At 45.5% G+C, this 70,204-nt stretch overlaps 3 protein-coding genes and 2 long non-coding RNA genes across 13 annotated transcripts in view; 1 reads left to right on the forward strand and 4 right to left on the reverse strand.

Moving 5' to 3' along the window:
- Positions 1-5,716: 5,716 nt before the first annotated feature.
- On the reverse strand, positions 5,717-14,001 carry LOC118175890. 3 transcript variants are annotated; one of them, XR_004755179.1, is made up of 5 exons: positions 13,535-14,001; positions 13,103-13,221; positions 10,009-10,087; positions 9,756-9,860; positions 5,717-5,866 (listed from the first exon to the last, which is right to left on the reverse strand). It is a non-coding gene; the product is annotated as an uncharacterized LOC118175890 (long non-coding RNA). The 3 variants fall into 3 exon arrangements; XR_004755177.1 differs by lacking the exon at positions 9,756-9,860 and having other exon boundaries at positions 13,535-13,981; XR_004755185.1 differs by lacking the exons at positions 9,756-9,860; positions 10,009-10,087 and having other exon boundaries at positions 13,535-13,959.
- A 5,522-nt stretch (positions 14,002-19,523) lies between these two features.
- On the reverse strand, positions 19,524-31,164 carry LOC118175943 (protein mono-ADP-ribosyltransferase PARP12-like). Of its 2 annotated transcripts, XM_035342634.1 has the most exons (9): positions 30,815-31,164; positions 29,673-29,719; positions 28,069-28,204; positions 27,475-27,595; positions 26,318-26,408; positions 25,026-25,101; positions 24,113-24,243; positions 22,076-22,227; positions 19,524-21,444 (listed from the first exon to the last, which is right to left on the reverse strand). In XM_035342634.1, the coding sequence occupies exons 3-9, from the start codon at positions 28,126-28,128 to the stop codon at positions 21,164-21,166; spliced, it is 912 nt and encodes a 303-aa protein (XP_035198525.1). In that variant the 5' UTR covers positions 28,129-28,204; positions 29,673-29,719; positions 30,815-31,164; the 3' UTR covers positions 19,524-21,163. The 2 variants fall into 2 exon arrangements, with proteins under 2 accessions (XP_035198525.1, XP_035198521.1); XM_035342630.1 differs by lacking the exon at positions 29,673-29,719 and having other exon boundaries at positions 30,815-31,163.
- Positions 31,165-33,196: 2,032 nt separating this feature from the next.
- LOC118175926 (cystine/glutamate transporter-like) lies at positions 33,197-50,768 on the reverse strand. Of its 5 annotated transcripts, none has more exons than XR_004755204.1 (14): positions 50,512-50,767; positions 49,708-49,812; positions 47,382-47,652; positions 45,407-45,533; positions 44,543-44,658; positions 43,938-44,063; positions 41,564-41,663; positions 41,432-41,476; positions 41,110-41,233; positions 40,690-40,836; positions 38,796-38,892; positions 38,008-38,157; positions 35,327-35,501; positions 33,197-34,558 (listed from the first exon to the last, which is right to left on the reverse strand). XR_004755204.1 is itself a non-coding variant. In XM_035342609.1 (14 exons), exons 3-14 carry the CDS (start codon positions 47,575-47,577, stop codon positions 34,494-34,496), a joined length of 1,383 nt encoding a protein of 460 aa, XP_035198500.1. In that variant the 5' UTR covers positions 47,578-47,652; positions 49,708-49,812; positions 50,512-50,768; the 3' UTR covers positions 33,197-34,493. The 5 variants fall into 5 exon arrangements, 3 of the variants coding, with proteins under 3 accessions (XP_035198500.1, XP_035198483.1, XP_035198491.1); XR_004755206.1 differs by having other exon boundaries at positions 38,008-38,095; positions 40,690-40,793; positions 50,512-50,766; XM_035342609.1 differs by having other exon boundaries at positions 38,008-38,072; positions 50,512-50,768.
- LOC118175960 lies at positions 42,694-42,933 on the forward strand. The gene is made up of 2 exons (XR_004755218.1): positions 42,694-42,814; positions 42,846-42,933. It is a non-coding gene; the product is annotated as an uncharacterized LOC118175960 (long non-coding RNA).
- A 17,689-nt stretch (positions 50,769-68,457) lies between the features above and the next one.
- Positions 68,458-70,204, reverse strand: part of KDM7A (lysine demethylase 7A) — a 64,775-nt gene continuing 63,028 nt past the window's right edge. For both annotated transcript variants that reach the window (XM_035342579.1, XM_035342571.1), the window contains exon 20: positions 68,458-70,204. This exon is cut by the window's right edge and continues 4,467 nt beyond it. The gene's annotated coding sequence lies outside the window, so the exon portion shown is untranslated.

The raw sequence follows: 70,204 nt of genomic DNA on the forward strand, positions 1-70,204 counted from the left end.
ATTTCATCTGAGTCAATCTTCTGTGAAAAACCCAACATCTGAGTCAGTTTTCTAACCCCACTGGTGATTTTGAGGGGGCAGAGTGCTAAGGGGATTTAGCATTGCTCCTTTCTGTATAAAGCTCGTGGATTTGAATGGTACTGCAATAGAAAGCACAAGACTCAATTGCTGGAGCTTAATTTCAGTCTGAGCAGTTAACTCTCTCTGAGATGAAAAGATGGACTGGAGTTGTAATTTTATTTTAAGCAACATAGTATTTGATAATAAATCTTAATAAAATTAGAAAGGAATAATATTACATTACCTTTACCTTGCTGTGGCTCCCACCTGGCTATAGCAGGTCATTAGGGAATGGCTGACCATCTGGATTTGGGGTTGAGGCGTGTTGTTAAAAAATAAACAAATGAATGTTGATTTGAAGACCAAAATGTGAATCCTGAAAGCCCACTGGTATTCTTCCACATTCTGCCTTGCTTCCTGGTTCCTCAAGTACCTTTATTATTTTCATATGCATTTCAAAGGGAATTTTAATGGCTTTAATCTATATTTTGAACTGCCAAGCTATACTCAGTGCTAAAGAAGTGACACTACAACATGAGCCCTGTGGCACACTCCAAACTCTAGGGCTGCAGGTGGCAACAGGTGAGGAACCTCTTATCCTATGGTCAGCAAATGCTAGCAACCACTCTCTGAGGCTTTTCCCTACAATAAACATCTGTTTAATGTTCAGAATCAGGCCACCTGTCCTTTTATGCCTAAGAATCCTATTTAATGAGACAAGGAACCATTTTTGGGGGGATTTTCCAAACCTTTCACAACAGCGTTTATTTACCCGGATGGCAGCCTGGGTGACTCACGGCTCCTGCTTTCTTGCTCTCTAGCACCTTGTCTGGAGCCCCCCTGCCACTGGCCAGCTAGAAGATGGTGACATGTACTGCTGCCCCACTGACAGGGAGGTGCACCCACCTGTGGCCACAACTTGGGAACCCAGCCTGGCTCCCCCCTGTTCCAGCAGAGTCCAAAGGCAGCTTCCTCTTGCTTTTGGCCACGGTAGGTAAGCAGGCTTTATTTTGTGCCGCCATTTCATGGTCCCTGAGTCACGTTTTTGTCATCTGAGGAGCTGAATCTGCCACATTATGTTGCTGGGACTGAGTAGACTTGGCAGCTGATATTTAGGTATTAACAGAGGTCTTTCCTAGTTATCACATCAACAGGATTTCTAGCTGGAATGTTTTGAGTGGCATTATTTTTGAAGGTCCTAAATGGTATAGCAGTTGTCTATGTTAGAGGTTAACATTTTGCATACTATCTTCCAAAAGAAGTGCCATCATTACAGCTCTTTGTGTTTACAGGGGCCTCTAAGGGTCTGCGGACCACGGAGGATTCCTTCCATGGCCAGAAGTAGGCTGACAGCATTTGGTAGCTTGAGCAGTCACTGAGGAGCCAGGCGTAATTTGAGCCGCTGGGTGTGTGACCTGACTGGAAGGCAGCGGGTGCCCACAGCTCTGGGTGGGCACTGACTTCTGCTATTTTGAGGCCAAAGACAGGAAATAAATGGGAATGAAGGGATGCGACTGGAATCAGGCTTTGCACTGTCCCAGAAATAGTTTTAAAACTAGAACCAGTGCTTAATACTTAGCTGTGAGGCAATCCTTCCTTCTTTCTCAAACCATAAAATGCCTACAAACCATCAAATACCTACAGGAGCTGCAGCACTCTGCCACCTTGTGAGGCCAGGGAAAAGAGCACGGGCAAGAAGCCCATTCTGTAAGTCACCGATTAGGAAGAAAACCTTGGCCACGTTTCCAGCTGTGAGCATTCTGCAGCCTCAAGGGATGTTGCTGACCCTACTGTGGTTTGGCTTTCTGGATGAGTACCTGACCAGAGCTGCAGCCCTAGCCTTACCCTCAGGCTCGTTTCCTCCTCTGGTTTCTAATTCAAAACCAAAACAAACTTGGTTTCATCCTTCCTTTAATACTGCTGTCCCCCCCTTTCCCTATGACATCTATGAGCTAATCCCACAGAAACCTAGTCCTCCTCCAGCAAAAACCTGCCACCCTGTCCTCCACACTGACCTAACAGCTAGCTATTAACGTGCCGCTCAACAGCATTTGCTTCAAACACTTTTCACTTAGAGAGAAAATCTTCCCACCCCACTGTAATATGATGATTGCTAAGGAAAAATATATTACAGCCAGTGTTTGTTACATGATTGTGACAGAAACCTCACTGGGCAAAGTTTTCTGCAAGAAAACAATTTGGACAGCCTCAATGCAAGAGTTAATGCAGAAATGGGAAGTCTTGGCCCAAGCAGAGAAAGCAGACACTAATGTCTGAGAAAACTACCTGACTGTCAGCAGCCCTTCTGCAACCACCTTTGGATTTCGTATCAATTAGCCATTGCTTCTTATCGCCAGAACAGCCTACAATGACCAATATTAAACTGGAACATTTCCCACGGACCCTTATTTAGACCTGCAGGAACCAAAAGTCATTACTTCCCGTAAGAGTTATAAATCCCAGCCAGTGAAAAGAGCTACATTTATCACACTCTTCTCCCTGTGTATAGCAATATAGTGTGTTTATTTGTGGGGTGAGTAAATAAGTATTCAGTTTAAGCCACATGGGGCTTTCTGGAGGCTTAGAGATCAGCTTATCCACTTGGCAGACACCAAAATCTCTTCCAGTAAATACACTACAGCCAGCTGGTGCTGTCCATGGCCAGCAGGAATTCCCCCCGTACTGGTCAAAGTCCATCATCTCCTTCATTTCCTCCTGCCATTCAGTGGACTCTAGTCATGTTTTCTCTGTATCACATGATAATTGAATTGAAAGATAAGAGTAAATTTAGAACAGTGAGACTTCCCTTGAGACTTGATCACCTGAAGGGGCAGGGTGCTTTCATGGCGTGGCAGCCCTGACATGAAAGCTTGCTGGAGAGCTGAGGAAGACACACAGCAAACAGCAAGACAAGACATTGCATTCAGTTCACCAGCACTTGTTAGCAAACACGCCTGCAAGCATTCAAAAATACAAAAAGCTCTAAGCAACAGCATTTTTTGAAATTAAAGTATAGTCATCTGCCTCCTAACCTTCAAAAAACATGAAATAAGGTGACTGGGTTTTGAGTTATGAGGTTTAAGAACAGAGCAGGAAGGAAGTGAGCTGTTTGCCTGTATGTGATTTAACGAACAGTGTTTGCTCTGTTGCAAGCCTGTTGATGCAGGGTGTCTTTGTTAAACTGGGAATCGGGTATGTGGTTTCCACAAAAAGTATAGCGGCAGATGCCTATGTCTGAGAGACAGGAAGTAGCTCATTTGAAACCCGTAGGGGTGTTCTGCATTACAGAGCAAATGTTTGTACCCAGCCATGGCAAGAGGCCATCTCAGACACCCCCACACATGTGCACCTCCACCCCTGAATCGGGAACTAGTGATTCCATAAAATGGGACCCTCAGAGGGTTATGCAGAGGTAAAATTCATACCCCAGGTCTTATCAGTGGAATTATTTTTACCAGGTTTCACTAACCAAACAGACAGGAATGCTTCAGGGTTACAGAACACGAGATTTGATAACCCCTTAATGAAAAGGGCCTACATCCCAGCAAATCCCAACACCTAGCAGCACCGGTGGTTTGAGGTAGCCAGAACAGGTCTGGATTTGGTAGGCTGATTATTGGAGAGAGAGAGAGAGATAAAAGAAAAGTCTTAATACTAACCGGATGTGTCACCCCTTCCAATGCATCCTTCACCTCCTGCCTCCTGTTTTTTTTAATGGACCTGCTGGAGCTCTCCTCATCCTATGGGAGCTACAGGGTCTCACAGAGAATTTCAGAGAGAAAGGGCTGGCACCACAAGGGAGCTGCTTCCAGTTCCCACACAAGCATGGGAGAGCCTGCTCATCCCTCACCAAGAGCAAAAATAGAGCAACATCTGCCTGAGATGGCACCACCCCTCTGCTCTCTCCCAGCCCCAGTTTAACACCCAAACGTGCCAGCGCTGCCATCAGCACAGGACAGCCAGGCACATAGCAGGCTTCTGTACGCCTATGTGGCAACACAGGGCAGAAATCCACTAGGACACCCTGGTGTGAATCCAGAGAACCTTTTACACACCTCCTCCGAGTTTGGGGAGGTTGTGTAATCCCCGTAAAGTGGCACCCAGCCCAGCCTGCAGTCCGGGAGGGCACAAACAGCTCAAAATAACAACTTAGCTCTTTCTAGAGGAGCAGGAAATTGCTGTTGTTCTGATTTGTGGTATGACTGGACTTCAGAATAGCCTGTGGCAGCTACCCTCTCTCTCAGAGGTGCTAAGTGAAGACGGGTCCCTTCACAAGCTGCCCAGTATGTTGCCTACTCCAGCTTTAGCAACAGTCGAGGCAAACTGAGGAAGGCCAGTGAATCACTTGCTTCTTTGTTATCCAGGAATATTTTTTTTTCCTGTCTGAACTGGAGCGCTTCTGACTCTTAGTGCAAGATAACCAAATGGGACTAGCGGAGAAATTAGGGAACATGATGTAACTCTCCTTTAGGATATGATCTAAAAGCCTTTTCTTGCCACAAAACTCAAAGCAGCCAAACCACAGGACGAAAACAGCTCATAGCCCATTGTCTACTTTTCCTACACTGACAAGATGCTGATGATCTTCATTCTGTGGAAAAACAACTTGAACAAGTCACTCCTCAAACACGCTTTTTTATACTCCATTTTCCATGTTTTCTGTATTCATTTCCCCAAGCATGTCCTAAATAACATCTAGTTATGTACCATATTGTACATGGAAGCAATTAGTTTTATAAATTAATCATAACACATTTAGATTTACATCACACTTGCATCCAAATCATCATCACATTGTCATGGTTATATTATTTACTACAATTTAACTGCCACCAGTCTGTTCAGGAGGAAAACAACGCTCATAGAGGACCAGGCCATTCCATAAGTCACTATCCTTGTAGTTTCACTCTTGCAAGTGAAACAGAACTGCAGTGTATCTGAAAGTCACCTACAAGGTACTTACGTGTAACATTGAGTACAAAAGCCCAACACATATGGTTCAAGTGTAATTTTCAAACAAGCAATCATTACCTCTGACAGCATCCTACAAGTATACTCCAGGATATAGGCAGGATAAATTTGGTTCTTCTCAAAGATGACAAAAATCGAAGGATTTTTTTTGTCGTCTTCACAGATGTCCTAAAGCTTGTTTGAAATCTCAGGTCTGGATGGAGGTCAAAGGTAGGCCTTGCTGCCACGAACAAAGTCTCCCACAACAGCTAGAGCTACAAACATGCTGTGGTAGCCTGTGCTGGACTGGCAGTACTGATGAGAGCAACTGGCATCTCTGGCAATGTAGCTTCCTAGGGAACAGAAAAAGCCACAAATAAGAAAATGCTTAAACCAAAGCAGCAAACATCTGCTATCGGCATTTTGGCAGCCAACAACTCAACAAGCACCTTGTCCTCCTTCCTCCCCCAGGTAGCTCTGAACACATCCTTACCAGATGTTTCCCCATCGGTTTATTTTAAAGCATCAATAGACAGAGCTGATCTGGCAGCTTTTACCACTGCCTTTTCTGGTTCACTGGTTATAAAATGTCTAAGGAAATAGAATCAGGCCCACACAGTAGGAAGTGCAGCTTGTGCTGAGCCCTTCCCTGAGCTCTGGAAATGCCCTGGGAGTTTCGATGCAGGTCCAGCCCACATGCTTATACCTTTTCCATACATTGTCCCATGAGTGCAACAGATCCTCCAGCTGAAATTCTGCTTGCAGATGGCTGGCACATGGGATGGATTCATCCCATGGAACAGGAACTACTCATCCAGCCCTGTCCTAAGCTTCTCTTTTTCACGTGCTCTTCTGCCTAGAGAAAAAATATTTAGCATATGAATATGCCATGCACAAACACTTCTTGTTTTTTTTTTTGGATCTCCTGCCTTCGCCACCCAAATCATACTCAGATCCAAATTTGGAGGATGGAACAAAAAAAATGTTGTGGTCTTATGACCTGTCCCCAAGTGCATGATGGAAAACATGCATGGAGCACATACGGGAGCATTGCCTTGGTCTCACCAGCAAATCTCTGTGTACCTGACCGAACCAGAGCCCATGATGTTTGAAATCAGATGAGGCAAAGGATCTGAGCTAAGATCCTATTTTTTCTTGTCCCTCTATCATATGCCAGAACAAAGTATTTCATCTGAAATCAAACTGGATGGTGTTTTCCAGCATGTCAAGGGAAGACATGTAGGACCAGTGCCCACAGCTAATTTCTGTTGAGTACTGTCTTTGCAAAGCTCCATTAAAAGAGAAAAAGGGGAGGGGACATGGCACTTTCTTTTGTGGTGTTAGATCTAATCTGAGCAGATTATGGCTTTATACCAAAATACCAACCAAGCCAGAACACCCAGATGACTGGGACCGATGGCTTAATACTTAAGAGGCCCTCAAGAAGTTTTCTTTTCTTCTTTTCTGGTCATATCAGTGACAGAAAGGCCAAGATAACTAATGTGTTGGATTATTTTCCCCAGTCATGCTTTTCCCTGGCCTCCATCCTAAGAAAAGCATCTAAGACCTTCTTTCTTGCAACACCAGTGATGAACCAACAACATTTTGAGCTGGAAGAGGAACCTCTGTGCCATCATAAACAGAAATATTCCCAGTGCACTTCATATTTTTAAAAGAAACTTTGCTAGTTAAATAACAGGAGATATTTCAAAAATGCAAGGTTGTCTTGGTGAGGGCAAAGAGACACAGAAAAATAAAACTGAATTTCTGATATAAATTGCTGTTATTCACACCTCATGTACGGATAAAGACAACAGATCACAAGCCAAACAGTGCACTCTCTCTTTCTCTGCAGCCTTGAACTCTAATTCCTGACAGAAAGAACACTCTAAGTTTTGGTCTCAGACTTCGATTTTTCTGATAAAACACTGGCCAGTAAGCTAACCACATTTTCTACAAATTCGGTATATCTAGTCTCAGAGAAGAACTGAAGTAGTCTCTTGTTTAGATTGAAAAATTTTCAGTTCCTCTCTCTATCTGGGGGGTAAAATTCATTTAACCAACTAAATCCATCCCCTCACTGACCATTAAATCAAACCCGACTGCTAATTTCTGATGCTCTGTTCAGTCACGGCAATGCTTACCACAAGGAAATGCTACACCTACAAGACAAAGAGCTCACTCCACCAGAGTTTTGACTAGTTTTCTGGCTGAGTTGGTGGGAAATGCTAATGCCAACTGGAACCACTGGTTTTTGCACAGACATTCAGTTTTGGTGCTGTTTTTCCTTGGAAAACCTCAGACTCAGATTAGCCCTGGTTACTATACTCAAGCCCAAGTGACCCTATCCCATGCTCCATTTGTGAAATGATAAGGGCAGACACCAAAAACAGGAAGACTTAGGTTCAGCTCAAGTTTAGGATTAAGTGTAGGTCTCCCATATCCTGGGGAAGCAGTCCACCCACTCCTCCGGCTGTGGTCAATCAACCTCTCAGATTTCATGTGAAAATAAAAGTCTGGCCTTCTCCATTTTGAATGGGAACATTGTAGTTGTGAGAAACCAAATAGCAAAGAAAACATTTCCCCATGTTGTTCTCCCAACAGAGAGGTTATGTACAACCAAAGCTTATAATGCCTGGGGTTGTTGTTTTTTTCCTAAAAAAAGGTCATAGAACGGAATGGTTTTAAAATAGCTTATGTAAAGACAGAGTTACAAGATTTGCATGTGCCCCAAATCTAAACCCCAGGTTTATAAAAACCATCTCTATAATAAAAAATCTCTTAAGTTGCTAGGGTTTCCTAATCAAAATATAAATTTCGCATAAATTCTAGGTCTAATTCCACAGGGTCCCAACCTTTTTGCTATTCCCCTTCCCATTTGTGGAATGGGTTATTTGTTCATCTTAAATCACGGAAGGGGAGCAGCCCACTCACAAGGAACACTCCCATGCCCACAACAGTTCAGACCTCTGAGGTTCAGGACCTCTGCAGCCTGCAGACTGTAATCCTCCACTGTCTGCTGAAATAGGTCCTTGACTTTATCTTTATTCCCTGAAGTTAGCTATTATAAATATCTTTTTTTTTTTTTTTTTTTTTGAAAAGGATCTTACAAGGTCATCTAGTCAAATCTCTGAAAGCAGGACCCACTTGCTTGCTCAGGGCCTTCTCTGAAGGTCTATTTATGATAACCAGAGGTTCCACACTTCCACAAGGCAAACTGTTCTACTATTTGACCACCACCATTGTGATTATTTTCTCCAACACCTAAATGGAATTTTTGTTGACATAACTGTGTCTACTGCATATTGACCTTTCACTGTGCACCTTCAAATGGAGGCTATCTCTGTCTTTTCTGTAACTACCTACTTGACTGTTAAAGACATCAGTAACACACTCCCACAGTACTTTTTTTTTTGTTCTACAGACTGAATTAATCTCAGCATCTCTTAGTATATCATGCTCTTCACTCTCCTCATCATCTCAGTTACTGAACTCACTTTAGGGCTTTGGGGCAACTACTTAAAGGATCAGGGACACAGGTTGTGTTTGCCTCTGTCCTTCTGATAGGGGGAATCGATGCTGACAAGTGGGCTCATCACATAAACCCGTGGCTGGGCACCACAGTACAAAAAGGACATTAAACTGTTGGAGACTGTCCAGAGGAGGGCAATGAATATGGTAAAAGGCCTGGAGGGGAAGACATATGAGGAGCGGCTGAGGTCACTGGGCCTGTTCAACCTGGAGAAGAGGAGGCTGAGGGGGGACCTCATCAGAGTCTAAAACTTCCTCGGGGAGTGGAGAGGCAGGTGACCTATTCTCTGTAATCACCAGTGATAGGACCCGCAGGAATGGTGTTAAACTGAGGCAGGGGAAGTTTAGGCTGGACATCAGGAAGAGATTCTTCACTGAGAGGGTGGTTGCGCACTGGAATAGGCTCCCCAGTGAAGTAGTCACTGCACCAAGCCTGTCTGAATTTAAGAAGCGATTGGACTGTGCACTTAGTCACACGGTCTAAACTTTTGGGTAGACCTGTGCGGTGCCAGGAGTTGGACTTGATGATCCTTGTGGGTCCCTTCCAGCTCGGGATATTCTATGATTCTATGAACATGTTAGAACTTTTTGGGCTACCCCTCCCAGAGGACCTGGGTGCAACCACAGGCTGGGATTTTTTTTTTCTCTAACTTGTTCACAATCCTTCCCTCACTCTCACTCCTGTCCCAGTGTGCTCTAAACTCTTACTCCAAGGGCTTGTCTGTAATACAAAGGAGCTATTGCTTTCTGTCAAGCACGTTTATTCTGCCCAGAGAGCATCTGTAGTCCTCAGCAAGCTGAAGTGAAGCTGTGCAAAGACACTAGGGGGTTCAGAAAAGGGTTCCCAGCTAGAAAAGAGAAGGTGAAATTGTTCTTCAGTTCTAAGTGCATTCTTATCTTACATGTGCACTAACTCCTCTGTTTACAGGAGCCCTAATGTTACTGTAGTGAGTCATCAAAACAGCTTTATTTATAATCACACTGCCTGGTGTTTCAAAAATATACTATATTTAAATCTCATTATAGCAATACTAAATCAGTTGATGATCCCCCTAAAGCACATGCTTTGACTTGAAATTCTAGAGCGTGACTGAGCTTTAAACGAGAAAGAGTCCTGTGAATAGGGAGCACTGAGGCTCAACCTCCAGACCATCAGCTGTCATCTAGGTCAAATCAAAAGCACTATGGATAAAGCAACATTTCTGTGCACTTACCTTTTAGATGTACAATGCCATGGTGTGTCACATGTGCAACGGACTATCTTAAAATCTGTGCCCCCGGGAAGCTCTTCTACACAGTCATCCTTGTCCCTTTTGTCACTGTACATTTTAAAGTGACACATTTGCAGGCTGAAAACTAACAAAACCAGAACGTGGACTTAGGTATGTATTTTATATTTGCACAACACATACCGTTGCAGACTATTACTTTTCCCAAAGGAGTGAAAAGATGTGAAAAGTTATATACCTCATATCCTATTTCAGGCAGGGCTGAATGGTCCCAGCCTGACAGAAGCATATGACATGTGTCAGCAGCATCTGATTGCCTGTTTAAAACAAGTTTAAACAAGATTAGCAGACTCAAGAGACTTCTATGAAACAGTTTTCCGGTCATGAGATGTAAACTATCCTACAGGATACCTCAGAAAAAAAGCATCTCTTTATTTTACATAAACTCTTCTCCCTTGCTAACCCGAGCTGCAAGAGGAGACCTTCCATGTATGTTATAGTGATGCACTGCACCAAGATGCATCACAAAAAGCTTTCAACAAGCCTTTTCCTTCCTTGGTCGGCCACATGCTTAAAAACATAATGAACAATATTCTAACATAGTCCTATCTGAAGGACAGCTCTAGAAGCAGAATCCCTGTATCACCTCTCCTTACCACTGCCAGGCCATATTGGCCTTTTCTGCCAATAAGATACAAACGAATAAATAAATAATCCATGCAGTGGCACAGGCAGTTCACATAGTACTTGCTGAAACCCTAAGAAACCATTAAAACTCTCATTTTCCTGATTTTACCTAGATGCCTAGGGCAGAACTGTTGCAATTCTACCTACTGGAAGGAAAACAGAGAAGGAAAAAGCCACTAAAACCCATCAGATTATCAATATTTGCCTTTTCAGAGAATCACTTAGGTTGGAAAAGACCTTCAAGATCATCAAGTGCAACCATCAACCTGACCTACGGAGTCCAATCACTAAACCATGTCCCTTGGTGCCACTTCGACACATCTCTTATATACTTTCAGGGATGGGGACTCCACCACTTCCCTGGGCAGCCCATTCCAGAGAGCAATGGGGCCTCCCCTCAGGCTCCTCTTCTCCAGACTAAACAGCCCCCGCTTCCCCAGCTGCTCCTCACAACTCATTTTCTAGTCCCTTCACCAGTTTCATTGCTCTCCTCTGCTCCTGTTCAAACAACCCAATACCCTTCTTGTGGTGAGAGGCCCAAAGCTGAAGACAATACGTGAGTTGCGATCTCTCCATGCCAAGCACAGAGGGACAGTCACCTCCCTCATCCTGCTGGCCACACTACTGCTGATGCAGGCCAGGACACCGCTGGCCTACTGAACCTGTGCACACTGCTGGCTTGTGTTCATTTTTTTCTCCAGAGCATTCACTTCTTTCCCATTTCTCTTATTTCCCCTGACTGCTAAAGACTCTGCCCATTCATTTTCCAACAACCTTGTGCTAATTTCCACTACCTGATATCTCCATTCTTCCAGCCACACTCTTTCTCCTGCTCCAGAGAAACTTTCCCAGATCACTACTGGGCTGCGTGGCAGATCAAAGGTGCATCTTCCCCAGGCTGTAGGATTATGCAGGCCTGGGTGGGACACTGTTTCACATAGTCACCAGTACCGGCCTTGACTGAAGAATGTACAAAGCCACCCTAGAAACACCATTGCGGTAAGGCTTTTCTGTCTCTGTCAGATTTGGTTGAACACCCACGTAACTTCACATCAGCAGAAAGTGGAAAACTGCCCTGCAGTCTCCAGGCCACTGGAATTTGTCCTGATGTGCTCTCCTTGCAGCGTGCCTGCCAGAGCCAGGAAAATAATGAGCCTAACATCTTATGCCTTACCTTGTCCTGTGCCACTGGTTTCAGCGCTCGAACTTCTGCAGGTTTTTTTATTCCATTGTAAGCAGTCAGATTTCACTGGACAGTTTTGTGAAAGAAAAGACAAATGTATCAAAATGAGAGAGGAGACCTTTGCCATCTGGGAACATGGCCTAGGAGAGCAGATGTCATTGTGCAATGCAACGGGATTAGCCTCGCACACGCTGCTCTCCTACAACAAGTCCCTCCTCTGCTCCCTGCCATTTCTGCTTGTGGCATTTTGCTGTCACTCAGAAGACATCCGCCCAGGGGACTGACATTGTAGCAGCTAACTGAGGAGCTGATTACCATCACCACCCAATTTCACCTTTTCTTCCCTTCATGTAGAATATGCCTCCAAAATCACTGATACCTGGGGGTTGCTAAGCTGGCTTCCAACCAGAACTGGGTCATCTTGTGGTGCTGAAAGTAGGGCCCTTCTCCCCTCTGACCTCATGTAACAGCACAGGGTAAATGCTCACAGGTGCTTAAGTGTTGCCTGTGAAAGTTTTAAAAGGTCTGTGGACATCTTTTTGACGGTGCCTCGCTTCACTCAACTGGACTATAAAACCCAGCATGAGATACAGCGACAGTGCTCAGCCACCTCCTGAGTGCTAACTCACAGCTTACTGGCGAGAGATGTTGGACAAACTCCTCTTTGTCCAGCTGTTGGAGAAGTCCACCAGAGTAGCCATGCCCTTTCTCCAGCCTCACACAGGAGAGGGGGTAGCTTTCTGCTATACCTCTTGCTCCCTCAGACTGTGGAAGGTGTGCACACCCTCCTCTAGACAGAAGACATTCACTCTTTTAGCTTTTTAACATTTAACATTTGAATTGTCTCCTTAAATGTGACACATCCTGAGCAGCAGTCATTGCACATAATTACTTTCTAAGCTCTGCACAGAACGTAGACATGCAATAGAAACTCATATACAGGTCACAGTCATCTTAAATTGTGGTGTCCACAACCTTCCCTTCTCTCTCCCAAGGCAGTGGTCACAGAGGCTTGTGGGGTGTTTTATTGTTGTTTGGTTGTTTTTTAATTTGTTTTGTTGTTGTTGTTGTTTGCTACTTGGAAAAGCCCTGACTATACTTACATCCTTCAGTCCCTGATTTCCTGACTGTAAATACATAAAAAAGCTTCCCATATTTACAACCTTAATACAGGACGTTGTAACATCAAGGAGACAGAGACATTACTCTAAGATGGCTCTCTGTTTAGATCAGAGCCACCCCCCATTTCAATTGTCTGCAAAAAAAAATGCTTCAGTTTTCTCTACTTTATATTTTACTTCTTTCCCCTTCCTCTTGCACTAAGACCAGCTGCTTGTACTCCATGAAATGTGCCCTCATTGCTTTTGCATCCAAGCATAAAAGTACTATAAGACATTTTAGAGCTGCATGACAGCTAGCCTCCCTGTAAATAAGTCAAGAGTTAAGCACACAGATCTTTCACCTTTGAAATCTCTCTCATGATTCTGTGAACCAACCTGAAATTCAAAAGGGCCCTCCTGATGAGTTTGAAACCACTGCTTCACATCTGCAGGTTATAGAGGCAGGACCCTGCTCTGGATGCTACAAAGGAGAGGGACATTTGTCAGCAATGGTTTTTGTGGCACACTCAGCAGAGCTGGATTTCACATGTGTCTGTGCAAGTCATGGGGGAGAGCAAGCAATATAAGCCATCAGATGGAGGACTCATCTCTGTGCCCCAGCAGGATCTCCTAGCTGACCTTACCAGCCCCTGCATGGCTGCAGATCGGAGGGGCTCCCTCCTGTCCCTCTCCTCTGTGTGTCTCCCCCCTCCAGGGGCTGCAGGTGGCTGTAGTGCACTCTGATTATCTGTGCACATCACCTCCCCGCACCTCCCCTGTGCAGTGCCACCCACCTCGCTCTCGGCAGCTCCTCACCCTCCTCTGCCCTGTGGTGAGGGAACAGTGGCTCCCTAGAAGAAGGAGGTGTGATTACAGACTCCCAAATTATTTCCAAGAAAGATTATTGAAGATGGGTGGCTCCCATGGGCCTTGATGGGTAAAACAGGTGGTTTTCACTTGCTTCTTTCAGCAGAAGTATGAAGAAAGCAGACCCTTCTCACGTGCCCGGAACTTCTGAATTTTCACCAAATCCCACAGCCACCTGTAAAGGCAGCCTGTTTTCAGAGCTAGTTTTCTAAGAAGAAATGAGGAGAATCAGCAGAACTGACAGAAACTTTTGAGGTGATCAGGCAAGCAGTGGAAGAGCATCCGAGCCTCGCTCATTAAATAAAGATAGCATGTGATGAGTTCAAAGCAAGGAAAAGGAGCTCCTCCTTCAAACATCAATTTCAGCTGTGGGAATACTTGCCACAAGTTGTCGCAGATGCTAAAGCCTTACAAAGGTTTAAAAAATAAAGGTATAATTATTGAAGGAGGAATGCATCCAGACTTAATACATATAGATACCAAATCTTGATGCAGGAGATCCTCAAGATAAAAATTGCTAGAAGCAGGAAGGGCATTTGGAGGAAGTATGGCTACATGCCTGCCTTGCACTTATATTTTCCTGTGGGCACCTGTCACCCAGTGGTGGGGGTGGGCTCTGGACTAGAGGTAGCTCCTGTCCTGATGTACCAGAGTCCTTCCTTCAGCTGGGGGGAAGCATCCAGGAGGAGTGGAGCAAATGGCCTAGGGCATTGGGCATGAGAGGGAGTTGCTCATCTCATTCAATACAATGGTTGTGTTGCCAGTACCAGCAGCTTTCTATTCATCAGCAACAGACAGAGCACAGAAGCATGTCTGTGGGCAATAAAGAAGGCAGATCAGCTTCTGGCAGTCCCAGAAGCATTCCTGACAACCCTGCAGCCTCCACCGCAGACAACCTTGCCTCTCCCATCGCACCGCACCCCACAGGTACTGCTCTCATACTGCTGAGAACCTGCTTGAAACTGGAGAGCAACTTTCTGTTTGGCCTGAAATGCCTTCTCTATCTGGGCAGAGGTTACAGCACAGTTGCTGGAGATTAGAAAAGAGAAGGAAAATATGCACTGGAAGACAGCTGTGTGTTAAAGAGCTCACAAAGCTGTGTTTCGTTTGCCAACCAGGGTTAATTGCCTACAACCTGGAGTTCCCCAGTGCAGAGGCCTACCCCAGCCCTGACCCCAACACCCACCAGAAGCTGTTTGCTGGACTCTTCCCCTACTTGTTCACAGCACAACACACATGGACCAGGCCTGCTGGCATGGCCCATCAACGGAGCCCTGTCCATCTCTGCATGCTATGGGGCCCACCACCCCCTCCTCAGCCCTTCCATGTGGGGCTGGAGGACATTGCCACAGCTTTCAAAATGGTTGTGTCGTCCTATTGTTCTTTGTCAGCACATGGGATAGCTTTCTGGCACTCTTTGTCAGTGAGTTATTAGCATCTCCTAAAGAAAAGAGCACTTCCCTCCCAGATGCGCACACAGCAAAAATGCTGTTTAGATGAAAGCAATTTTGAAAGGTTCTGGTTCAGCCAAGAAAATAAACAGTGCTCAGGCTTAGGCCTCTCAGGGTCCTGAGGGATCTAAGTAAAATCACGAGAGGTGCTGAGTAAGTCAAAATGCACTTGAGCTGTGGGGAGGCCCTACGATACCCGAGACGAGCTTGCACTACCCAATACCTGAGCAGAAGAAGCGGCAGCCCCTGAGGGGAGGCTGGCATGAGGTGTTGGCTGGGGGAGAGGTGCTTACCACCTCTCCATGTTCCTGCCACTGGTTCGAGTTGTCCAGCCCATACCAGCATTTTCTTGTACTAACCATGGGCAAGCACCAGTGCATTCTGGTGCCCCTACCTCACAGATTAACCCCTCAATTGGACCAATCCCCCAAAATTACTGACACTGAGCAGGACGGATGGACCTGAGGGCCTCACTTCTACAGCCACCACTGTCCTCTCCCCAGCAGGTCCTAAAAGCCAGATGTGGACTTTATCACCTATAGACACAGCAACCCTGAAGTGAGCACCCTGCACTTTTCCTCCAGCTGACTCCCACCTCTGCTAGACTCATCCTCCAGCCACTGGCAGATTTTTCTTGTCATCTGCATTTTCAGATTTCTCTGGAAGATAACTTGAACGAAAACATGAAGGCACACAAGCAGAGCAGTTATTCAAGAAATGCTTAGCTCTACTGAAGATCCCACTGCTGCAACATGATGCAGGTGCTAGAGGTTTGCAGCAAGTCAGGAAAGACTGAAGAAACCCACAGGAGAGAAGAAATCCATCGAGGGCCATTAAATACCAAAGTGTTATTTAGTTATTATCAGTGAATTAGGAAGTCCCTGAGCTGCACATCACTGGCAGCAAGGGATACCTCACTACCTACTGTTCATCCTCTTCTCTAGGGATCCAGCAGCTAGACCAGAGCCAGACATGTCCCTGCTTAGCCACTGCTATACAGAAAGGAATACTATCCATATGAAAAATTACTGACACAATCATACAGTGTCTTATCAATGGCCTTTTTCACTGTATTATCTCCACAACATGGGGTCATTTTCTGTAATGTTGCTCCTGCTTGAACTGGCAGCATGAGCAGTGCAGACGCCTCTGGGCCACCTGCAATGGTTCCTGTTTTGATCCCATCACACAGTGAGTTTTGAGCTCTTGCAATGCCACTCCTAGGTTTTGATTTCAAACTATCATCCTAATGCTTTTGCTTTTCTTTTTGTTGAATACCATGACTTCATTTTTCTAATCTTTTAACTGTATTCCTGTCCAATAGCTCCAGCAATCAAATCACAAAATAAAACAAAAGAATGAAATTTTATTATTATTATTTCTTCCCCATTTCATGTTTTGTCAGACATAAGCAGCATCTCATGTGCTTTCCCAATTCACTCAATTTATTTTATAGTGAATGCTTTTAAAGGTGTACGTTCCCTCTGGCTGGGACAGACGCTTCTGCTGGTCATAGGTCTCCATGAGGCACGTTCAGGAGAGAGACACGTATTAAATTACAAATGAGTAAGAATTTCACCTTTAAAATTTATGTCCTATTTCTGTGAACAAACTTGAAGTTTCAGAGTGCCATCCTGATCTGCTTGATACACCTTCTCCACCTGGGCAGATGTCACCATGGCTGCAGCACAGGCTGAATGCTACAGAAATGACTGAAGCGGCAGTACCTGTTACAGGCAATTGACATTGAATGGTCATAACAGGGTCTCTGTAAACATTCGGCTAACACCAGAAAAGTATTTAATAGACAGGATAGTGCCACACTGTATTCTAGAGAAGCAACTTTCTGAATCCAAGTTTTTTGGCTTCCTAGTGAGTTGTGACATACCCTGCCCAAATATGCATCTAACGTACATATGCATGTGGTGTTTGTGTACAGGAAAAAAAAAAAAAAAAAAAAAAAAAAAAACAGCCTCATGGCCTCAATAATTATCTTAGCCACTCCTAGGACGTACAGCTGTGCTTAGAGGTGGCATTCAGGAGCTCTCCTGAGAGCATCAGTGAAAATACGAGGGTTGGTCAGCAATGCAGGAATATGGAGAAAGATTTTCTGCCACCTTACAGGTGTCCTCACCAAAAACAAAACAAAACAAAAAATTTGAAGCAGTTGTTCCCCACTAGTGGCTGGGACTTGGAGCAGGGTGTCAGGGCTGCTGTGAAGTTTACTTGCTTCCCATCCTCAATCCACTGCAGGGAATCATCCGGCCAATACCAGCAAGTCTCAGTGCCACTGAATGAGCTGAAGGAAAAGCCAAAAAGGGCAGAACTGACTGGAGGAAAAAAAAAAAAAAAAAAACCGGGGGGGGGGGGGGGGGGAGAGGAGGAGGGAGGGGGGAAGAAAGGATCAGCTTCTGGCAGGTTGTTTAAAAGTAGTCTCAAAGCAGTCTCAAGAGGGAAACAGCAGGAATTCCTAGACATATGTTATTATTTCATAGCCCTGAAAATTTTCTGGCTTCTGAATCCTCAGGGAAGAGAACAAATCCTAAAACTTTTTTTTTTTTTCCTGTGCTTGAACCCAGACATGCCATTTTCTGCTGTGTGAGTGTGCCAGCCCCTGGTATGCGAGCAGACACCTGACTCTGGGTAGGTGGCAATAGCGTTAGTTGGTTCTTACCAATGTTTCAATTGTAGAAGTCAGTATTTCTGATTCGTTAGTTATATTTCAGAAAACTTCCTAGATACCACAGGTTAACAGGAACAAGAAGTAGAAACTGAAGAAAAAAGGAAAATAGTTCCAAAAATTGATCTGAGAAGGAAGGAGAGAGAGAGAGAGAGAGAAAGAGAGAGAGAGAAAAAAAAAAAAAAAAAAAGAACAGGTGAGCAGAACACACCATGGAGTTACTCAGACAATACAGAAACAGCAGCAGCTGGAGGAAGCCCTAATGGTAAAAAATACATTTTGGATAGTGCTGTCACAAAGTTGAGGTTTGGTTAGTAGCCTACAGTATTGTGCATTGAAACAAATCACATCTAAGACTATACTAAAGAAATATGAAGAGCATTGTGTTTGTAAGGAAATCAAGTGTGACCCCCCCAAAAAAGGAAGGGGTTTTCCAGGCATTATATAAGAACTTTCAGTCAAATTGGTTATGTGAAGACAGGGACTTACAGGAAGCAAGAGTGAAACAGTGCACAAAGTGTTAAAGAAAACAGAGACCAATGTGACTTCTAACATCTCATTTGGATGTGGCAAAGGGAAAACAATTTTGAAAAAGAATTTTAAGGAGACTGAAGCTGCAGGTACAGCCTGAGAGAAATGATTCAGAGAACACACAGTGATATAATGTTGCTCTTTGGGAATGAGTAAAGACATAGCTTCCTCCAGTGGTTAGAATATTGTATGTAGACACTTGCCAGGTATTTACATGTTGAGCTCTGGCACACTGATTAATAGGTCCTTTGACATTGCAGCAAAGCATCTGGAAGGAAAATCTACGCTTATTCAGAACAGATGGATATGATCCAGGTTAGCCTTCCCTATTCCTTGTATTTGTAGGCTAGATGTAAAAGCAGTTCTGGAAAGATAATCCAAATTGGCTTGGGAAACTGTGTCTAGGACTCAATACAGAAGACAACAGGTTTCCTCAAAAGAAACACGACAACAAAAGAACAGGAGCAATTGGAAGAGGTTGTTCCCTGGGCAGTCAAAGTCTGATTCCTGATGATCTACCTCCTGCAGCCCCGAGCTGAGGACCCTGCCCTCTCCACAAGCCCTCAGTCCCACATCATTACCACAACCACGTGCTAATTCTGGACTTTTATTGCCTTGGTCCAGAAACAGCTTTGATTAATTTAATTATTGAGCACATCACAACAAGAACAATATCTGTGTTTCTCACAGGTTTTGGGGCTCAGTTTGATTTTTAGGAGTTTAAGTGCTTTGGAAAACAACATGCCATTCAGCACCTTCCATCGAGCATTAGGTTTGCACAGTCTAATCAGCCTGTAACGAATTTTTTCAAAGTTTTTAAAAGGATTCTTTAAAAATGCTGAAAAGTCAAACTTGGCATGAGTAAATTAAAAGAAAGCCTGAAAACTTTCTGAGGTATTATTTAACAGAAAGCCTTGAACAGGTGCATGAATATGTAACCATCAACATTAAAACCAGGGACTACACTACAAAGACCTTAGAGCACCACCACCAGGAGATCAATTAGAAATAAATTATGATGAAAAGACCGCTTGAGCTAACATCTTTGCAGGAGAAAATTAGGTACGTCTCAGTATGTTGAAGAAATGCATTATTTATTTAAGCACAAAACACAATTGATTTTTCTGAGGTTGCTGCTGGTTCCTGTGAGACGATTGCTAAAGGAATGACTAGAGAAGCTGCCGGTATCCTGCTTCCTCTCTCTCTCACACGCAGAGGGAGAGTTTTGTGAGAGTGTTAGGATTTTTTTTTTCCATTTTTTTAAACATTAAAATTTCCTGTCTGGGGACTCCTGAGCAGGGGGCTGACCTCTCAGCATGGCCCTCTCCCTTGGGTGTTCTGCAGCTGCCACGCTCCCTAAACCTCCCCATTAAAGCACTTTCACAGCACCCTGAAAACAGGCAACATATTGGAAAGGTGTAGAAGTCATTAGTCAAGATCCAACTCGTCATTTCATCCCATGCTGAGAGGAGGTGTCCTCCATACCCACCAACGGAATGAGCTCCACACACTGTGGATGCTCAGGGACAAGCCCACTCCAACACCTGCCCACCCAGCACCCCTCAGGCTGGCACAGAGAGCAGTGAGCTCCACAGAAAGCAGCCTGGCTACTCACAGCATTCCTCCACTGGACCTTCTCCACCACCACCTTAGTGACTCTGAAGTTGTCAGTCACACATGTCTGAGTCAGATGTTATTTAATCCATTCTCGAAAGGGTAGAGAACTCCTCACACTTTTTTTTCCCCAAGGGGAAAAAGAAAAGCTCACATATCTGTCAGATCCATGCTCAGTGCCTGCTGACAATGGCACGTGTTGCTGCCTGTTTGCAAGCATTTCTCACCTGAAAGGCTGCTAAGGAATGCTTTTGTTCACAGCTGCAGAACCTGAGAGGTGCACAGGTGCTCCCGAGGTAGCAGTAAGTTCAGGTCTGCAGGACATTTTAGCAGATCTATAATTCCAAGCAAAACCCCCATGAAGAAGTACTCACTGATGAAGTTGCTTTTCACTTCCAGTAGTGGTCTCAGCTCTCAGCAGCTCACTGACCAAGATATTCCCCAACATTTTACCATTCAAAGCCCTGCTTGGGCTGTAGGTTCAGTATCACCTTTTGCCAAAGACTGCGGTGCAGCCTGCCCTCTTCTTCATTGGGTTGGCACAAGCAAAGCTGGGAACTCTCCTCGCTGGTATTTTGAGTTTGCAGTTGTTGGTTTTGTGCTTTGTTTTTGTTTTTGTTGTTGAGTTGGGTTGTTTGGTTGGCTTTTTGACCAAGTCAGTTTTCAAGTTGGTGAATGCTCTACATCTGATCCTGCCCACCCCAGTACAGTCATCAGCACTAGCACAGGGAGAAGAGCAGCAACCCACACCCAGAGGTGGGACGGCTCCTTCTATCAGTGACACGAACCGAGGGTTTTACAGTGACCCTGAAATAACGTGGGCTTCTCAAGGAGTGCTCCTGCTCCAGATCTGGTAGTCCAGCCCACGCAAAGTTAAAAGCAGCTACCTCAGCAGCCACACATTGCATGCACCCTTAGAGCTACACCCACCAGACCCCTGCCTGATCTTCTAAATGTAATTCCTGGCACCTAATTGCTGGAGGCTCTGTGAACTCCCCCTGCAATCAGAAATAATTTTTACTCCTTCAGAAAACTCCTTTTCTTCCAAACTCCTCTCTGCATTTTTGCATCCATCCTCTCCTCTGTGCAGTTTCCTCTTCTTCAGACCAACAAAAACTATGCCCCAAAATCCTACAGGGGATTGACATTGGTTTGCTGCATGACAAAATGTTCTCTAGCTTCTCAAAGGAAATTTTGACATTAGCAAGTTCTAAACTTGTACAAACATGAAAAAAAATATTAGTGTTTCAGTGAAAATACAAAGAAGATTCTGCCATTCACTACAGAATCACGCATGAAGTTTCACTGCAGTACTCCAAAATATAGGCAGGGTAAATCTGGTACTTCTCAAAGATGACAAAAATAGAAGGGTCTTCCGGGTCATCCACGCAGCTGTCGTAAAGCCTGTTGGGATTTTCAGGTCTGGGTGGAGGACGAAGGTACTCAGATTGTCCCTGAACAAATTGTCCAACAAGAACCTGAGCTACAAACATGCTGCAGCGACCACTCCTAGGGAAACTGTAGTCATGAGCATAACTGGCATCTCTGGCAAAGTAGCTTCCTAGGGACCAGGAAAAGACACAGGTAAGACAATGCATCAACCAAAGAACAAATACCTGTTATCTGCCCTTTGACGGACAGCAATTCAACAGCCCCAGGTAGCTCTACACACATCCTCACCTAGTGTTTTCATGTTGGCTTCTCTTAAAGCATCAACAGATGCTAGCTGCATTTCTCCACCAACCTCTCTGTTCCACAAGTCCAAGAGCTTTGCTATTCTGCAAATAGCTGAGGCCAAGAGGGATGTTTTCAGACCCCCTGACAGCTGCTGACACTGCCTACAGTGACACAGAGGCATGCAGATCAGTGCCCTAATGGCAGTAGCGCCATGGTCAGGGACAGTCGGTCACCTCACACAGACCCACCAGCCTGGCCAGCATCTGGAGCCCATGCTGCTGAGGCCCCTGAACCCACTCCTCCCAGGCCAGCAGGTCCTGCTTTTGCCTTCGAAGTCCCAGCACAGCTGGGGCTGGGCCCATGGTAAGATCGCACAGGTTGACCTGATGGCTTTCACGCCTGCTCTACGCAACTTCACAAATAACAGAACGGAAGCGTGCTTTGTTCTCAGCTCTTCCCTGAGCTCTAGAAATACCCTGAGAGTTTCAATGCAGGTCCAGCCCATGTCCTTGTACCTTTTCCGTACACCGTCCCATGAGTGCCACAAATCCTCCAGTCAAAATTCTGCTCACAGATGGCTGGCAAATGGGATGGATTTGTCCCATGGAACAGGAGCCGCTCATCCACACATTGTGATTTATTGAGCTTCTTCATCTGCTCCTTTTGCCTAATGACAAAAATGAATAACGTGTTGCCCTGATTCAAACAAGGACAATTTCCCAATCCAACTCCTCCTACTTTGGGGTTGTGGAGGAACAGTGATGCAAACCACTCTCGGTGGGGTTACTGCCCTCCTTGCACTTCTGCTGGTAACTTTACTGTACAGCGAAACAAAAAGTTCTTGAATCATCATGGACTGTGTCGCCCAAAACTTCGTATCACATTAGAGAGTAAAGAGACAAACATCTCCAACGGGAATTGTTCCCAGGTTACATAAATCATGAATGAATAAATATGGTTATAAATGAATGGTGTGAAGCCACAGTAAAGACTGTAGAATCTCTTCTCCTAGCTTTACCACATAAAAAGTCCATGTTTTTTAAAACTCTTATGTAGAAGAGACTAAGAAATAAAAAGAATAAATTTGAGATGCCACAACTCAGTCACAGTGAAGGAAAACATGTTTCTTTTTGTATAATGTAAGCAAGACCCCCACAACAACCTGTTAGGTCTTGCAGAAAAAGTCTTGTTTCCACACCCACAAAGGAACAAAGAAGCAGTGATAGGCAGGGGAACCCCAATAACCTGATTAGGGAGAAAGAAGGCTCAGCCCCTCTCAGAGCTGCCATAGGGGAGCTTCAGCCCCAGGGGTTGGGGGGACACCCAGCACCACAAGCAACGGAGAGACAGGAGCACCTCATGGGCTGAGGTGGGTGCTGCCCATGGGGGTATGGGACTCCTCGTGGGATGCAGGGGAAAAACATTTTGGGATTGCAGAAGATTATTAAGGGATGTTTGAGGGGAGGAACAGAGGCAAGGAAAGTGAAGGTTCAGGGCGGTCTAGTGAGGAACACACATGGGAAAACAGATGGAAAAGGGGAAAATGGGTTGGTGATTTATGAACAGGTGACTGACTGGTCAGTAGGCTTGTGTAGCCAGGCCAAGCACCTGATCCATGCAGTCTGCCCTATCTCTTCATTAAACTCCATTTCTAACTCTTATCCTGTGCAATGGACCCTCCAAGACCACGTGCAGGAGCACATACGGGGGTATGGGTACAGCAATCAAAGTGGGACCTCAGTGTACAAGCAACTGCAGCAAGGATATGCATGTGTGATGTGTGATCACTAGTGAATATCAAGCTGGACAGTCAGGGAGGAGGGTAAGTGACCTAGGACATGGGTATCAGAGCAGTCATAAGTCTGGGCCAGATGCTGGATAGAGCAGAGAGAGGATCTAGCTTGCCTACCAGGGGGACCAGGAGGTTCAGGACAACTACAGAAGGCAACATGAAGTACAGGGGTCAACTGAGATCCATTTGCACATTTGTATATCTGTGCAGAACACAACTGGATATGAGGACCCCGGGGCCAGCACATGTGTAAGCTGAGTGTCTAAGACCAGATCCTGAAGAGACATATACTAGTGTGTACATATGTATGCGTATATATATATGTATCTATATACATGTATCTGTATGTGTATATATACATGTATTTACCTGTACGTAGATACATAAATATGTGCACGTGTATTTTCCAATAACAAGCTTTCATTCTGATTAGCCAGAAGGGAACAGGATGAGATTGTTGGCACTATTTACGACTGCATGAGTGCTGTGCTGTGTGTGTTAATTTTTGTGGTCAGATATATCTCTATCAAGAGACAGAGATGAATTTTGTGCATGTATGCATGTATTTGTGCATGTGTGCCTATTAGAAATAAGTGCTGAACCTCACTACCAGCTAGACCAGGGCACACAGAAGTGTGGCAGTCTCAATTCAGTTGCACTACTGCATTTGGTGAATCCTATCACAGCCCGTGAGGACAATAGATCAGGAAACTGCAGTGCTCTGCTACCATGAGAATAATGAAGTAAAACAGATACTAACCACTGAAAAACTTGCCATAGTGCTGGGTTTTGGACCCTCTGTAGCCGACAGATGTTGTAACCTTTCATTGTCTTCTCAAACAGCCTCTGAATTTTTCCATATTCGCTGGAACTGGAACTGAGCTCTACCAACTGAAAATTTTAAAAACATCAAAAAATAAGGTGTTACTAGCAGTAACAGCTCCCAGTCCTTCCACAGGACTCATCAACCTCCTTGCACTAAAGGAAAAGCCCTGCCATTAAAATCATGAGCTTATGCTGTCTTTCCACTTAACCATACTTTCCCCACCATCACTCTCCCTTCACGTGCCGGAAGCACAGGCACTGAGGTGCTGATACACAGGGAAATGAATGTAATCCCACACAACCTGCCTTCGGTGGACACACTTCTTAGGCATATATATTATTTTACTTCAGAGTAACCCAGATCTGAAATGCACAGCAGTATTCAGAGCGTGGAGAAGAGTGGGTATCAGTTTCACCTTAATTTGAAACCCTAGATCCTTCTACTTTCTAACAGGGCCAAGTGCTAGTTTTACCACAGCAAATAACATTTTGCCTTAAATAGGCTGAGGAAATACTAAAAATCCCCTTTAAAATGCAATTTATCCAGTTTATCAGACTGCCGTGGAAAGAATGCACAGGACAGGCTAGGCAGTGCTCTTAGCCTGCATGGTATATATGAGGGATCTCATAGAGCCTCCCAGGAGGCACAGATCTATTCTGAATGTGGCACCATTAGTCTTGGTTCACCCCATAGTTGCATATTGCAGAAGGTATGTTTAAAAGCTGGGACTACCTCAATCACCTTGGTCTTTGGAGATGAGGGTCATGTTTTATATAGCTTCCTGCTCAGAAAAAATTAGTACAGAACACAGTTCACCCAACCCACCGGAGAGGTGAAAATACGTTACCTTGTACCCAGTATCAGGCACTGCTGATTGGTCCCATTCTGGAGGACATAAAGAAAATGATAGATTCGTGTACTGGCTAAAAAGAAAAAAAAAAAAAAAAAAAAAAAAAGGAGAGAGAGAGAGAAAGAGCACGTCACAATCCATAACTCTTCCAACCAAATCCTCCTTCTGGAGAATCCAGCTGGATTTACAGCACCCTTCAGACATCTTGGGATTTTCATTTTTGTTTTACCTTCCACAAAACAGTTACCCCTTTCTCCAGTTTAGATGCCCATACACATTCTAATAGCACTAATGAATTTCTTGGCAGGCCAAACCAGTGGCAGGAGCACTTCAGCCAAGAAGTAACAGATGCTCATAGCCAGTTGGTTTGTACAACTGCTCTCAGATAGATCTCCACGTGTGCTGCTTGCACCTCTAGGAAACTGCAGCATGAGTCCTCACCCTCCATGTGGCTATGCATCTCTAAATCACTGGCCAGGTGGGCAGCTTGTCCCACGCTGTCCCCAGGACCAGCCTGTGGTGCAGCAGTCAGTGCTTAACAACTCCCAGCACAAGTCTTCAACTATCCACCTAGCATGAAAGTTTTATCACAGGCAATCGGAGCATTAGCATCTGTTCAGGAGCTTCAGTTTGTTTTGCCTTTAAACTTTTGGTTGAACCTACCCTTAAATTTAATCCTTGGCTTCTAACTGTCTGATAGTGAGTTTCTGAAGCTGAGATTTAAAATAAAATAAAAAATAAAGCAATAGCTCAACTAACTTTTACAGCAAACAAACTCTGTCATGCTGAACTTCCTTTAAAAAAGCCATACACTGACTATTCAAAATAATTGCATCCTGGTCACTTCATTTAGGGAGATTTATTTTTTTTTTCTGTTTTATTTAATACTTAGTTTTCCAGGGGATGGCAACTATCTGCTCCACAGTTCTTGGGAGGTAATACCCTGTGCACGGTTTTGCATTGTTGAGGCATAAATCAGGGAACAAAAATTCCTGGCACAGTTGTGTCAGCCCTGTGTGACCTTACTCTCACAGAAGGAACAAATCTACTCTAGGGGTCTGTAAAGGCTGCCAGAGACTTCCACCAAATATCCCTCAAGCACGCTTCACAGAAGTATTGCATAATTTACAAATACTGTCACAGCAAAATTCCCTGTTAAACTAGTCAGCAAAAGGTTTCTAAAAGTGAATTTAAGAAATCTAAAAATGAATTGTATAGAAGTAAGAGGAATTTCTTAGTAGAAAGGTGCCATCATCCAGAGACATCATTCAATAATCAATGTATAGTACCTTATGTCTTGTCCATGTTGAGGGGACAGAGCTTTTGGTAGTCGGACAACTTTTCTTTGAGTTTGAAAAAGCAAATTTCTCTGGACCATATCTTGAAAGAAAAACACAAAACCTCAATTATTAGATAACTTATTGCCCAAGAACACCCTAGGCCTTTAGAAAAGAAATAAAAATAGAACAGCAGGTAGCCCTGAAGACTGCAGGGTGATGTTCTTTCTACCACCTCCACCCCACTCCATATTTAGTTTGAGACCATTTCCACTTGGGTAGCTTCTCCTTGGAGATCACCAAGGTCAACAACCTACTAGCATAGGCTGTGAAGCTCAAATGCAACAATCAGCTACTGCACCTCCAGATGCATTCACACCCAGGCTGTTAGCCAGAGAAAACCACATCTGATGTCTGGCCTGCAGCAGGGAAGGATTTTCAATATGATGGAGTCCATAAGTCTGGCTTTTCTGGTAGTATGGGATTGTTAGCTGGGGTTGAGGAACATCTTTTTGGTCCTGCAACAATATCGCAGAGCGCACACAGTGTGGCATTGCTAACTATCCATTGTTTCCTCCTTTAAACACCATTCTTTTTATTCATGCCAGGAAACATTTAAAGTTTGGAAAGCTAGCAGAAACCTTAAGATGGTTAAATAAATTATAAATAATTAGAAACAGAAAAACATTTCTTATTTTCCCATTCTCTCCCTGTGTAACTAGCCCATAACTTTTCCTTTGCTGCACTGTGTTTTCTCTCCCCGTAACTATCTTGTATGATGTCTACCGGAGCTTACTTCTTCACCATTTGACTTTTTGTTCTTACATTTATATATAATTATTTTTTAATTTCTCATTTCTCCTCTTTTGTTATGTAAACTCAAATGCATAAGCCAGATACCATGAGGTGTTCATTCTCAGTTTTTATTCTAAATGTACAGCATTGTCAGAGATACTTTTTTGACCACAGATGCACAAGTCTAGAAGTTTGAGCAGGGTGTCTCAGAACTGCAGAGAAATGTACTTAATACTCAAATTCAGCTTGGAGAAAAATGATAGGAGGAAAAAAGACATGTTCAAAGAAACCCAGACATAGAGTGACAACTCCACATGACGGAGGCTACCTTAGAGTCAGCTGTGTAATGAACAGTAAACAAAGAGATACTTCACCTTTAAAGTTTAACTCATATTTCTGAAAACCGGCCCTGAATAACAGAGTGCCTTTTGGGTCAGCTAGAAATGCCTTCTCCAGATCTGCAGAATTTACCGTGGCAGATGGATGATACGGATGCTAAAGAAAGAACAAGGAAATTATACTGTTAAACTAGTCTTCAGTTTAGGTGACTCTGTAGGGACATACCAGTGTTTCCCTAGGCCACAGCAATGAGATGCCATGTGGAACTAGTCTCTAAGATTTCCAGCATTTTGTTCTTCAGGGACGTAGGGGTACCCCACAGGGAACAGCTGCTTATAACAACAGCATGAAAGAAGAATTCAGCCTGTGTGGTCAGCTTCAGTCAAACGACTTCTGTTGCCTCTGGAAAATGCAATCGTTTTTCAAAGCTAGTCTTTTAAAAGCTTTCACTGAGTATCAGGACTGCTTTGAGGGACAATGATTAAGACAAATCCACCAGGGTATCAGAGCAGCATTGCAAGGACACCAGCAGGGCATGTAGACCACACAGGCTGAAGAACAACGTGCCCTAAACAATTCTCCAATGATGGTTGAACAAGAGCTCTTGGCATCGACACCGAGGACCTCACCTCTTTCCCATACTCGATCCACTGCTTGAACTCGTCAAGCCAATACCAGGTGTACGCCATTCCGAGGGCACACAGATGGGTCTGAAGGTACCACACGCACAGAAGAGCTGGTTGACACCTGGCTGCGTCCTCACCCCTAACTCAGAAATAAAGATCCAGAGTCAATGCATGTCTTTTCCAAAGCTGTCAAAATATATGGTATCTCGATGAGGTCGGAAGTCTAATCACATCTCAGAAAATAAGACCTCTTGGGCTGGAAAGTGCAGAACCAAGGAACTAATATTTGTATGTTTGGCATGGCACGCATCAGAGAAATGTCCCTGAGTTCTGTGACTTGGGCCCACGTCACTGTTTTTCTCTAAAAAATATAATTCTAAAATACATATTGGAAGACAACACAACTGACACAATGATCTCAGCTTGTTAGGTGAAGACCAGTGGTGCCACCCGGCTAACAGTATCAAGACGTGGCTTTAGGCAAATTCCAAAGTCCAAGTGCCTTCAGAAAGCACTAACAGCACCACTCCTCCTTCATGGGTCAGGAAAACAAAGCAACCCCTCACAGGTGCTGCATGAGGACAGGGGCCCTGGTGCCATCAGGGGTCTGCAGGGCCTCCGTGAGGAAAGGCTGGGGGTGCCCTATGACATACACAGACAGTTCCAAGGGCTGGACCTCAGGCCACAGCTGGGCCCCACAGCCAAGGCGGTGGCACCTCGGGCAGAGCCTGGGTGAGAGAGGGCAAACCCCACACGGCAGCAAGGAGTGAGGGGAACAGTGTGAGAAATGGCCCTGCAGAGAAGGAGGAGGTGCTCCAGGCAGAAGTTCCCCTGTGGCCTGTGGAGAGGCCCATGGTGGAGCTGGCTGTCCCCCTGCAGCCTATGGAGGACCATGCTGGAGCAGGCTTACCCTGAAGGACTGCAGCCCAAGGGAGAGACCCGCACTGTAGTGGGGGAGATTTCTGAGGAGAAGAGCAGAGAGGCCCTCCTATGGACTGACCACTGCCCCCCTTTCCCACTCCGCTGTGCCACTCAGCAGGGAGGAGGCAGAGCACTCAGGAGTGAGAGTGAGCCTGGGAATAAAAAGGGGGGAAGGTGATGTTCTGATTTCTGTCTGTGTTTCTCCACAAAATCCATTTTAATTAGCAACAAATTAGATTAATTTTCCCCAAGTCAATTCCATCTTGTTGATGATGGTAACTGCTAAGTGATCCTCCTGTCTTTATTCTACCCCACAAGCTTTGGCATCTTATTTTCTCCCCATCTCCTGTTGCAGAGAGGGACAGGAGAGCAGCAGGGTGGGCATCTGCCTGCCTACCAATATCAGCCCACCACAGGTACTCAGCAAGCCTTCAGAAGAGGAACAAATTGCTCACCAGCGAAGTCCCCTCCCAGCGCTCTGCCCTGAGGTATGCCACCTCCAAAGACAGGACAGCTGACCGCCTGTAATTCAAATGCAGAGGATTTCACTTCGCTTACTAACATGTTTTCTCCCCTTTCCTGGGGTCCCAGTTTTGGACTCCAGTCCAGATTACATTTGTCTATGCATCACTTCACTGCCCCTACAACACAACCTTATCACAGGTCACGCAGAGCTGCCCACCTACCTGCACTGGAGTTCTCAAGGGTCTGTGGTAGAGCTGCTCGCAAATGCCTGAAAAATATGAACATGGTGTGCAAATGGAAATGATTGTTCATTTATCTGGCCCTGACACCCTTCATGCTTTAGCAGGGATCATGGGTATTCACAGCAGGTTAAGCAGGGGAAAAAAAGGAGGAGTTCCCTTCTGGAGTTGGTTGCAGTGCAGGGGTCCACAAACAAAGGCCTGGCAGCCCCACTGACTGCCAGGGCAAAGAGCAAGGAAGGACTCGGGCCTCCTTGGTAGCCTCAGCTTGTTCCACCGCTGTCTTCAGACTGTGGTTGCTCTTTATACACAGTAACACCAGCCAGGCCTGTTCCTAGAAAAACACTCCTGATTCCTTTTCTTTCAGATCCCATTGCAGGAGATTCATGAGACCCAATGCTCCCATGATTTATTATTTTTTTCAGTGCAACCACCCCTCCTTCCCTGCTCTGCACAGCAGTATGCTTCTGCCATGGCAGGAAAATGGGGAGTTTTTTGATACCATGAGTGGGATCTGACTGGGAAGAGTCAGATGAAGTTTCCAGCAGTTTTTCTCCCCTGTTCCCCCCATCCCTGTTCCCTTTCCCCCTACTCCACACACCAATGCTAACCCCTGCTCAGACGCAGAGCTCCTACTCTGCCGTCACACGCTCTGCTTTCTGAAACCATCCACTTGAGCCCTGCTTTCACTTTCACTTGCTAGCATTCCTGCTCTCTGCAGTTTTTTTCCGTTCAACAGCTTACCCCAACTAGAAAGAAACAGAGGTGAAACACTTAATAAAGCAGACAGAAATATGTCACTGTCAAGACACCTTAGCATCCTTCACCTTTTCCTGAGGTGTCACTATCTGGTCTTGTGCAAGAGAGATACCCTGTAAATTTGCCTTTCATTTCTCGGCTTGCATACATTAGACAACCTCACGCAACCTTACACACTTCCTCCTCATTCAGAAGGGTGGATGACTTGAGGAAGACAAACACAGCTTATGGTCCGACTAACAGCAAGCAGGTGTCCTTCCAGCAGAAAGCAAAACCCACAAACCATAAAATCACCGCCTTCCTCCCCTCTCTCACCTCAGATGCACCCCAGAAAAGGTGTCAGAGCCCCACAGATCCCTACTCACGGTCCTGCCACCAGGCTGCCAAGCCACCACCCCTGGGTGTGTCAACCACGTGCCTGTGCATCGGACCAGCCTCTGAACCCTTGCTCCACGTTGGAAACGTCCCCGGCATTCAGTACGACCTTCAGAAATGAAATACGACCAGCCTGCTACAGCCCCACGTGGACTCCTACCTGTATGTCCAGTACCTCCTTTTCTCTCCGTGTCTCGCTGTGGGACGTCACAAATGCCTTGCCGCTAGCCACCAGCCCGTAGGAAGAGGAACTGAACAGCATTTCCTTCTGGTTATTACGCCATATGCATGTACCCCTGCCAGGCATGAGCAGAACAGCAAGGCGGAGCTAATGGTTTTGGCAGATGCATCAGTGAAAATCAACATCCCTGTGAGCCAGCATAATTTACCCTTCTTGTTCAATTTTTGTCGTCATGTACCAGTGGTTACCTTGCACTGATTCCTCCTGTTCCTCAAACAGCCAGGGATACTCCAGATCTTCTCCTTTCAAGATTCCGGCAAGGAGCAGCTTCTGCTGCACATCATTATTTGAAAGCCCAAAGCTACCATTGCCTTGCAAAACATACACTGATCTCAATACAGAAAGCGGGTGTAACTCCCAGCACGTGCTCTGTGCTGGTTATGCACCATTCCGGGGGGTTTGCAGCGGGCAGCATTGCACTGTGACCCAAGCCAGTGCAAAGCAAGCACAGAGCAGAGTTACGTCACCCCACACAGAGCTCTGGAGTCTCCTGAGAATCTTTGTTCCTTTACCTTGAACTCTGAAGCTCCTCTGCATTTCCCTGCTGAAATGAAAGGAGGGTGAAGAGCTTTCCAACCTGATCTCTGGCCTTCCAGTTCAGAAGACTGACAGAGTTTCCCAGCAGAGCTCTGAAGCATAAAGCTTAATAATAGGTCAAGTAATGCCAACCACATAAACCTACTCAGATGCAACCATTCTATTTTAGTTTAGTTACACAAATTACATTCAGTTGAATTGCCCAGAACAGTTTTATCTTCTGATGATCTAGTCAGACCAGATCAGTGGTGGCAAAACATAAAGCTCTGTTTTAGTTTCTGGAAAGGCTGCACCCTGAGTGCATTTTATACACACAGGATAAAAAAGAAACAGAAATGCAATTATGAAGTTGAACCTTGGTTCTTCCCCATCTGGCCTTTTCTGACTGGCTTTTCACCTCACATATAGTATCTGTCTCTCATCTCCATAGTTGTGCAACTTCTATGCTTCTCTGATTGATTAGATTTATAGGATCAGATCCTGCAGGTTCATTTTTGCATATGTGAATTCTCTAGTAAAATACTCTTCTGAACTGAAGCCAAGCTTTTCAGTAGACACAAGAAACCAGCTCTAGGGAAAACATTCTGGCTTGGTAGAAAATGTTTGCATAGCTCTGCTTGGAACAGCATAGCATCCTCTCTAAAACAAACAACTTGGCACAACCTGGAGACCTGAACTCGCTGTAAACTGATATCTTCTGACTTCTTTTTTATTATTATTATTACTTTTAACTGCAGTGACTGCTATGGAACTGTTGAACCTCAAATTCCTGCTGTCAATGTAACAGCAGTGGAAGTGTCTGCATTTTCAGTATCTGACAGGTCTTTGAACAGACATTCTACATCCCTGCAAGATAAGATCCTTTTCCTGCACGGTCAGCAGAGGCACCCAGGTGTGGCTTCCCTACATTTGTCAAACGATTTATCATCCATTACGAAACCACAGCCCACTTATTCTTCCCCCCACAAATTTCAAGTCTCATTCCTGTTTTCTCTTCAAAGGAAACAGATGGAAAAAATGATGTTTCACCCTTTCTAAGTGTGTATCTGCAGACACAAAGCAGCTCTGTTGCAATTGCATATCACTCCAAGGTTTGACACAGGAGAACTGGTTCTACAGTGAGCTCATAGGGGTCCTACAGCACAGAAACAGGCTGACAGCACCTCGTGCTTCTACCTCAAATGCAGAAAAATCCCCCAAACCAGCATGTAAGGAGGTGTACTCGGGCCACCCTTGTGCGGTGGGGCTCCCCGCTTCTGCAAGGCCTTCTGCATGTTGGTTCCCCAGCCACACACACGGCAGGGTGCTGGGGTCTCAGCTTCAGCAAGGCCCAGCCTCTGCTTGGGAGCCCAGAAATGTTTCCAAATCTCACTTCAAACAACACTTGAAAGCAGTATCTTCTTCCCTAGGTTGTGATGCTTTTCCCAGGAAGTCTGCATTTCCTGTTGGACAGCTTCCAGCAGCTTGTAAATTAATCTGTGGGGCAGGGGGAGGATGAGCTTTGCAACCATGCTATTGCTCTCATAGCTCAATTTAGCACAAGAACAGAAGCAGTCTTAACAAGAATAATAATTCTCAATTGATTAAAAAAAAAAAAAAAAAAAGACCTAATTATTTATTTCCAAATCTTGATAGTGCATTTTACAAGTTTTGGTAGATTACATTGGTTTTGTAACTGCTACTTAGTTTTCTAAGTACATAAATGCTTGATACAAAAAGTTAAAAATGCTTCACATTCTGCTCTTCCTCTCTTCAGGGGCCATCAGGCAAAGCCCTGTATGCTACTTCCATCTTTTAGGAAAAGATTAACACTTGATTGGAAATAGTTAATTGCTCCTTTATCTGGACCTAACTTTGCAACATTAATAATGTAATCCAAAATAACCCAACAACAGAAACATTTCTGATGACAATGGTTCATGTGAGCATTTATGTATCGATTCAGCAAGTCATTTGACTGTAGATTTAAAGTTAAAGCTCAGACATGAAGTCCTGGATGTCTTCTTACAGCACCAAAAGATGTGCTTACAAAGGAATCTGCCCAAGACTCATCAGCGATATTGTCCTCCTGCAGGAGGACTCTATTTCACTGGGCCAGTTGGGCCAAAATCTCAATTTTTAACCTCACTAGTAGTACCGGGTGAGGAATCAAAATTTATTCTGTCCTGTTCTTGTAGGTATTTTTTTTTTTTTTTTTACTGTGTCAGTACATTTTGAAACATCATTTCAGAAAAATAGAATTCAAAATTGAAACATTATTGTATAAGCAAAATAAACTTATTTTCCTTATACAATTATCAAAGCAAAACATTCTGACTTTTCTTTGTTAATGATTTGCTCTTCCTGGTGAATGAAGTTTTAGCCTCCCACCTCCCACTTTCCAGTTCATCTACTTTATCTTTAAATTGCTCTCCTCATCCATTTCCCTTTATAAAGCTTCTCCACAGCACCCTTTCCCTTGACTGCTACAAAGCTTCAGTTTGAAACCTGTGTTTGGTTTCCATGTGGCTGGGCTCTTCAGCAGTTCTGTAGTAGGATCTCTTCCCCTGTTTGCCAAGTTCAGAAATTAAAAATAGTATACATTTTGCTGAGGACTGGGCTGGGCCACAAAATTAGGATCTTTTCTTCAAAGACACTTTGCAGGCAAAGAAAGCTCGTTCAAAAGAACTAGATTGTTCTGATAAAAAAGGAAAGGGCAGAAGCAGATGTGACAGGCTCATCCAGATCCTGACTGGCAAGCTTAGGACTGCTTGCAGCAACGTTTTGGCTCAGGCTCATCCTCATTTGCACTGATTAAAAGAATAAGAGCGTGGCCTGCTTTTTGTAGGATCAAAGGTATCAGAAATGGTTTAAGTAGATTTCATCTCCTCCTGTAATTTCTGATGGTTTCCTCAGTACGTCTTGATTTCTTGTTGAACTACTTCCAGCAGTAACTGCAGCTTCTGCGTAACATAATCTGAAGGGAGGAAAAACAAATAAAGTTTGATCTGAAGGAAATCTTAAACTGGGGATGAAAATCAGAGCATCAACACTGATTGCTGGAGCATTTTATATTAGCAGATCACTGTATCTGTTTTCTTTCTTACTACACTTTTCAAAACTGGGCTCTTGTACTTTTGCCACCAGGGCTACACCCAAGCTAAATCTGTGCCATGGAGAGATGTTTTTCATTTACACACGCACATCTGTGCCCAAATCTGTACTGATAGACAAGGTGCCCCATCATCAAACAGCCTGCAGGCTGCATCATCTTTTCCTATCAGTCCTCTCCCCAGCCTTTCAGCAAATACGTTTGTGCATGGGGTTACAATGCCTGGCTCTTTCTCCATACTCACTTTTGATCTTTTTGCTCAGTTTCAACCAAATTTGACAGAGGTGCTGATCACACAGATATGATAAAGATATGATAGCAAAAGTGATCCTCTTGGTTCCCCCTGTTGGTAGACCTCAGCCCTGTCTTTTCTAAAATAACACATTAACCTGGCTTATCAGTGCATTCACGAGGCAGGTCAGCCCCCCACAGCACGGCCTGCCCCTTCTCTTTGGCCGTGGAGGCTGCATCCCAGAAAGGGCACAGAAGGGGTGGCAGGGATCGTGACTGAGGTTCCACAAGGTCTGTTGGTCACGGAGCAATTTGTGTTAGAGATGAGCACTGGCAGCAAACCAACATCCCTACCCTGAGTGTGCTTGGGTCCAGGATACTGCAACTCAAGTGCATACTTACAAAGCAGGCTACGGCAACGGTTTGACATTTGCCTGTGGATTACGAGGTAGTAGACTGGAAAGCCACTTAACACCATGGTGCATCCAATGCTAATGTTTACAGGGTCCGAGTAGAAGGACATTGCCACTGTGAAGAGGCAGATGATGGTGAAAGAGACAGGAATGAAGAGGGGGACCTGGGGAAAAGAACACAGAGGATGCTCAGGCAAAACTGATCAGCCTTCATACATGCCAGCACACACTGTATTCTCTTTCCCATTTTAAAGAAGATGAGAAAAATCACACATCTCTCCTGTGCACTATTTCTGTACAAGTAGGGTGCATAGAGGAAAAGTTTACTTGTATCACCCTGGGAGCCCAGTGTGCCCTGAGAGGTGCACGCCTCTCCCTCCATGTGCATTGATATTAACCTCACCTCGTGTGCATTGATATAAACCTCACCTCCCTCGCAACAAGACACCGAGCCAGGGAGAAGTCAACCAGACCTCACTGCTCTGTGAACGTACAGCACATGTGCATGTCCACACACACCCCAAGCTTGCCACCTGTGGCAACTGCTAGTGGAAAATCTGAAGCCATGAGTAGAAGCCCTTAGAAACAAGCCGTTCTTTGGCCATAACACTTGTGACTCATTTTGAGCTGCCTCCAGCTCGCCTGAAACCTATAGTGACCAAAACAGGATAAACCTGAGATCAGTTGCTTTAGCGATGGCAGCCAGCCAGCCACCAAACTCGTGTGCTCCCGCTGCCTTTCCAGCCGGAGCATCCCTTGCCAGGGTCTCCTACGTGCATGCATCCACACTGCACATCTGTGTGAGAGGTGCGTGAGGGGGCTGCTCGCTCCTCTTCCTGGTGTTTTCTTACCATTTTTAACTAAAAATGCTGGGGGGGGGGGGGGGGGGGGGATTACCAGCAGAGCCACTCACATTTTTTATTATCTGTTCTCTGTAAGCAGGCTAGTGTCAGAAGAAGAAATATTTCTGACCACTGGAGAGCAGCACATGCACACATCACATTCACTCCTTCGCTGCTGCAGATGACTGTACTTTGGGTTTGAAGTGGGCATAAAATCTGGGGAGAGGGAGGAAGAGACAACCACACTGCCAGCATTTCCCTCACTTATTCAATCTGTTCTTAGGAACATTAAAAACCTAAATCTCTATCTAAAATGGGGCACACTGAAAACATTAGTTGATAGCACTGGTGATAGGCTTCCCTGAAGCAGGCTGGTTGGCTGGTTTAAAAGAAAAAAATAAAGCTTATTAAAAAATCTGGTTCTGGGTGAGTGCATGAGCACAGCCAGCCAACAAGCTGGGAAGCTTCAAGGTCTCTGCTAAACACACTGTCTCCAGCGAAGACCAAGAAGAAAAATTACCCCAAACTTTGCATCAGGCCTCGCTCGGCTTGGGGAGGAGCCCTGGGAGTGGTGGAAAGCGTTTCTTTCCCCTGAGTTTTTTGCTGATCAGCTGCCCAGTGCCTGTGGCCTTGGAGGTCTCCTCTCCTCCACAGGAACTAGCTAGAGACACCAAGCAGGCACGACCGGAGAGGGGAACAAATTGTGCACACGATGAGCACAGCCCCAGCCAAATGCAGATGATCCAGCAGTGGGAGAGGTGTCCCAAGCACAGCAGGGGCTGCAAAAGCCACGCCAGCTTCCCCCACTGACACAGGGGACTGGCTGCTTCCCATGAGCAGGGACCCCAGCAGCCACCAGAGGGGCCCAGCTGGAGGCCAGAGAAAGGCACAAGGGGACAAGCTGCCCCTTGAGGAGCAGGGAATTGAATCTCCTTCGCCTCCCCGCTTCCCTCTGCCCACTTTTAATGCCTCTTGATGCTTATGGCCACGGATCCAGTGCATCCCAAACATGCTCGAGCTGTACACATGCACACATCTGGAGGTGGCATGCATCAGGCAGCTCCTCAATCCCCACCAGGCACCCATGTGCTTAGCACAATCAGCATCGCGCAGCAGTCACGCGTGGCTGGAGACTCACTAACCCCCCCACCTCCCCGAGGCAGGAGGGCAGGTCCTTCTCTAGGGGCCACACCATCCACTAGCTGCTGTTAGCCAACAGCTGAAGGAAATGCTTTGAGTTATACACGCACACTGTGCACATCCTCACGGCTTGCAATGGCACGGAGTTGTGCTCAAGCTGCTTTACGCTACGCGGTATTTTTATGCTGGGAGACAGCTCCCTGTAAGTCAGGTCTGCTCCCAGGACTCCTCTGGCAGTTCCCTTTTCCCCCAAGCCTGACAGCCTTCTGCTTCTCAGCCAAGCTGAGACTCACCTACCACTGAAGTCACATCCAGGAAGGGTCCCACTTGCAGCTCAGGAGGGGTGAGCGTGGGAACTGCACATCTACCAGTTCCCAGCCTGATGCTTTGTCCCCTGTAGCATGCTGCCACCCCCTTTGGCTGCAACTGGTGACACCACGTAGAACTGTTTTTTGTAGGATTTACCACACCCAACTATTTGGGCACATCAGCCAACCCCAGCAGCTCCCCACATGCCTTACTAAGCAATAGGGATTGAGGGCCCTCAGAGCCTAAAGGCAACCACAGCCATGCAATGCTCTAGTTCTTAGCTAAGGATACAGAGAAAATAAAAGAGACAGAGAAAAGAAAAGGAAAAAAAAATATTGGCATGTGTGTCTCTGGCTGTCAGACTCATGCCATGTGTTACCTTGAACGGGCTCTGCAGCTCGGGGTGACGGCAGCGATGGACAATGAGCCCGAGGGTGGCTAATCCTATGAAGAGCCATCGGGAAAAGCTGAAGAAGTTCATTAGATGGTAGATATCTCCGATACACACCATGGTAGTAACCAAAGGGAACTGAGCATTGTGAAGATGAAATACAGTCATTAACGCCTTACTGCAGTCCGCAGACTGGGAAAGCTAATATGGATCACCTCCTCCAGCCCCCCTGCAATCCCAGGCAGCTACTTCACAGCCCCAACATTCCTGAGGTCACCAAATGTGTTACAAAACCATGTCACAGACTGATGATTCCCTGGCAAAAGTCCCCAAAACAAAATTCCAATGTGCTACAGAAACGAGCAATGGAGATCAATAGCAACCCAGACCTGAGAGCCTTTCCATAAATACTCATTTCCTGGATTTCCACTGAACCTGGGAATTTCAGTTTTCCAAATAACCAAAGCCTGGGGGAGATGATAGCAAACATCAAGCAGTAACTGTGGCAGATGGTGGGGACAATACTTTGAAAAAACATGTTCAAGGCAGTCAGGCAGGGACTTTGGGGCAGCAGGGTTCACATCCCACTATTTGCACAAGGGGACTTAATTTACAGCCATTTCCAGCGTTCCACCTTCTTTGTTTTTTGGAAGCTCACTTAGTGTCTCAATACCCTTTAAAGCTCCTCAGTGTCTCCAGGCTTTGCAGCTTGCCAGACCAAAAAAGAAAGCGAAGACTTCGAGAGGAGGGCGTGTCAGACAGGCAGATCCCCTTACCATTAACATGACAGCAGGAAGGGGAGTATGTCTTCGAATGTGGATCATGGAGAAGAGAGGAGGCCACTGCCCTTCCCTGGAAGCCACAAACAGGGTCCTAGAAAAAGACAGGGAGCCCTATGCATCAGCACCCCACACTCACACTAGAAATTAAGAGATCCACAGCTGGACTGACCAGAGGCCACAATGCACCCCGCCCACACGTCTGCTCTTTAAGGCCACAGTTCTGCACTCAGCCTCACTTTTTAGAAGATTCGGAAAAAAAGTCTCCAAAGATTAATTTTGCATAGTTGTCCAAGCACCAATTCACTCAGCACAGAGAGCATTGCTGGTACTGTCCCCACGGGTGGCCCATTAGCAGAGACCTTCGGGCATGTCCAGAATGACCATGAATGAGGTCAGGCTGGAAACAGAAACAAAACAGTAGGAGGTAGAGGGGTCACAAACCTCATGTCTTTTTAAGAGAGGCTGGTGAGTTTGTGAAAGGTGACTGTCAGCCTTGGTGCCCTTCCCAACAGGAGACGGGGCTTAACACCCAGGAGGGCCTGACAGGCCAGGGATAAAGTATACACGTATAGATACAGATAGATATATAAACTATATAGAGATATAAATGCAGTGCAAGCTCCTCAAAGAAGAGAGGGTTTTCAAGCCTCTGGCCAGTTGTTGGACAATATAGTTTATTATCCTCCAGGGAGGCCAGCTACACACAGGGCCAGCTACAAAATGACAGCGAAGAGCTTCTTGCCTCCATCCCTCCTTTGAGTCGTGAAAGGGCAATTAGGGAGAAGGCATTGCATCCAGTTTTATAAACTTAATACCCACAAACTGTGCCAGAGCATCAGCTGGGCTGGAACAGAGCCCAAAGCAGCTGGGGCATGAGTATATAACTGGTTTTATTGCTGTCTCTGTGGTTTTGCTGGGGTGTGGCTGGCCAGCAGCCAGGGAGGCCCCATCACTGTTTATATGGCCTTTCTGCAGTCATTATGTTAATGATGCCAGGAAGGGGGAGAAAAGGATGACAGGGACATGAAGAACCTCCAGGGACTTCCCATCCTCCAATACAATTGCTATCTAGAGGAGTTAAGCAGCGGGATTCTCCCCACCATATTCAACACAGGACTTGAAGGTAGTGGATCAAATAACTCATTAGCTCCTGCACTGTGAAAGATCCCTTTCGTATCAACTGATTTTTCCTTTTGCAATCAGAGCTGTGAAACGGAGCTGGCCCCCGGAGTGTGCTCATCTCCCCAGGGACAGGACAACACACTTCTCCATGAGCTCTGCCCTCCTCTCCAGTTTCAAGGCTCCCACAAGGACACCCAGTGCAGTAGCCAGTGGAGCTGGCAGGATGTTTTTTCCATGGAACAAAGATAAGCCTTGACTATTGCTTTGGGAGTGGCCTGGCCATGATAACTCTTCAGCGAGCTCAAAGCAAAGTCCCCCAGGGAGCACTTGCTTTTGGCCAGAGATCCTCACAGCAGAGGGACCCTTTGCTCTGCAGCAGAGCAGCTGGGTGAAGCCAGCAAAAGATGGCTCCGTTTCACTGAGCAGCTTCCAGTGTCAACAAAGCTCGTAGTTCCCCAGAAACATTGACATTTCACTTTAAAATGAGGGGACGGGGGGAGAGGTAAAAAAAAATCTTGTTTTTATGACCAGACAGAGATAGTTTAGACCTGGCCAGAAAAAGGAAGGGGAGACCCTTAGACGGCCAATGGTGTCCTGTAGTTTACACACTGGGAGTCAAAGGCCTTGATTTTCCCACAAGAGTGCCTAAAATGCCATCAAAAGGATTGACAGGTGCACAGGTTACTGGTGCTTCCCTCTGAGTCAGTAAGCCAAAAAAAAAAAAAAAAAGAAAAAGAAAGAAGAAGTAATATCTCAGGGATCTGACCTTGAAAACGTGAGGATTCCTCCATTCATGGTTCCAAAGCAGGACAGAGCAACAAGGACTGGGACTACTGAGATAAGGCTTCTGCAGGCCCGCTGCACAAAACTCTGGGGGAAGAGCAAGCGTGACTGTAGGAACACATGGTAATCTCTAGATGACATCAGATTCAAGAGGAAAAAAACTTCCTCCATTGAAGGAATAAAATATAACTCATAAACCTTGCCTTTTCTACCATCATCTGCAGGTTCTTTTTCATTATAATTTAGGAAAGATTAGAAGTTACTGTTGTCCAATAATCCAGAGAAATAACAAAGCAAGAAAGCATTGTATTAGGAAAACCATCTTCTAGACCCTTGCCATAACCACCCCCTCAGCAGAAGCTGACCACACTAAAGAAAGATATCAGTACGGGTGACGACTCACCACAGCCACAGCTGGAGAAGCCAGAACATCTTGTGTTCCCAGGACAGTGTAATAGGAGACATTGGTGAGCATATACCCCACAATGACGGTGATCACAGACACAATGACAGCCAAGGGAATGTTTCTACAAGAAAGGGGAAGAGAGGCACACAATGAACAAGCCGTTCCCCCTTTGTTTTTCATCGCATTGCTGCAGATCGCAGCTGGCGCTGGTTAGGTGAGCCCACAGACTTATTTCTTCCCATGCTGTTCGCCAGCAGTAGGGGAAGCGGTGGTACCCTGGAGGCTGGCACACAAGACCGCCTGCTTCTCCCAGCCTTACCGTTCAGGTCTGACCAACTCCTCCCGCACAAAGCTGGTCTGAAACCTGCACAGCGAGGAGACACAAGGAGAGAGGTCGAGCCAGGAGTCGATGCAACGCGCCGCCCACCAGGTGCCCTCCCGTCACACCTACCAGCCTGAGTAGGCGAACATGCCCGCGTAAAAAGCCAAGGGCAGCTTGTCTGGGACCAGCGACTGCTTGTCAAAAGCATCCTGGAAGTTTTCAGTGTGGCCTACAGAAGAGATAAACAACAGATACAGAGCAGGGAAACGTCATGGATGGACTTCCTTCCCACGGGCTAACATCCTGCCCAAACCTGGAAGAAGCGGCTGTGACTTTCCTGGAGCCGGGCATTTGGATTTGTTTCACTGCTTTAATTTGTGGTGCTCTGCTGACCTGCAAGCTGCATACGCTGTGACAGAATCAATCTATCTCCTGAGCAGCTACCGGAGAAAATTCAGGAAAAGCAATGGCAACATTTGCTTCTCCCTCAGACAGTGCCTGCTGTGGAAATGGATGACTGTGGGGACAAGAAATTCTCCCGTCCTTTCTTTCGGCCTCAAACTGATTCCCCAGGTTGAACCCCTCCTCCCCACCCTGCCAGCAGCTGGACGCTCGCTCTTTTTTGATGTGGTGCAGCCAGCGAGGCAGCAAATCCGGCTCTCGCCGCACTCCCTCCAGCCCCACCAGCTTGCTGACCCCAGCCCCATGCTGTGCAGAGCATGGGAACCGGGAGGGGAGGCATCCGGTGTGGGAATGGCCCTGCAGGAGGGGAGCTGGGGACACAGAGGGCAAAGCAAATGCAATAATAAAAACTAGAGGCAGCTCGGATAAACACCCTGCTTTACCAGCTCCCCCCAGTTTTCTTAAAAGCGCTTTGCTTGAGATGAACCTGGGCCAGCACTGAGAAGCAGAAGAGAGATGGTTATTTTTACAAAGCCATCCTTGTTCAAAAAAAATGAAAACATGTCAAAGTCGGGATATTGGTTATGAGGTATATTTTATATCAAACTCAAAAAAAAAAAAAAGGCAAGGAAAAACACCTAATGGCCTCTCATTTGAAGGAAGAAGACGACAGTCAAAAGCAGTTATATTTCTAACATCTTGAAATCCAAGTGCCACAAAGTTTGGATTCCACATCTATATTCAGTTTTCCATATCACAGTGTCTTTTCATATCAAAATGACAAATTGCTCATGCAGTTGTGTCTCTCCAGGAAAAGGATGAAATGACATGGAGCAAATCAGGCCACATCCACAGAAATGCCTCTGCGAGGGGCTCTGAGATGAGACTTGGGCATCCAGGTGTGAAAAGCTAGCCCAGAAAGTCTCTTTAAGAAACCTGAGTCAAGGGGAAGGCAGTGGCAGAGGAAAGGACAAGAGTGTAAGGAAAGAGTGGCAGAGGAAAGGACAAGAGTCTAAAGAAAACAGAGAAAGGCTGAGGAGTGAGGCAAACTGATTTAAAAACAAGCTCAAAAACTAAGTCAAAAAGAAAATTGACTTGAAAAAAAAGCTAAACTAGAAAATGGAAGTGGACCTTTTGGGGTAGTCTTTTTGTATTCTAAAATGACTGCCGATAAGTGATGTGACATAAAAAGAATTTATGGTCTGCAATATATTCATGAGTGATTTAGAGTCTCCCATGAGTCACATTAAATACAACCTGACATACTGGGGTCTCTCCACGGATCCTCTCTCCAGATGTCACCGGCACTTATCCTTCTTGCCGGAGGACAGGTGCCAGGGCTCCAGATTGTCATTTGAAGGCATTTCTAACAATAATGGCTCAGGGTTTCTAGCTGCAGGGCAGTCCTTCATTTCAGAAGTGTTGCCTGCCTGAGGGGTTTTTGCGTGTTCAAAGAAGCCAGCTCCAGACATCAGAAAGAAACACAAATGTTGAGCCTACTGCCTATGTTGTTCCCTCTGCAGAGGAAGGAAATAGTGTGAAGCCATAGTGGGCTTCATCCCTTGGCTGTGGGCTTTTCTACTGATTGAGGCTTGGATTAAAGCCAATACTCCTGTATCAATCCCAGAAGATACCACTGGCAGGGGGTTTGTTATATTTTTTCCTCTGCATGTGAGCATGAAATCCTGCGTGAGTCCATTGTCAGTTTACTGCCTTACAGTCCATCTCCTTTAGGAGGTAAAAAGCATCAGCTGAAGCCACAGGACAGTTAGAGATGCAGTTACCAGGGCTCAGCTGGGGGCTGGTAGCTCCTCACACAGCAGTGACAGGCTCAGGACACCAGGGGATGCTGTCACATGTCCCTGCTATCCCTTGCATTTGTGCTGCTTTCGAAAGGTTTAGAGCCACACTGACAAAGGGCTGGCCGTAGGAAGGAAAGCATCAGCAGAGGTGGGTGCCTACATCACCCTGGGTGGGTTCATCCCCAAAAAAACTCTGGAGAAAGCAGAGCTGAGCCAGGAGCATCGGCCCCAGCGAGGTGACACAGCTTGGAGCCAACTGCCCCTCTCCCTCAAGCACCCTCCATCAGCCACGCACCTACCCTGGGCCAGCAGCATCATGCCCGGCACGATGATGAGCGCGAGCGCCAGCAGCTTGATGATGGAGAGGGCTGTCTGCAGCCGGGAGCTCCAGGAGACGCTCCAGGAGTTGAGGGTGAGGACCGCGTCTGGAGAAGAGACCACAGCGCTGCAGCCCGTGCTCGACACACGCAGCGGAAAAAAAGAAATAAATACGGAAATGCTCCCGGCCCAGGGGATGCCAGGGATAAGGCTGAGTCCTTACAGAGAGGGTGTTCAGAGTAAGATAGAGCTGGCAGGGTGCTTTCACGCCTGGGTGCAGCACACGAGGCCTACAAAAGCCTTGTGGCCTCAAACCAGGAGGCCTTTGCACAATTACATATGAACAGTTTCTACCCCTGTACTTGGCACCATCCCCCCAGGCCTTGGGCTCCAGCTAAACAACAGGGATGCCCTTGCTCCTTCTTGGCAGAGATAGGGGCCCCAGAGCAGCTCCTTGGAGCAGGAAGCTTCAAAGTGGCCAAGGAGGCAGCACAGGACCCCAGTCCCAGAAGATAAAGCCCTGTAAGCACCCCAGGTCCAGGGCAGAGAGGCCCCGAGACTGGCAGTGGCGTGAAGGTATACTTACAGTACCCCAGGAGAGAGACGAGCTTCACAGCAGGAACAGGGGCTGCACAGGGGGCAAAAAAAGGCTCCAGCAGGTAGCGCCCGAACGCCAGCGAAACCACGGCGCTGTTGGCAGGCCTGGTGAGGGGAACCAAGCACAGCATCAAATTCTGGTCCACGGACAGCCAAAAATACCACAAGGGAAAGCTAAGCACAGCTGGGGAGGGAGGGGAAGCTTCCCACCCAGCTTCATCCTGCTCCATAGAGTCTTTTTATAGGTTTTCTCAGCAAATGGGTTAAAAGGCACATGCTGCAAAAAAAAAGGTTAATTCTTAGCTTGAAAGCAAAAGTTGAGATTAATCATACAGTGCAAAGCTGTGTGGTTCACATGTCCTACTTCATCCCAACATACATGGAGGACAGGCTGTTGGAAGGGGAGGATTTTCCTTTTTCAGGTGGAAAGGAAAGTCATTTACAATTTTCTAAGTTATTATTTAACTCAGGGCTAAGCCAGAAAGTCTTTTTTTTTTTTTTTTTCTCTCCCAGAGAAGAATGTGAGACGTTTCACAATAGAATGAGAGGATCTGAAATGAACCTGGCATCCGCTCCCTGTCATCAAAAATATATCACAGTTCTTGGATGATACCAGAGCTGCCAGGGGAGAAAAGAGATATTCCTCAAGCACAGATCACACTGAACACATGTAACTGTTTACTCATTCTGTCTTCTTCCTTTCATTACTGAAAGTCTTTTAAAGTTTTTTCAGATTTTTTCTTTTTCCTTTACAAACTGCTTAGACTGTTGCCTGGAACCATAAATTAAATAAATATTTAAAAAAAAATAAATCAGAGCATCCAGTGAAGAGCAAACAGACAAAATCTCTTACCTGATAGCAAAAAACTCAGCCCACAGAAATAAGAAACTTGGTAGAGGCCCTAATGTCTCCAAAATGTAGATATAATGTCCTCCAGACTTGGTGATCCTTGTTCCAAGCTCTGCATAACACAAGGCACCTGGAAAAGGTCAGGTATAAATGAACGGAGTAAATCATCCCTTGGATACTCTTTTCTGTATGACTTCCAGGGATTGAAGGAGTCTGTTTAAAATAAGCAGTGAACTAGAGGAAGAAAAGGGGGTTTTAGCAGAACCACTCCTTTCCTTATTTTTGTGTGTTTAGAAGAAAGTTCACTGATCTGTCAGAAGGAAGGAAATTTTGTTGCCTAGTTAATGATATAACTTGTCCGGGGAAGCTGTGTGGAAGGGTGTGTGGAAGAAACACTGCACTGAACTAAGAGAGACATCCTTTGACAAACGTCTTGAAGGTTCATATTCTCTTATCTCCCCTCTCAGCTTGGTGTAACAGTGCTCACAGGGTGGCTGCAGCAGCGCAGCTGACTGACAGTGGCTGCCCTGACCATTTTGATCACATTTCTGATAATGAACCACGTTCCTGTGTCCTTATCTTGCACCTTCACATCTTCATTTGAAGACCCTGGAGAGAGGACCTGGAAGGACATGTCTGAGAAGAGCAACCTGCTGCTGATGGAAAGCATGGCCCTGACACTGCAGAGCAAGGCGAGCCTGAGGAGACACCTTTAAAGCTTTCAGGCAAGTGGAGAGAAATCTTTACACCACCGTCTGTGCCTCCAAATCCCGTGGAAATCATGCAGGTCACACCAATGGTGAGGGCCCCAGTTTTTCCTGCCTCTCTGCTGGTGAACTTGTGCTGAATCCCTGTCCAAAGTCTTGGATGCAGGCAGAGCCCTCCTCTCATTTACCCAGTGCGTTTATTTACATGCTTAAAGCTTGTGTTTAAGTGCTTTTCTGAAGTCAGGCTGCAGAGCTCGAATACATGCCACACTTTAAGGAAAAAAAGCATAAAAGAAAGCAGGCCATTTAAATAACCTGAAAAAAATGCATCAGAAAAATGATCACAGGTGGTCGTCAAGCTGACAAAAGGGAAGAGAAAACCAACAGAGTCAGCTACAAAATGCAGCAACTCGACAAAGAGCAGTCGGGCCAGAAGAGGCTACCAAAGGCTGCCACAGAGAGAGAGAAACCTTCCCAGTGTGAACGCTGGACTACGTGGCCAGCACATGCCTTATCATTTATCGCTCTGCTCAGTTAAAAGAGTCTCTTTGCTCAAATTATGCTTTAAGATTTTCCTTAGGCAAAGTATATCACTCCCCAAACAGCCACGTAAAAGATGCATTCCCACATGGAGGGTAAAGCAGCCTATGCTCAGCAGCACAATGTGAAATACTGGTAGGCATATGCAAAGAGCAAGAACCACAATTGTTGCCAGATTAACAACTGAACGTCCCAATTTCTAAACGTCACAGTGCCAAGGTGTTTTATCCACACGGAGCATTTCTCCTTTCTTGTATTTTTTTTCCCTCAAGTTGTAAAAGTGGCAGAACTTTAAAGTCACTCGCTGAAATAAGTTTCAGATTTCTCCCCAGAGCTGAGAGATCTTGCACTTCTAACAGCGCCTTTAAAGCATTTCTGAGAAGGTGCTTGTATACAGTTAATGAAAAAAACTAAAAGCCATGGCTTTTAGCCATGGTAACTGTAAGAACTGTATTATTTCAGAAGAACCAGAATGAAAGGCACCAGGAACTGATCTGCTCCTTCTCCTCGCTCCGAGAAGAACCAGGCGTACCCAGACCCCTTCTGATAGACACCCACCCACCCTGGCAAAGGCCCCTGGTGACCCCCAGGCACACTAAGCCTTTGTTTTTGCTACATTCAGAACAGGGAATTTGGGGTCTATTCTGCTCCCATCTATTTATAATACAATTTTGCTGGCTCCCCTCACCTCCCAGGTGCTTAAGCAAAGGCTTACCCAACTCCACACTCACCAAACATTGAGAGGAGCCCGCAGGCAAACCAGACCACCAGGGAGAAGCCCACAGTGCCCGAGTTTTTCAGCACTCCTTTCGGGGAGATAAAGATTCCGCTGCCAACCATGCTGCCGATGAGAAGTGAGAATGCCCTCAGCAAAGTTATCTTTTTCCTCAGAAAGACAGCCTCCTCTTTTTTCTTGTCTTTTCCCATGGCTGCTCTTCTAATCCCAGGGGAAGCTCTTGCATTTAGGAGTTATGGTGCCTCTCAGCTGTCCTCAAGGCTCACCTGTAAGACAAGGAAAGAGTTAGGGATTTGGGGGTCTTCTTTTTTGGACAAGATTTTTTTGCAGCAACCTGTCAAGATCTGTTGATTCCTCCTCAGCCACTGGATATAACCAGCAGACAAACCACAGCTGCATATAATACACTCAGCATCATCTCACGCTAGCACAGTTCCTGAGAGACAAGCAGCTTTTTCTCCCACTTCTGCCAAGGAACACAGGGCAAGTCGCATGCCACACTTTAGGACATGATTTCCAAGTGCAACTTTGATGCCCAAAGAGAGGTTTGCAGCCCTGGTTGGAACTTGCCAGGTTAGGGGTTAATTTACTGGGAACTAATTTGGGTGAACATCGATACCGGCACATCAGCAGAACACGTTTCACGTTGCACATCTAATAATGAAGACCTTGAGGGTCAATGATTTTTTTTTATTTTTATTTTTTTGGAGGAGCAAAGTGCCCTGTTAATTGACATTACAGAAATGATTTAAGCTGTTTTAATTTCCCATCCATCCTTGAACAAACCCCAGTTACAGCTTTAACGTGAAGGCTTCGCTTTGTCAGTGTTTCTTAATATAATGCCAAGCCTTTTCACTATCAGATCACTGAAGAGCCAAGAATAAATATTGCTGTCTATTCTAAGATAGAGGACTGTCACTGATATCAGAAATGCTGTTTCTACTATTAATACAAATCCCTTCTCAGTAACAACAGCAAGGGTGAGGAGTTTTTCTGAGAAAAGAGAAAACTTCAGGCACTCCAGGGATCTCAGAAGCTGACCTCGATCCAGCCCTTGTGCTGCAGCAACCTCCTACTTCACCACCTCGACACTTGTTCCCCATTACTCAGTGGCCCTTCCCTGACAGGCCGTGTTACAAGCTGTATTTCCAGGCAGTAAAAGACAAGACACAGAGGCTACAGGCTGTGCTCAGGGTCAATTTGAGGCAAGGAATCAGACTCCAGCTTCTCTTGGTTCTGGGCTGGTGCCCTCAGCAAGAAGCTCTCCTTTTGCTTAGGTAGGTAAGGCAAATTCACATCAGTTAGCACAGTCTAATTTGCCGTAACAAATATGTTTGTAGTTAACCTAACAGCCAGGCAGACATTTTACAATGCTAATTAACACTGCTAGGGCAGACAAGATGGGTCTGGAATAATCTGGGTCCTGTCCTCACCTGCCACACATCACCTCCAACACATCCTGCAGCAGCAGTGTTTGCCTTACTCTGATGCTGTACGTCACAGTTTTAGCAGATACTTGCCCCAACACCGTGACCGCATATCATTGCGATGACACTGTACACAAGAACTGCATTTTCTAGATTACCTACATTATTTAGTAATCATATCGGTGTGTTTGTGAGCAGGCAGTAGCACATCTAAGAAGCCAGAAGTTATTTTCCTGATGGGCCATATTTTCTGTCCACAGATACAAGTGTCCCCACAGCGCTGCAGGGACGTTTCCCACTGCCACTCACACATGTTACTACACCGTGCAGTCTCAGCATAACGGAGGGCTTCTCTCCCATCTCCCCAGTTATTTTCCCTCCAGGAAGAAGCAGGGTTATCGCTTTCTCCACACACATATGAGCAGCACATGTACAAAGCCCTCTCCTTCCACCAGCTTTAGTTTTCTCTGAGATCACGCCAAGCCTGAACAAGCATCTTCTCAATCAAGCCAGACAAGCCTGGTTATTAAACCCCTAAAAATGAGTCCCGGAGGACTCCTTGGGCTGGGCTGGGCCACACCACACCAGCATCGTCTGGTACCACAGCCCTGCTCCCCAGAGCCCCGCTGCCTCACGCGGCTGCTGGAGGCAGGGGCTGGGAGAGATCCCATCAGCCTTCCAAGCCCTCAGCTGCAGCAACCTCACTCTAATTAATCAGCACGTGTGAAACACTGCTATCATCTGGCATTTCTCAGCAGAAAGGAGAAACACTGAGCATTCATTTGTAAGGGTGATGCACAGACAACTCTCTGAATTAAAAGCATCATGAAGAGAGGTGTTTTGTGCACAGATATGTCTAAAATGCTATTGTGAGAAAATTAAAAGGGCACTTATCTGTTTGGCTGGGTTTTAAACCAAGAAGGTGCATTTGCAATCCATCAGCCTCCCATTTCTTGCTGGGATCCCCAGGCAGCAAAAGGCTGTCTCTCCTCACGGGCTCTGAAATTCCACAAAGGGGTGGGAGAATTAAAAAAAGAGAGAGAGAGAGAGATCAAGTCAAATTTGCACACCAGGTTAATGATCCAAAGTAAATACCAAACTCCATACTTCTGTCCACATGCCTTTTTTTTTTATATATATACACTATTGCCATGTAAGAGTATTTGGAGATAAAACAGTCCAGCACAGTAAATTTCAGAAAGGTGAAATCTATCAGGATTTGTTCCAGAAGCTGTTGAAGGAGTGGAAGGAAAAAAATTAAAAAGAAAAAAAAAAAAAAAAAGAAGAAGAAGAAGAAAAGAGAAAGAGTAACAGAAAGCTATTGAATAGCATTTCAGAGACACCTAGCAGAGAGCACTGCCTGAAGAGCCTGTTCCTGCCTGCTCTGCTTTCTAGCTAAATTCCGGCACACGGCACATTAAAATGCAGAGATGTTAATCCTTGTGGTAGTGCCTAAGAATATTCACAATGTGCTTAGCACGAAGTAAATGCACAAAGCTGCTTTTTATTCACCCTTTGACTTAAACTACAGGCTCAAATCCTTCTCGTGCAAAATGCAGTACCTTTGCGTGAGCTCACCAACCAGCAGGACTGGAGAAAAACAAACCCATTTCACAACTTTTCACACCTGCTGGTCCTTTACTCAGTTGTTCTTTGTTTTTACTGATTTTTTCTTTTTTTCCAAGCCATTAATCTTACCTTGCAGACACTGCAGCATGGATGTAGATGAAGGAGACAGACATAAAGGGGAAATCGTATTTGTTATTTGTGGTGGTGTCTAGAGGCCCCAGCCAGGAGAAGGACCCATCCTTGTGAGCACACAGAGAGAGTAGATGTTACTCTGCTGCAAAGTTATCCATATAAACAAGCAAGTTAGAAGGAGCAGAGGAGGGAGAAAGCATCATTCCCAGTCGGGGAGCTGAGACCTAGAGCAAGTAATGACCTCCCTCCTATCACGCAGGAAGTGGGTGGCATCCCTGGGAAACAGTTCATACCTCCAAAGTCCCAGTTCAATGACTTAAAAAAAAAAAAAAAAAAAAACTGAAAAACAACCTCAGCTACTAGGGAATACGCCTAACTATTTACAGCTGTATTTTCTTTGCGTGGGCCTCAATCAATACAATACAGCCAAGAACAGGTTAACCCCTTCCTTTTCATACGGCAAAAGATGTAGGCATCAAACTGTTCTTTGCAGTCACACTACTTTTCTTTTTCCATGCCAAAAAATGTCACACCAATTCAATGTCCACTACAAGGCACAGGATCTAACTAAATAAAATCAGCAGTGAATGGGAGCTTTTTTATTCATGCATGAAAGTAGCATAAATAAGCTTTAATGAGACTGGTGGTGGTCTGTTCTGGGAACTCGATCAGAAAATCTATTTAGGAGACCTGAAAGATGTTTGTTTATAGACTGTAATGAACACAAGAAACAGGCTAAAAAGACAAGATGTGCAGCTCGACTTCTTTTCAGCTTTCTACAGCTGTTTTACTGCCCTGGATAAGAAACCCAAAGGGACAGTAGCTAATAAATCAGGCTCAGGCTTGCAGCCTGAGATGTAGTAATAAATCCAGAGTGATTGCTGTAGGTGTAAGCATAAGGATCGTTTCCAGTGGGTCCTCTTTTTAGAGAGTTTCACAAATTTAGTCTTGTGAGCTGTCTATGAAAAGACTTAAATGTCCTAACACTTTTTTTTCCTCAATGAAAATACTTTAAGCCTTGAGAAGAAAACACTTCTTGGCCTGGGTGACACTTACCCCCTTTTCATTTTATTTAGGCATTTCCAGTTGTACTTTGGACAAGAGTGAAAATTTCTAGAAAACAGACTGATGAATGTGATGTGTCTGACATCCCGATAATGTGGTGATGATCTCTTAATTGAGAATCTAAAAGCATTGAATCCACACTTCCATTCTTTAGCTAGAAATTGGACTAAACTGAGTCTAGTTTTCAATAAGGAAAATTCCTCCTAGTTTTAGAACTCCTTCCTACTTGAATTTTTAACCTATTCCAATTTTGAAATTCTTTATTATAACCAGTCTGCCAAAGTGTCCATTGCAAGTGCATATATTTTAATAATAGTAGCCCTGGTTTATTTTCACAAGATGAAAGATCGTATGATGTCATCTCACTTTTCTAAGTATCTGTAATTTTTCATTCAGCTGCCATACGAAACAATTCTGTGCATCAGAACTCATTTTCCATGAAAGCTGTGCAGGAAAATTGGATCTTTCATGAACTTTTCTTCCTTTCATGTCACCTGTGACATGTGCAAAACACAAATACAGGACTGACACGCACCTGATTAAAATGCTCAGCTCTTCTTCCACAGCGCCAGCTATTAAAGACTATCAGAAAGGTACTCCAGCATCCCTGTGAAATGAACTAATGCAATTCTCCTTACAAATAGGAAAAGCAAATAGCCCAGGCACTTGCCTCCCTGCCCATCTTTCCCAAAGGACTAGCACCGAGATGACCAGGTACTAGGGCACACAAATGCTACAAAAAAAGCCATTTCACATAGAAACTGTCCAGCCTAGTAGGATGCTTCCTCAGGCCAACATCTTGGCTCAATAATCTCTCTTGTGGGGCACAGTGTAGGGAACGGTCCTTAGAGCTTTGTTCTTTTGCAGACAGCACTCCAAGTAGCAAGCTGTTTTCACTCTCCAGATGAGACCTCCTCCCTGGAACAAGACAATTTGTCCTATTTGAAACTGTTTTCTTAGCTGCGTAAGACAGAACACAAACAAAAATAAATCTAAACATTTCTAGTAGAGGAGATCCAACAGAGAAGTCTAACGCTGTTGCAAAGTACAGCCAAATTTTCCAAAAATGAGAATTCCTTTTAACCATTCCAAATCAAAAAACAACCCTGAAATAAAACAACATCCCCCCCCCCCCCCCAAGTTGTTGCACTACATCAGTGCTGTAGTCTGAGGCCTACTCTGCCTCTGACAGGCAGCTGGGCAATGCTAGCACCCAACAGCCCTGGCTCTTGTGGGACAAATTCCTCCATGAACCAGGTCTTTGCTTTACCTCTCACTCTGGCTGGGAGCTATGAAAGCTCTTGATTGCGAGACGCTGCCTGGTCATTTACCAGGAACAATTTTAGCAGCTTCAGGCTGTTCCCTCGGGAGGTGGGGCCCCATCAGGGTGTAGGCACGGTGCTCTGCCTCCCCGCCCTGGAGGTGTCAGCCTGTGGAGGAGCGATGGTGGAGGACACAGTCAAGGACAATCTTCCAACCAGTGCTATGACAACAGCACCATCATCCAGAGCCACACCACACATCTGCTTTTGAGTGGCAAACCAGTCCCAAAGCCTTCCTAGAATTGTTCCACAAGAACAAGACACATTTTCTGAATGGGGTGGAAGTGCCAAAATGGCCCAGCTCATTGCCATCTGTCCTCACAAAGAGGGCATTTCCCACCAACGCACACTGATTTAACCAGCTATGGAAACAGCTCTCTCCAGGAGAATCTTTTTTTTTTGGAGCAGATGAAACCTTCAGCTGCTGCTGCTATGCTGCACGTTTTTGGATGGTGGGCCCCTTCTGACAGAGGTTCCTGATCTACCCCCACTTCAGCCATCTGGAACTGAGTCCTTCCAGAGCTGACTGTAATAAAATGCCTCTTTCCACATTGCCTCATATATTACCCTGGGTCCCCCCTTAATCTCACTGAAATGCTGCTGATTGATCACCCCAGGCCTCCAGCTCCCCTAAGGTTCCACCACAGCGCCTGGCTTTCTTCCTTCTCTTCCTGCCTGAAGGGAATTCAAAAGAAAATTTAAACATTAAAAAGAAAAAAAAAAAAAAAGCAGCAGCCTTCCCACCTGCATTAGCCACTCACTCTCGATTGCTCCTCACTCTCTGTGTAGCTGTCTAATTCGTGGTTAATCTTCAGCATGCTGGGCTAACTCCCCCACCGCGGTACCTGGGGTGCAGTCAGCCCAGGCCCTGCCTCGAGCATAGCTCAGGGTAGGGGGGGAACTCTCTTCTTTTGGCCTCTCTGCTCAGCCGTTAGTCATTTATTAAAATATAAGCCAAATATACAATTATGCTGGAGGGAACACATTTCTTTGTTAACCCTTTCTGGCTTTCATCCAGCATTTCTCAAGCTGCGGATATTTATATTTTACTGCACAGACTTTCAGATTAATCGCTAGCCCTTCCCTGTGCCTCTGACAGAGGAAAGGGGGACAAGGAGGGTTTCTCCAACCACAACCACTACCTCATCCCCTGTGAGACGATACAGGAATGCACAGCCAGAGTTTCTGACAGCCCATCCCAGGTAACAGGGAGAAGAGCCCTGTAAAAAGCAAGCAAAGTCTCTGGCCAGGATGAAAACCTTATTCCAATTCTGCTTCTACAAAGCTTGCTACAGGATGGCATTTTGCACTGTCATCAGAGGGACAAGTTTGCTGCCTCTGCCAGCTTTCCCACAGACCGAGGGATGGAACCAAAAAGTACCCAAAAACCCAACTTGCGTGTCTTTCCAGGTAACGTACAAGCCACCCCGCGTTTTCACTTGGATTCAGTAAGTGAGAATCAGATTCTGGGAAGGAGCACGTCAATAAAACCAGATCAACATGCTCAGTGAGAAGGTTAAGTCAACATCAGGCCGTGTTTATTCAGTTTTAAAGTAAGTATAGTCACAGAAGTGTCGAACGGAATGGACCTCTGGGTGCCCATGAGAAGCAGGGCTGCTTCCAGCACTACTTCAGATCAGCCATGGCCTTGTCTAGCTGAGCCTTAAACTGCCCAAGGATGGAAAGTCGCTGACTGCCCTGGGTGACCTGCTCCAGTGCTGCACCACCCCGCTGGGAAGAAGCCTCTCCCAGTGTCCTCCCTGAATCTCCCAAACCACGGCTGTCACCCACATCTGCCACTATGGACACCTGCAGCAGTCAAACCTCACATTTTCCAGCACAGATATGCTTACACCTGACTTTGGCACTGCTCCGTGCCATCCCTGTCCAACAACCGTGGCTCCACCAGCTCCACAGACTGACTTCTCCACTTCAGGTTCCCCTGAAGCCACTGGACTCAGCACAGCTGTGGCTGTGTGACAGCTGAAGCACAGATAACTACAGCCAGGACACATGCACCCCTTGGTTATTTCCCCCGACGTGGAGGTTCCAGCACAGGCAGCCCATCTCTGGTGCTCCCCCTGCCCATGTCCTGTCCCACGTCCCCTCCACATCCAAACGCCAAACAAGCTCCACATCCAAACAAACTCCTGCCTTGGAAACTCTATTTTTAGGGTTGGTTGGTTGTTTGATTTGTGTTTTTTGCCCCCTCCTTTTTTCATCCTGGACTTTGAGCCTCTCTGTGATCTCTGCTGGTCAGCAGGATTGCATCAGGCAGGGCAGGTAGCGTTAGCAGGAATAGAAGGAAATGCAAACAGCACTTCACACAGCACGCCGGCAGCTGGCAGGACGTGCAGCCGGCAGAGGTTACAGCCCCCAGTCAGGCTGAATAAAGACCTGGATTGCTGGAGGGGCAGGAGCTCCAGCTGCAATTACCCGTGTTGCAGCAGAGGTCACCGCATCTCCTGCTCAAGCGGCAGGTCCGAGTGTGGCGGGGAGCCTCAGGAGGACATTTCCTTCGTGCACAGAGTTTAGCAAGTGGACAGGGCAGATCAGCAAGTCTCTAACACCTGCTTCTCAAAGGAAGAAACGCCACATGCATTTTCCCCTGACATTGTGGCTCAATACGGATGTAGCTTAAGCGTGGAGACAGGAGGACTGGGCCATAGCCATGTGTGCCTCTGGGATGTGGGGTCCCTGTGGCCAGCACCAAGCAGTCACCACCCTGAACGTGAAGACCTGAAGTCAGCTCCTCTCCTGGGTGCCTTAAAACAGTCCTGACCAGAATACCCCCAGCCCATCCCCTGCACCCAACTCCTTCAGCACCCAGTCTGCTCAGGAAGGTGCTTATCACTAACCCACAAAATGCTTGTTCTGGGCATTTTGTTTCAGCTTCCCAAAGCAGCAGTGTTTACCCCAGAGGAAAAAGCTCAGAGCAGGGTGGGCACAGACACCCCAAACTCAGTCTACCGGGGAGGGTGTTGGGAAGGGGCATGTGGATGCTTGCAGAGCAGGCACTGGGAATTCAGACCTCTGCAAGCTCCTCTCCCCAGCAGACTGGCCACAAGGGACAAGGAGAACACAGAGTCTACCACTCACTGGGGAGAGGAAGGAAAAGGAGGCTGTTTACCTGGGGCGGATCACTGCTCTGGCACTCTCAGCAGTGCTGGCTGGCTTGCAGGATCCTCCCCGTGGAGCAAGCAGTGTGTGAGAGGTGTCCTGCATGAGCGAGAGTGTTGCAAAATTCGGGGACTCTGCATGCACTCCACACTGATGCAGCTGCTCAAATGTAATTATGAAAAATATCAGCAATTGAATTGTGAAGGCACTGCAAAACAGCTAAGTACAAAGAAAATAAACTGGCATGCTATGATTGACGCAAGCACGTAACGGTCTCCACGTCACTGGAGCCAGCGTGATCTGCACCAGCTGAGGGGCTGCTTCTAGAAACACAAAGACACTACCAAAAGGAACAGGAGCTCAGCTGGGGCCAAGCCCTGTCACAGTGCTGGTGGGCTCCGTGGGCCTCCCCTGCCACGCAAGGATGGGTTTTAAGGGATGCGAGGCCTCTAGCCATGGTTTGCGATTCTGTGCTTGCCAAAGCTTGGGGTTAAGGCATGCTGAGCCAGGATGATTTACCCAAGTGTAGGGAATGCTCCTCGGACCTGGTCAGAACCGGACCTCTGGGCCACCAAGGCCTCTTGCTTTCCAGCAGCGGTGACACCAGGCATCCTGCACCTGGCCCTGCTTACAGCTGGCCTGGCCCGTCTGTGCTAATGAGCCCCAGAGAGGCATTGGGGCACCGAAGGGGTGGCAATGGTCAGCAGGCCGAGGCTGCCAAACAGCTGCCTGTCCCTTTCCCTGTGTGCAGGAGAGCTTGGCACGAAGAGGTGGGAAGAGGTTTTCATGCCAGATGCATCACGCGATGCGTTTCAGCCAACCCAGACTGATGTGTCGTGCCTCGCATGGCTGCGGGGACACGTAACATGCACCCAGCCCTCATTGCTCTTCCATAAAGCACGCTCAGAAAGAAGAGGCAGGGTACCCTGCCTCCCACAAGGAGAGCTGGTGTTCCTCCATAGCCCCTCTGTCAGGAGCTCCAACTATGTAGTTTCCACCCGGCAAGGCCTGCAGATGACAGCGTGGAGTGCTTCAGGGTAGGGCCCCTAGGAGCGGGGATGTTGCTGCCAGCCATGGGGACGGGTGTCCTGGCGGTGCCCAGCTGCTCTTACAAAACTCTTCCAGGGAAGGAGAGCAGGGAAAGGCAGCAAGCCGCAGATCCTCACATCTAGGCCTCATTTCCCTGTATTACAGTAGGCAAATAATAGTTCAGGGTCAATAGCGTCGGCCTCTTTCCTAGAACTGGAAGAACCAGAGCCAATGAGCAGGTTGCCAAGCTGGGGACCCAGAGATGCAGAGGTCCCCGCTCTGCAGTCAGCTTCTTTTGGTGTCTGCAGCACTGCGTTACTTCATGGCACCGAGCAATAACAGCACGTCTCTCCTGGGCTGGGGTTTGGGGAGTAAAATCGTATTAAAGATGGAGAAAAAATAACCATGTGCTCGAGTTCCTCACCAAAAGTCTCAGCAAAAGTGCTCAGGAATAAGTGGGCCATGGGCTACACACCCCTCCTGCCTACCAGAGCACAGCCCCACATTGGGCTTAAACAGGAGAAGCCTGAAAGAAGCCAGATTGTGGTTGGTTTACTTTCCTTCCTAGGGGATAAACAGATTACAGTTTTCAGAGTTCTCAGGCTGATGCTTGCCTTTAGTGCTAATGTCTTCAAAACAAGAGCACAAATAAAAACCCAATGTAACTGGCAGCTCCGCAGGCACGGTGCACTTGATGGTCCACGCAGAGCTCAGCTCAGAAGATCCAAGCCATCTCCAGCTCTTGCTGGGTGACATCCTCTCTCCTACCATTTGGAGGGAGGATGAGCATAGTGATGCTAAGCTCCCCTCCCAGCATTTGGTTACAAGACACAAAGGCTTGGCAGGCATCCACCCTGGAAAACAGCATTAACAGCACTTTACAGCATTACTCAAAACATCAGGTGATGCACAGTCTTCCTTCTGACGTGAAAAAAAAATCAAGCCCCTGCCACACAGAATTGTTACAGACAGGTTTTGTGTACCATGTTGCTTGCAAAGAGCTTGAACATGCTTACATCCTTCTTGGCTGCACAGCTGTTAGGGTGTTATCACCAGTTTTTTGGGGACCGTCATACTTAGTCCTTGTTTTTTCCTCTCCCATGAAAGATTTCATCATGCTTTGGGCTGGCATTCACTGGCTCTTCACAAGCCACCCTCTGGCCTTTTATTTCAGGACACCTGCTTTCACAGGGCGATGTGTTTCTGGTTGGTGCTGACACCACGTGTTTTGTTAAGGAAAGCTCGTTGTCAGTCTGCAAGGTTAGGACGTTTCTGAAAAGTAATAACGAGAAAGCAGACGCCATTTAAAATGGATCTCGGGTCACCAGTGACCAAGGTACTCTGCTTTATCAGTCTTGCGTACAAAGGATTAAGTATCAGCCCTGACACCTTGTTAAAGCAATGTGCCTGCCTCGTATGAAGAGATGCTTCACAAGGCACCCCTGTCCCAATTTACCTAAAACAGAGGGGGTGGAAAAAAACCTGAAGGTGTGCTCGGGCCATAGAACTGCCCTGCAAATACCCACGGGATGATATTTGCAGGGAGGTTCCTCCCCTCTAACACCGCTAATAGAAGGTCAATATTTAACAGAACAGACGCCACAGAGATGCACTCCTCCGTTTCTGGAAATAAACCCAACGGCCGTATTGAACACATCCACGCGTCCCTGACATGATGCAAGCTTACTGCATGGCCTTGAGGAGAGAGGTGAGCTGGACCTTGGGAAGCTGCCTGCTGAGGAGATGTGCCAGAGAACAACCTCACCACCTGTGGTGCTGACGACATGCGTTCCTCTCCAGTTCTCTACAATCGCCGTGCCAGGAGACACTGGAAATCCGAGGGACAAGCATGTCATCGATGTCCTCAAATTAATTTCTGTCAGGCAAATAAGTTGCAGAGCAGAGGTTTCACCTTATTTAACAGAGCAATAGAGCACTTTCAGGGCTAACAATTCATCACTTTTCTCCAATCTCCTCATTTTAGAGGCAGACAGATTGCAAGGTGGATCCCAGTGGAGCAGCTCTTGGAATTTTTTCTTTGCTGTGACACTGAAGTAAAGCTTTTAAGCGTTAAAGCACAGCTTCACACATGAAATCACATTGGATTCTCACCTGTCCTCCCTCAATGCCTAAAAATTGATGAACTGGCAAAAAAAAAAAAAAAAAAACCTTCCAAATGTCTTATTGCACCAGCAAATGCTACAGGAAGTCCAGCAGCAGATATCAAGGAAGGGAAGTGGCACTGGAAGTCTAAGCTACAAGAAAAAAGGAAAAGGTCACAGGATGAGGCACAAGGAAACCAAGCAGCAGGGTACATTTGCTTCATCTCCATGACTCCTCACAGGCATATTCAGTTGCTTACAGTAACAGCCTATAACAGCGTGCCTCCAATATCACTACCAAAAGTTACCAAACCTACCGAAGCGCCTTGAAGGCACCACAAACCCAAGACACAGATCTGTATCCGAGTTATTTTCACTTCCCTTCTCTCTCCCCAAAACTTCTCCCAGAAGTCAGGCAGAACATGTTGGTTTTACAAACAGCAAGAGAGCCAATGCCTCAAGTCCAAGTCACTTTGAAATAAATATGAAATGGTTTGAAGTCCTTTCTCTAGTGAAAAGAAGCACCAAAACCCACGCTCTTTTTCACGCAGGACGTAGGTGCAAGGAATCTGCACCCCATGCACATCTCCTGGCTTCATGGGAACTGGGGGTAAACCCACGGAGCAGCTGAGAGGTGCAATGAAAGGATGGGCTCTTTTCTATCGCAGGAACATCCCCTTTGACTGCGACCCTGCCACTCCAGCCGCGGTTACCCCGGGGTACATCATGACTAACATCTCCCAGCATACAGCCCTGACAGCAGAGGAAGTGCTGGCCTCCAGAGCGGTAACTGTGGTGAGTGCAGCCCTTTGTTTTTACCGGATATTTTCATGGCAGCACAGAAAAAGGCAGCCACATCTGGGACCATCTCAAGGGGCTGCTGGCACAAATCCAGAGGCTCCGTAGAAGAGGCAGCAGATTGTGGGTTTTGATGCCTTGGGCAGGATGTCTGTTTCCACAATGGCTGGGGAAGGAAGGAATATAAAAGGAGATGGTCTGATAAGAACCTGGCCATGATAAAAGGACTCTGTCTGTTCAGTATTAATTCATTTTAGCAAGAAGAAAGGTGCCCACAGTCACTGGGTTACAGACATCGGTCTCTTGCCTCAGTGAGATGGGAACTGGTTAGCCTCGAGGCAATGTAAAATACTGGATTTTTCACTAAGTACAGAAGTAGATGCAGAGCAGAACAGATGTGACAGACACTGGGTTCCTCTCAATTTGCGGCAGTGTTTTGCAGTAAGTTGTTAAAATAATTTCTTCGGGAGTTTCAGTGTTGAGGCCTCTGTCCTGCTTTCTCCTGGACAGAGGCAACTTTGCAGCTGCAAAGTGAGTGTCTGTGCTCTCGGAAATCAGCCACCTCTTCCACAACAAAGCTGCTGGTCTTTTACTTACAAATTTGTTCTGCAGTCCTGGGACAGCTGAGAGCATTCACATCACCCAGCGGAGCGCAGTTACTGACTGGCCCATAAAGAGCTTTAGGAAAACGTTAAAAAGCACGGCACCATGTGAACGCTCCCCCCTTCTGGCTGCCAGCTGGCCTTTATTCCGCCCCGGCTCCCTGTTTTTATGAAGGGAAAACAGAGGTTTCAGCCGCAGGGTTTGTGGCTGTGACTCCCTGTACAGAGGAGGCCGCTCGCAGCATAATGGGCCACCCCGTTCTCTCACCCCCAAAATTCGCCCGTGGCAAATTGTCCCACCTGCCCGCCGCGCCGGGTCGCTTTGCCTTGTGCAGATGCAGTTCGGTTCGTGCAGTGCTGTGTCAAATGCCAGCACGCACAGCCTTAAGGGGATGGCTGCCCACACCGGGCTGGGACATCAGAAGTTTCTTTCTCGAAATTCTGACAAGTTTGGGGCAGGGACTTAACGCTGCAAGCTGTGAGCTCCTCCTGGTGGCCATTAGTGTCGCACTAACCTCCCCTGCCTTCCAAGCTCAAAACTAAAAATGCAGCTTTTGGGTATGTTCCTCCTCTTTTCGTCTATACTCAATAAACACATTTTAAAACTGAAACAGAGAATAAAACATACATGCTGTGAGTGAGGTAAAGGCTGTCATTCCTCACTGTTCGCAGATGTGGCTAAAGAGCCACACATCTTTTCTCCTCGCTTTGATTTTTCAATAAAAATTAGGACTTTCACTTGACATGTCTGCTGCACATTTTCTTCTTAGCAGAAGAAATCATTTTATTTGCAGCTTCAAAGGAAGAACGGAAAACTTCACTCTTCTATATGACCCACACCCAAAAAATACATCCTTCCTAACTGTTTATGCCTGCTGAAGACAGCCTCCTCTATGCAGAGTCTACAGGCCAGGAAGAGGGAAAGAGGGAGGAGAGTTATCCATATAATTTTTTGACATTGAGGTAAAATGTCAAACTCTACTCAAATAACATGGATAAAACTCTTACAAGAAGCTAAATTATAACTAATGCTTGCTCAGGGCTTTAACCAAATCAGTTTGATAGGCACCACACAAGCACCTAGGGTCCAAGAGCTGCTGTCTTGAAAAGACTGCATTACAAAGAGCAAGCAGTAACACATAAATGGAACAAAAGATGGGCAAAAACACGACACAACGGTTTTTGGAAAGATGGTCCACTAGCAATTGTCTCTGCTCCCCTCTAGCTGAGCTGGCCATTTGTGTTTGGCATTATGGCTTTGCAGAGATTCCTCTAATCTCTCTGTGACATGGATTTAGTTTCTTCACACACGTGCTGCTATCCAGGTAGCAGAAACAAAAACTTGGTGGCAGATCTGCCTCTGCTCATTCTTGCTGTCAAACATTGAACTGAGGTACTTTGAAAACCACCTTTGTCAGGACAGGACATCAGACACTTTCTTGAGCGTGGGCTAACACAGGCCGTTGTAATGCTGCCCGTTTTCAGTACCTAGCCAACATGCCCTGTGTCAGGACTACTAAACCTAACATCTTGCTTTAGAAAGGCTCATTTTAGAAATGTTTTGCCCACGATATCCTTCTGATGCCTCGGCATGGAATTGTACAATAGCTGGTCTATGCAACATCAGAGAACATGCTTTTTCCACTATCCTCAGCACCACTTCCTTCTTTCCTTGGCTGCTCATGCATAACCACCGTCTCTAACTCAAGAGTAAGAAGTGCAGACCATGGGCTTCCAAAAACCAGTTTGCTCAGGCACCATCGTGCAGAAAGAGACGTGGATTACAGCAGAGATCAGAAGCACAGCCGGCCCTGTGTCAAACTGCCTCCTTGGGAAGACAGCATTTGCCTCAGCAGCCAATTCCTACTTCTGGGGAAAGTGTGGATTAAATGAGTTGCAAACACCTACAAAAGCACACACACACATACACTTGTTTGTTTTGCATACCTGTAAGATGCATTACGTGCTGTTAGCAATGCAGGTCCTACTTAGAAAATGATCTTCTTTAAATCCCCTTGCCATATCATCTCCAAGAGAGAACAGATTCTTTCCTAAAATTTACTCTTATGCCTTTTTATTTTTAGCTATTGATGTTATTGATGATTATCTTGATGGTGTTGATTTGAAAGCCCTTTGGCTGTTCAGGATTAATCAGCTTTTCACAGGGATGGCAATCTTTGGGTTCGTACTGCTTTGTTCATAAGATGTTACATCCTTTAAGATACCAAGAACTTATGAAGAGGCAAGAAAAAAGCATTGCAGGAAACAGCAATAGTTGCACTCTCAAATGCCCTCAAAGATTTGAAGAATTTGAAAAATAGAGATATGGAAGCGATGTCTTAGCTTACATATGAGAACTGTATCAGTGAGAAGGACTACAGTACTCTAATGCAGAAACATTGCAAAGCAAAGCCAACAACAACAACAAGAGAAAAAAATATCTATTGATACAGCTCCCTAAAACACCCACTAAGATTTTGTAGGTGTCAACTATGAGAACTGGAAATCTAGAGAAATCATAAATTTATTATTTTTTTCAGATTTTTACTTATTAACTTGCATGAATATTTTTTTCAATGAAATCCAAGACTGAACATAACGCATCAGTGAAAAGGACCAAAATGACTAAAAATCCTCCAGTTCAGATCCTTTGCAAAGCCAGCCAGCATCCAGATCTATCATAGCCCGGTCTTCATGGCAGCTGATAAAGAAATTTGAGCAAAGAGATCCAGAGATCCTCAGTAATTATCTCAAAAATGCCACATAATCAAGAGAAGCAGGAAACGCAGATTAGTTCAAATGCAACATGAAGTTATTCATCTCCCTGAGCCTTTGGTTGAGATGTTTTTGTAGAAAAGGAAACGTGTCTGTTCAGCCTCCTTCCGTCCTGTTACAGCAGCGACTGAAACGCTGATAATCCAGTGCTGCAGTGGTAACTTGGCTTCCAAAGCAAGCTGCTACGTTAGGAGGTGACGGGAACATTGGACAAGGCTATATGCCGCTCCATTTTACTCCAAGTAGCAATGCAGGTATGGAATATAGCAAAGTGACCACACTGGGGGGTTTCGAAAATGGCAAAATTGGGAAGTTTGCTCCATTTTATGCCAGTGGTGCAAGTGAAAGACTGATTTGTTGCAGATTTAAATACTACTTCAAAATGCTCAAACTCAAGCTGACCCCTAGGGGTTACGTTCATAGGAGTGTCCATACCACTCCATGTATCTGCTTGGATAGTCCTGTATTATTTTCTGTCCCGTTAATGGCAGAAACGTGCTTAACCTCTCCGAAGGTGACCTCTGTGCAAGGGACAGGGATGCCCCTGACCCAGGGAGGCTCAGAGGAACCCTCACCCTTTGGGGAGCAGCCCCAGTGGGCAGTGCCTGGGGATGGCAGCCTTCCTCTTGGCCCCACTACTGCCTCTCTCCCAGCACCGGGGAAAGCAGTGGTGCCCATCTATCTCCTGGGAGTACCATCACTTCCACGCTCTGCACTTCACCACTTGGCCACGTTCCTCTTGAATACAAAAGAAAACAGGCAAAAAGAGCAGCCCCGCAGGAGCCAGCCAACCAGCTGAAATGGGAAAAATCCCTTCTGCCTTCCTCAGGCACCTCAGTGATGTCTGCAGGGCTTCTTCAGCCTCCTGAAGGGCTCACGGTCCTCTGCTGACCGGCCACTTGCCCCAACCCTTGCCGGGCCACCCTCCCCAGCACACCCCAGAGGCCTTCAGTCACATCAGCAAAACAAAGGTTAGGATGCAGCAGCCTACACCACACACAGCAGGTTCAGCAGCTGGACCAGTTAAAAATCAAGGGTAGAACTGAAGCAAAGTGTGCAAATCTAAGCAGATTCTTCCCCAGAAAAATACAACCTTGGCGCTTCTAGCTTTAAGTCAACCCTATTTTTGCCTTATTACTTGCAGCCATTTCTATCGCCTGGCAGTCTGACTAGGTATTTTAGGTATCAAGCCTGTTCAGTGCACCTCCTCTGTGCAAGTGAAACAACTACTGCAAGAGTGTGTGTCTATTTCCTGTACACCACGATAGAAATCTAGCATTCCCGCAGCTAATTAGGAAAAAATTACCGCATGTTACAGGTATGGTTTCCCTTCTGATTTGTACCACATACATTTTGATCTGAGTAGTCAAGGGTATCTTCAAGTGACCTGTGCTTTAGTGCCTCTGCTGATTAAGGAAGGCGCAGGCTCCAGAGAACGTTCAACAGATCAGAGATTTCTTTTCGTATTGTTACCAGTTTTTAGAGCTCTTTGCAGTGAATCACAAGAGTCTGGCACAGAATGATATCCAGGTTTTTCTTCAAGCTGTAAGATTAAAAATTGAACTGTAAGATACAATGTGAGTTAGCATCAGGGAAAAAAATGTATCTTAGAAATCCCTGAATGTCCCAACCAAGCGGGAGACAGAAAATATTTTAAGAGTATTGACAGAGCTATTTTGCTATCAATTAAATGCGTAATGATGATAATCCTTCTATCATAGCTATGGTATAAAGGTTAATATTACCAGAGTTTGGTAACGGTAACCAACCAATAACCTTCTGTATTGTTTAAAATCCCTTGAAACTGGAGGAAATGGAAAATATGGGACAAGAATATACACAAACAGACACACTATAATTGTACCTGCCATGACTGAACACTGTTCAAGTAGAATAAGAAATATAAGAAAATGTGGCTTGCTGAAAGCATTTCTGACTTCCTTAGTTTTGTAATCTTGTGAAGAGTCCTCCCTGCAAAGTTTGGTTGGTTGGTTTGTGTGTTTCCTATTTGTTTTAATTTACTAAACACCTTATCCATGAGAAATTCTGCCTTATTTTTGCATTTTCTCCCAGGCATTTCAGACATCGTGCATTCAATCTATCCAAGCTACATCATTTTTCTCCTCGTTTACTACAGTAAGTGCCATTTAAAATGTAGCTTATAATATGAAAACTATTAATGGCAACATCACTGAATTTATAAGCTGTAAGTTCATAGCAGTGGCCTGTGTGGTGAGGACAGAAGCACAGCAAGGTTTGTGTGGAGAGGAAGCATCTTAATTCTGAGCTATGTGCACTGAACATCACGTTTATTTCCCACTCTCCAAATATGTCAGTCTAATACTTAACACTTCCCCTTACAAACCTTTCTCATAGGGTAACTGTGGGATGTATAACATGAAATCTTTCTGCTTTCTTAAACTGAACTCCTCCTTGAAGTGAAATTCACTTAATATTGAAGAAAATGGTTTAACAGAACCAACACCTAAATTTTCATCTAGCCAGAGAAGAGATACATACAATGTTTTTGCATTTTCCCCAAAGCACCTCACTAACCCCACTTCTCTGAGCTGCTGGAAAAGCCCAGGGAGGAAAAGATCACTCAGATGCCACGTCCCATTTAATGCTTGGTCTCCCTCCTAAGACTCTGGCAATTTAGCATCACTTGTGGCACTTAATTTTATGGCAGGCACAGCTGTCCGCCAGTCTTTGGGATCTGACCAACTCATTTTGCAGTAGCCCACTGCACAGCTCACAGAGTTCCAGCACCACCACCCCCAGTGGACCTGGGCGGAATATGGACATTGGAAGCAGAGGTTCCCTTCCATGTTAACCTTACCCAAACCACCTAGTTCCTTCTCACATCACTTACAGCACAGTTTATGTGGTAAACGTGCCCAGTGAATGCCCTTCTACCTCATTGGTACAGGTCTGTAGGAAGACAGTAGTGAGTTGCCTCTTGAGAAGAAGCCCTTTAATCATACAGGAAGGGCTCTGGTCAGCAGCTGTGACACAATGAGATTTAAAACAGTTTCTGCAGGCACAGATTGAGCATGGGACAATCCTTATTGCACCAGACCTGTAACCTAACTGTTCCAAGACCCTTTGTAAAAAAGCAAAATCTCTGTAACTAGAAATGAACAACTTGAGAATGAAGCACGATTCAGCACCCTTTTCAAATTAGTACTAGTATGAAAACGCTACCCAGTTAAACCACATTTCCACAGCACAGATCCTGTTCTAGGAGACCAGGGTAGCAGTCACTAGAGTTTTGTTGGCTTTCAGTTCCACCAGAACAAAAAGCTGACTTGCATCTTTACGACTTACCACCGAAGTGTCTGGTTCATGGGCAAATGTTTCTTCACTTGTATATTATCTGCGTATGGGTGGGAACTTTACTCACATTTATTGAATGAAGCAAATAAAATATCTCTTATGAGAAAAAACTTTCGAGCAAAGCACCACAAACAAGCAAACTCTTTGTATACTGTTCTTTTAGTTGACTTAATATGCTCCAAGGAGTAATTTTTCCAAGACCAAAGCAAATACAGCAGGAACAGCACAGATAAATAGATCTATTTAGCCAAACACAATTCTTTAAAAGTTTGCAGTACTTATTCTAAAGACTAAATATAACTGGCTTCAGAGAAATCAGGCTTAGTCTAGACAAAGCAAACTGTCCTGTGAACCTGCTGTTAGGTGGAATACTACAAGCTCCGGCAATGACACTATTCATTCACCATCTTGACCACCAGAGACTTCTGCAATTGAATATTTTAGTCGTTGGTTGCTGTAGAAACAAAGGTATTTAAAACTCCTGGTCATTTCAGAATGAATAATAACATTCTGTTTTTAGAGTTTCAGTCTTCATTAACTTTTGGCTCGAGACAGCTGACATTACTTACCAGCAGTAAAAGCATAATTTCATGGGCTCCCAGGAGAAACACTTCTATACAAAGAAAAAACAAGTTCCTATAGAAACAAACACTTGGCATGATTGACTTCACCGTATTCATTCTACTGCTCAGGTTTCCATCATCAATCCAAAGTTATAGCTAAACAAAACACACAAGAAAAAATTTGGCTGGCTGTGTTATCTAAGTGGCCAACGCCACAACTTAAGCAGGTGATGGAGAGCCCTCTAGAGAAAGCGTTGACCTGCACTAAATGTACACAAAACCAACTTTGTAGGCACTTTACGGGGGAAAGAGGGACAACACCACCACGACTCTACCTTAAATTCAGTAGAACACTTGATTTGAAAAAAAAATAGTAATAATAAAAAGGAAGGAAAAAAAGCACACTTCAATCTTCAGATACCAAGAAAAGTATCTTGCCTACTCCCTGACTTTTCTTTTGAAACGCAATTCTTTTCTCATATTTGGTAGCCTTCTGTCCATCTGTCCATTAGGGAAGAACAATCCAGGTTAAGGACCCATCCTCCCCAAACAGGAAACCAAAAAAAAACCAAGCCAGAAACTCTCCCATTTAATAGAAATAGGACTCCAGGTACTGAAGGCTATCCAGTAGCATTTAAAGCAGCACCTTTAAGATACTTTGTGTATTTTCCCCGTGTGTTATCCTACCTACTATGCACCAGACAGTGGTCATATAGAGAAAAGCTCCAGAGTATAGCTGGCAAGAGCAAAAGGACAAATAGTAAATGCGCTTATATAGATTTTTATGTGGGTATGAAAGAAACTTTTGTGTCCCACTGAGACACTCTTAAGTCTACCACTTTATTTTAACAGCAAAACAAGTATGAGCAGTGGGTCCAGTGTGACAAACCCAGATGAGTGTCTGATGGAAATGCCCAGGTTGCAGCATTGCCCTCAACCAATCACAGCGATCACTTAAAAATATGTGGTTGTTCTGTTTGAGAAACAGCTCTTTCAGATCTTTGGCTAACCAAATTTTAAATGAATTTTAACACATTAATTCAAAAAATGTAAGAGGTGTGTCAAAATACAGAAGAAACTAATTTCGGGACATATAAATATTTAATCTTTATCCTCTGTACTTAAATCATGATTTTTCCCCATGATTTCTTAGTCCACACAAATGAAATCTGTTATTGAAACAACACAGAAGTTTCTACCCTCAAAATTTACAAGACCTGGTTCAGTGCTATTTTTTTTACAAAACTATTTCAATCTTAAACTGAAACAGGACATGGTTTGAGGACAGTGTTCTTGCTCTTTGTAAAGCATGTGGTGAAACAGAGTCCTGGTCCATGAACAGAGCTCCTAGTCGCTGCAGTCAACCATAAATTCTCTGCAAACTAAAAGCCAGCCTACGAAGTACGCTTGCACAGCTGCAGAGGATGCTCAAACGCTTTTTGCCATCTGATTCTTCCAAGCCTGCCAAGCTGCACCATTCCTCTAAGGCTCTCATAAAATGGCCATCACTGGAATCTAAGCATCTGTCCATATACGACACTGAAATTGTTCAGTAGCACAAAGCACTATTTGCAAGGGAAGAAAATGCAATGCAGCGACTGCAACATGGCAATGTTTAAATTACCCCAGGTAGGGTACCCACATGCAAACACTGTTATGCCATATGGAGTCAAAACAGGGAGCACTGACAACTGTAAAACAGAAGATGACATGTGGAGGGAGAAATGAGCAGGGAAGCCATCCGTGAATATGACAAACTACGTGGAAGTGTGCAAGAGAAATCGCTTCTTGCGGAAACAGCACGCCGCTTGTAGAAAAAAGGTATCCAGAAATGAGTCATCAGTAGCTTGAGGCAAAACTGAACAAAACCCAAGAGCAAGAAGAACATGAAAATATCTTTTTTTGTTGTTTTTTTTTTTGACACCCTGCTTAGAGTTTACACCTCTATTTTTCTTGCTAATATGACAGATCACAGAACACTTCCACCTCCCTTCTATATTAAGATTCAGAAAGAATATACACATCTTCACAAATTGCGTTTGGCTGCCATATAATATACTTGGATTGAAACAATGTTTGCACGTCAAAAAATAAAGAACAGTATGAGAATATTCCTTCTCACATTTCTCCAGAAAATTTTGTCTTAAAAACGCCGTGAGTAAAGAGCACAGACACTGGGCCTAGAAAAGCACGTTCTGTACAGTTTTTGTATTTACACTGAAGTGAATGAGAAGACTGAAGAAATTAAACACTTTAGAGTGCTAAAATCAAAACATAAGCAATACAATTTTTTAATTTCAGTATTTTAAAGTACAGAAAGTGGAAACTATGAATATCAAATACAAATTTAAACAAAGCCACTTGTCCTCCCCTAGAATAATCAATGTGAACTACTTATAGAAACTTACAAATTTAAAGTAAAATCAAAACAAAATAAATACTGTACATACACTTTCCCTGCCTGCAGGCAAAAGAGGATGGGAAATACTGTTATGAATTGAAAAAAATGCTCTTAAAGCTGCAGCATCCCATTTCCCAGCCAAATACTTAACACAGTAGTGCGTTTCTGTAAAGAGGAAGACACACATACACCGACCCCTACTGAGCAGACAAGCTAATATTTTCAGGGACATTAGAAGGAAAGACAGAAATTAGACTATCAGAGTAGAAAAAGGAGAGGAAGAGACAAACGGGCCAGCAAAACATTACTACAAAACTAGTAAATATAGCCAAGAACTAGCTCCCCCATTTTTTTTCCCTCAAATTTCACGTTTTTTTTTAAAAAAAGATTTGCCAAAGCATTGGCAGCAATAGACATTTCCCAGCAGAAGTGACAATACATATCAATATAATCTCTTAAAGTGATCCCTTTCATTCCCTTCCCACAGCATGAAACTCTTATGGCTTAATTTATATTAAAAGTAGAAAAAGTCCTTTTTTCCAAACAGAAATGCAGCCTATGAAGAAGGCGCATCCCC

This window comes from Oxyura jamaicensis, chromosome 1 (genome assembly GCF_011077185.1).
Source record: "Oxyura jamaicensis isolate SHBP4307 breed ruddy duck chromosome 1, BPBGC_Ojam_1.0, whole genome shotgun sequence".
NCBI lineage: Eukaryota > Metazoa > Chordata > Aves > Anseriformes > Anatidae > Oxyura > Oxyura jamaicensis.

What these genes read in the sequence shown, in the direction of transcription:
- LOC118175943 (XM_035342634.1), bottom strand. Translation starts at nt 28,128, where the DNA reads ATGGCGTACACCTGGTATTGGCTTGACGAGTTCAAGCAGTGGATCGAG. An exon ending in TGCCTGATACTGGGTACAAG is followed by an intron (nt 24,244 to 25,025) that starts GTAACGTATTTT and finishes TAAAATTTTCAG; the next exon opens with TTGGTAGAGCTCAGTTCCAG. An exon ending in CTATGGCAAGTTTTTCAGTG is followed by an intron (nt 22,228 to 24,112) that starts GTTAGTATCTGT and finishes TTTTGTCATTAG; the next exon opens with GCAAAAGGAGCAGATGAAGA.
- LOC118175926 (XM_035342592.1), bottom strand. Translation starts at nt 47,577, where the DNA reads ATGGGAAAAGACAAGAAAAAAGAGGAGGCTGTCTTTCTGAGGAAAAAG. An exon ending in GGAATCCTCACGTTTTCAAG is followed by an intron (nt 38,893 to 40,689) that starts GTCAGATCCCTG and finishes GTCTTTTTCTAG; the next exon opens with GACCCTGTTTGTGGCTTCCA. An exon ending in AGCTGCAGAGCCCGTTCAAG is followed by an intron (nt 35,502 to 38,007) that starts GTAACACATGGC and finishes TCTTTTCCCCAG; the next exon opens with GTCCCCCTCTTCATTCCTGT.